At 42.0% G+C, this 59,520-nt stretch overlaps 3 protein-coding genes across 5 annotated transcripts; 1 reads left to right on the top strand and 2 right to left on the bottom strand.

Annotated features, from left to right (window-relative positions):
- Positions 1-8,272: 8,272 nt before the first annotated feature.
- LOC5575644 (scaffold protein salvador) lies at positions 8,273-23,496 on the bottom strand. 3 transcript variants are annotated; one of them, XM_021838051.1, is made up of 7 exons: positions 23,042-23,496; positions 21,949-22,165; positions 9,842-11,183; positions 9,588-9,778; positions 9,396-9,528; positions 9,084-9,271; positions 8,273-8,798 (listed from the first exon to the last, which is right to left on the bottom strand). In XM_021838051.1, the coding sequence occupies exons 2-6, from the start codon at positions 22,034-22,036 to the stop codon at positions 9,199-9,201; spliced, it is 1,827 nt and encodes a 608-aa protein (XP_021693743.1). In that variant the 5' UTR covers positions 22,037-22,165; positions 23,042-23,496; the 3' UTR covers positions 8,273-8,798; positions 9,084-9,198. The 3 variants fall into 3 exon arrangements, with proteins under 3 accessions (XP_021693743.1, XP_021693742.1, XP_021693741.1); XM_021838050.1 differs by having other exon boundaries at positions 22,487-23,496; XM_021838049.1 differs by having other exon boundaries at positions 21,949-23,496.
- Positions 23,497-30,782: 7,286 nt separating this feature from the next.
- On the top strand, positions 30,783-32,158 carry LOC5575645 (calmodulin). Its single transcript, XM_001655741.2, has 4 exons — positions 30,783-30,960; positions 31,034-31,064; positions 31,133-31,446; positions 31,519-32,158. The coding sequence occupies exons 1-4, from the start codon at positions 30,958-30,960 to the stop codon at positions 31,618-31,620; spliced, it is 450 nt and encodes a 149-aa protein (XP_001655791.1). The 5' UTR covers positions 30,783-30,957; the 3' UTR covers positions 31,621-32,158.
- A 14,110-nt stretch (positions 32,159-46,268) lies between these two features.
- LOC110674165 lies at positions 46,269-47,941 on the bottom strand. The gene is made up of 2 exons (XM_021838052.1): positions 46,638-47,941; positions 46,269-46,570 (listed from the first exon to the last, which is right to left on the bottom strand). Exons 1-2 carry the CDS (start codon positions 47,697-47,699, stop codon positions 46,322-46,324), a joined length of 1,311 nt encoding a protein of 436 aa, XP_021693744.1. The 5' UTR covers positions 47,700-47,941; the 3' UTR covers positions 46,269-46,321.
- Positions 47,942-59,520: the final 11,579 nt, after the last annotated feature.

The following is a 59,520-nucleotide window of genomic DNA, read 5'->3' on the forward strand; positions in this document are numbered from 1 at the left end:
GTTGGCTTCGTCCGCTTTTGCGTGTTGCTCCGTCGATTAACATTTTGGTCCTTCTGCTCCGGATAGCAGAGAATCCGCGACCGGTCCGGGACAATGGAAGCGCTTTTGAAGAAGCGAAATGTTGCGTTCGAACGGCTGAAACGGGAACACGCAGGTGCGAGACAAGTGACACAGGAAACACCAACCTTCGAGATAAATGATCGGCTGCAAAAGTTAGTGGAAATGCAGGAGAATTTCGACAAAATCCAGTGCGAAATCGAAGACGCAGCAACAGATGAGGAACTGCCGTCGGTGCTGAATGTGCGAGAGGATTACGAGAAACTGTTCTACATTACCAAAGGAATGTTTACTCGTATGCTGGAGGTAGAGCGGCCGAGAGGATCCTACTGCGGAAGTAGCGACGGTACGTGCATTGAACCGGATAGCGGACTGAAGGAAGCTGTTCGTGTGCTTTTGGAAACGCAAAGGGCGTTGTTAACAAGACAAGCTGCAGCTTCAACTACCGTGGAGGAGTTAGCTGGCCAGTTTCGTAATATGCGCGAAAATCCAATCGACACACAACTACCATCATTCAATCTTCCGACGTTCAAGGGCGACAGGAAACAGTGGGCATCGTTCAAGGACATCTTTGTCAGCAGTGTGGATAAGAAAAACCTTACGAATGCGCTCAAACTGCAGCTTCTTATGTCTCACTTGGAGGGAGACGCAAAAAGCCTCGTTAGTAGTTATGCAATTACCGATGTGAACTATAAAGAGGTATGGGATACTCTGGTCGAACAGTATGACAAGCCGAAATTTGCCGTTTCGGCGCTTGTCCAGGAGTTTTGTGACCAGCCAGTAATCAAGACAGCGAATCTCGTGAATCTACGGAAGCTCGTATCGACCTCCGACGAGGTGATTCGTCAGCTGAAAGCCATGGGAGCTGCGTACGAGACCAGAGACCCTTGGCTCATCCATATCGTTGTGAAAAAACTGGATGACAACGTAAGATCGCAATGGGCAGCGCACATCGTGGATATCGACAACCCTACTTTCGAAGAACTGCTCAAATTCCTCAAGCGAAAATGTGACACCTTCGAAACCTGTGCAGCTTTTAGCGGCAAGCAATCGGATTACGTCAAGAAAGAAATCTTCAAAGAAGAACGGAAAAATCCAGCAGTAAAGAGAGAAGTCAGCAATTTTGGCGTTACTCAGCAGTCGTGTCCAATATGTTCATCAGGAGATCATGTAATTTACCAGTGCGCCACTTTCAAGGAGGCTACAGTGAAGGAACGACGAGACATGGCACTGCAAATGCGACTTTGCTACAACTGTTTGCGTTCAAACCACTGCGCAAAATCGTGTCCGTCAAAATCTGTATGCCGCACATCTGATTGCCAGCAACGACACCATACTCTGCTGTGTCAGTCCGACAAAGCGCAAGTCAACAGCAACGTCTCAACGATTGAAGATAAGGTGGTTCCCGCGACTACAACCAGCGAAACTGAAGACAACACTGAACTCGTTTCTTGTTCGGCAAATGTGAAAGCAACTACTTCGGTCTTCATAGCTACGTTGCCAACTGCAGTTGTTCGTGTGAGAGGGAAAGACAAGCAGTTTCATGAAGTGCGAGCCATGATTGACAGCGGTTCTCAATCGTCCCTAATCTCAGAGCATTGTGTCACTGTCCTTGGTTTGGAAAGAGAAAATGCGAAGCTGATAGTGTCAGGTGTTGGCAGCGGTGCAACGGAGACCACCAGAGGGGTGGTAAATTTGGAAATCTCTTCTCGCTTCGACGACAATCCGATATGCCGAACGAAGGCATTCGTGCTGAGCAAGCTTGCAACGAATCTACCAAGCCGACAAATCGATACTAGCCGTTTGAAATGCCTTGAGTCGTTGCGACTAGCCGATCCCCATTTCGAGAAACCAAGAAAGATTGACGTGATTCTAGGAGTGGATGTTTTTTTGTCCGTAGTTCAAGATGGAAAAGTGAAAGATGAGATGGGGCTTCCAGTGGCATTGAATTCCGCGTTCGGTTGAATTGTTGCTGGTCAAGTCGGGGCTACAACTGATCTAACATGTAACACTGCTATTGTCACTATGTGCGCCGAATTCAACGTTGATAAAACGCTACGACAGTTTTGGGAAGTCGAGGAGGTGAACAAGCCGAAGCCGATAACACCGCAGGAACAAAAAGCTGTCGAAGTATTCCAAGCCACCTATCAACGTGACGAATCTGGCCGAATCATCGTAAGTCTCCCATTCGATGAAACTACAGCACCGCTAGGGGAGTCACTTCCAGCAGCCATTCATCGACTCAAGTCAATGCACCGAAAATTTGCAAACGATCCTGTTTTCAAGAAGCTGTACTGTGATTTTATGGCAGAGTATTTGCAGCTGGGCCACATGGAACGAATTCCTGATGCAGAGATCGAGATGCCATCGGATCAACGATATTATTTTCCGCATCACGCAGTCCTTCGAAGCGAAAGTTTGACAACCAAACTGCGAGTTGTTTTTGACGGCTCCTGTGAAACAGCAACCGGCGTGTCGTTGAATGATCGTTTGTTAGTTGGACCAAAAGTCACCGAAGATGTCCCGGTGGTTTTCACCCGTTTCAGGACCTACGTCGTCGCTTTTACAGCTGATGTCGAGAAAATGTATCGACAGGTCAAGGTGCGCAAGGAAGATACCAATTACCAACGCATTATTTGGTCTCCTGAGCCCGGAAAACCTTTCGAGCATTATAGGCTACTAACCGTCACGTATGGCAGCTCATGTGCTCCGTACTTGGCAATTGAATCACTCCGACAAGCAGCACGAGATTGCCAATCGCAGTACCCGGAAGCAGCAGAGCATGTTTCGAAGAACTTTTATGTGGATGACCTACTCTCCGGTGCCAACACGCTCGAAGAAGCAATCAAGCTAAGAAATGACATCATCCAGGTAACATCGATGGCCGGGTTCACCCTACGGAAATGGTCATCAAACGACCCTCGCTTATTCGATGAAAGTACTGAGACCGACGCTGCAGTCCCACTTCATTTGGCGCCAGATGCTGACTCGGTGAAGGCATTGGGAATACAGTGGTATCCTGCCACTGACACTTTCGGATACCAGTTAAAGGCCGGTTTGCTACTGACAAGAAAAGAAATTGCCTATCTCGATGCGTGGAAAATTTCTCCCAAGAAATGGTCAAGAAAATCACTTTTTTCTGATCGCAGTACGCAGTTGAGAAGAAATGTCACTTCAAAGGGGGCTCTCTGTAGGAAATTTCTTGACCCTTTCAGTCAAGGAATTTCTTTACTTTTCTTGAGCGAAACAGCATACTTAGCTTAAAGATGGATTTCAACAAGCGAAATACGAAACGTCAAATGTTATCAGACTCAGCTCGACTATTTGATCCTTTGGGCTGGGTCGCTCCGATCATCGTTCGTATTAAGATCCTTTTTCAATCGCTGTGGTTGCAGGATTTGCTGTGGGATGATCCATTACCGGCGGCAATAGATGACGAGTGGAACAAGATCAAGAACGACTTGCAAGCAATCGAGAAGATTCGTATTCCCAGATGGATTCCCCACCATGGAGACAAAGTACAGCTGTTTGGATTTGCTGATGCTTCGGAGGCTGCATACGCGGCAGTGGTATACGCTCGGTCAACCGACCAAAACGGTAAGATTTTCGTCTCTCTGGTAGCAAGTAAAACGAAAGTGGCACCAATCCAGCAAGTATCTCTTCCCCGCTTGGAGCTCAACGCTGCGGTACTACTTACTGACCTCATGAAGCAACTTATGCAGTCTCTATCGCATTTGGACGTTACGTGCTACGCGTTGACGGATTCGGAGATCGTTCTGGGGTGGCTATCGTCGCATCCAAGAAAGTGGAAAACGTACATCGCCAATCGCACATCAATGATTTTGGAATTTCTCCCACGTAGCTCCTGGAACCACGTAGCATCGGCTGATAACCCGGCTGATTGCGCATCAAGAGGTTTGTATCCAGCAGATCTGGTGAACTTTAGCTTGTGGTGGAAAGGTCCATCGTGGTTGTATCAGTCCGACGAAACATGGAATCGTCATCCCGCAGTAATGGTTCCAGATCCTTTGCTCACGGATCAAGAGTGCTCATCGCAATGTTTGATGGTTGCAAGTTCTGGGTCGTTTTCTTCCTACGACGTGGAGAACTACCTGTTAGCACGTTTTTCGTCACTCAATCGTGCTCAAAGAGTGCTGGCGTACATCAACAGATTTAAATCCAATTTGTTAGCGAGCCGACGTGGTGGTCAACATATTGGTGGCGAGTTGGATCCGGTGGAATTACATGAAGCAATCGTTCAACTTGCTCGATGTGCTCAACATGCTGTGTTTCAACGAGATATACAGTGCCTGCAAAAGGGAGATCAATTAGCGCTTAAAAGTCAGATCAGATCTTTGTTTCCGTTTCTGGATGCGAATGGAACGCTTCGTGTAGGAGGACGACTACAAAACTCAGACCAATCATTTGAGATGAAACATCCCATAATCTTGCCTAAGCTACATCGTTACACGGAGCTCCTAATCATCAATCTGCACCTTGAAAACCTACATGCCGGACCGACACTGGTAGTGGCTACACTTAGTCAAAAATATTGGATCCTTGGGTGTCAAACAATCGTCCGCAATATCATCAATAACTGCGTCCGATGTCTTCGATGGAAAGCTAAAACCGCAAAGCAGCTAATGGGAAGTTTGCCGACTGTGAGGATCGTAGGAAGGCGTGCCTTCGAAAACATAGGTGTCGACTATGCCGGTCCCATTGTTTTGAAGGCTAGTGCTCTGAGAACTACCAAGACAATCAAAGGGTATATTGCAGTATTTGTTTGTCTTGGCACAAAGGCTATTCATTTGGAAGCAGTTACGGACTTGTCCTCAGGTGCTTTCATTTCTGCATTGAAGCGATTTTGCAGTCGTCGTGGATTGCCCAGCCAAATATGGTCAGACAATGGGACGAATTTTGTTGGTGCTGACCATCAACTGAAAGATCTTCTGCAGTCTGTCAACTTTAATTCCGAAATTAATCGTTATTTGAGTGGTCTCGGAGTAAAGTGGACCTTCATAACACCGTCTGCTCCCCATATGGGCGGAATATGGGAGAGTGCTGTGAAGAGTATGAAAAAGCATCTTCGAATCGTCCTTGGCAAGCAAATGATAACCTAAGAAGATATGACCACTATATTAACACAAATAGAAGCGTGCTTGAACTCACGCCCACTCTGTGCTTTGTCCTCATCTACTGATTCATGCGAAGCGCTGACTCCTGGTCATTTCGTCATTGGACAACCACTGAACCTTGTTTCTGAACCTGGCGTGGCATTGCTCCCGGAGAACCGCCTCGATGAATATCAACGTATAAGAAAAGTAGTTGAGGATCTGTGGGACCGTTTCAAGACTGAGTACGTGTCGTCACTGCAATCCAGGAATAAGTGGCAAGCATCTGTAGAAAATGTGAAGGTAACTGACTTGGTGCTGGTAAAAAACGATTGTACTCCGCCAGCATATTGGGAACTTGCTCGCGTTACTGCTGTTCATCCAGATCGAAGCGGAGTGGTGCGTAACGTGACTCTACAGAGAGGCCAAACTACATATCAACGACCTATCCACAAGTTGGTGGTGTTGCCGAGTAATTGAGGCATCCGCCTCAAGGCGGGGTGTTTGTTGCTGATTCTTTATATGATCCCTTGACCTTATTGGCCAAACCCGAAAAACTATGTGCAAGAAAACAACGAACGAAGAGAAAACAATCAAGAGAATCGAGCAGAGAAAAAAACGTCGCCTTCCGCTATGATCAACCTCATGTAATTTTATAAGTAAAAATATACGAAACGAAAAGCACGCCATTTTTCCAAACTTGCTTTATTCCGAGAATTATTCAGTTTTTCGCTATAATTTCGTCGGTTTTCGTTCGTCGTTGGCTTCGTCCGCTTTTGCGTGTTGCTCCGTCGATTAACACCGGGAATTTGAAGAACGCCCCGAGAAAATATGTATTTTAAACGTAAGACTACCGGTTTACTTTGAATTTCAAGCACTGTGGGCGAAATTTTCCCCAGAAGATGCACTCGTACTCCCACCATCACTATCTTTTGGTGGTTTGGAGGAAATTTGTTAACAATTAAGATCTATTAAACATTTCTAGTAGGGTACTTAGTGATTCATGACAAGGTTCTTGGTGAAATTTTCGTTTGATTTCTATTCAAATTCATGGCAAATTTTTAATGAAATCTTTGCTGGAATCCTAACGGGAATCTAATCGATAATTGACCAGTTTCTTGAAAGATCATTAAAATTATTATTAGTAGATTAGGCAATCAGCAAATTATTAGCAAATTAGTGGTCCCGGCAAACTTCGTCTTGCCATCAAGTAGGCTGTTGAACAACGCTTTTGATCGTCCCATATAAAATGACAGTTTTTTTCGCGCTCGTTTTTTCAACTTTCCCGGTGAATATCCTGGGATTTTTATACACACAAACACGTCGGAACCCTTGACGAACAAAACTGAGAAAGAATCATTCAAATCCGTTGGCCCGTTCGTAAGCCATTTCGTGACATACAAACACCATTCCATTTTTATTTATATAGATAAGGCTTTTAGCAGATTCTAAAAAAGATCCTTGAATGATTCTGCTTGAAATTTTCTAGTAGATTCGTAGTTATTAATAAAAAGCTAAGCGAAAAAATACATGCCTTATTTCTTGAAAGATCTTTCGAAATCCTGGACAGATTCATGAAAAGTTCCGTTTGGTGGATTTCTGGAATTATTTATGAAATTGATTCTTGATTAAGCCTTTTCTGTATAAGGTACTAGTTTGACTATGACACAGTTCTTATGTGGTGCCCCTGACGAGATTTTGTATGGATTTCTACAGGGTTCGTAGGCTTCAGGCCTGGTAGCGAGTCACTTTGCAACAAAAAGTCACTGAATTCCCTTTTTTTCTTAAAAATGATCACCAAAGTTACTATTTTTGTGATTGAATGATATATCAACGATAGTCATTGATGGATACGCTTCATAAACTCAAACAGCAGAATAGTGATGTTTTACTGGTTTTTACTATTCTACATTTTTTTTTTATCAATATATCAAAGTGTCTGAAGAGGTAAATAGTGCACAGACATTTCTGATATCTGGAATTTGACAACGAAGTTCTGAAATAGTTTTAAAATGTCAGCCTAATTCCTGACAGATCAACTGAGTTTATTTAGATAGATTTCTGAAGAAATCTAGGAAGAATAGCCTAAAGGTGATTTTTTACTTCACCGAACGATCTGTAAATCTTGAAAAATTTCATCTGTCATAAGCACCGAATAGTTCGGTGATTTTGTACAGACTTTCTGTGGAATCGTTGATTGCTTTTGGAGGTTTTACTGAGCAGTTCGGTGATTTTTTACAGATCTACTGTGATTTTTTTGTTATTCTATTGACATTTTACCGATTGAATTTGTGTAATTTTACAGAACTTCTTTGAAAAGGGAAAGGGTTTCCTTTCAGATTTTTGATGACATGCTATTATTGCAGTAATTTCGAAGCGCTTGCTGGATTCTAAATATACCTACACAATGAATGGCGCGAACGGGTTTAACGAATTGATTGAAACAAAACACCTAACGATGATTGTGAAATAAAACATTTTTATTCCCTTTAAACACATGTGCCCCTTAATTTTATTGGGATTCTAAAACATTCCTCACAATTATTATACAAATATTAATCAGCCTCACTTATTTTGGATGCTCATTATCTATTTTAAAATAGTCACTTGGTTCTTATTCTATTTAACTTTTTCACTTGAAACAGCACCAATTTTGGTTCAAGCCGCGGTTGGCAATTGACAATTGATTTCACAGATTTTCGGTACAAACAATGAAATATTTCATCTTCACCGAACAGCATGTGAAAATTTTACAGAATTTTGTACTTTTTCTGCCTTTACAGAATATTCTGTAAATATTTGACAGTTCTGTTCAAAACATTAGTGTTTCACAGAAAAATCCGTAAAAGCGTATTTTACAGTTCAGACTCCGTGGATTATTTCACCGAATTCTGTGTTTTAGTGTGCAGGATTCGTATTCTTGTTTGCTAACGGAGTCGTCGCTTGGGACATCGGGCGACATGGAGGCACGCAGTACTGCTTCGGAAAATCGGTGAGAGATAAGATGAAAAATATAACGAATATGGAGAATAACTAGTTCTAACTTTCGTGAGGAGTCGGAGGCAGCGTCGCGTCTAGAGCTTGGAAAATAAAACGCCGAAAACTATTGTAACATATGTACTATATTTGCAGTTATGGTTCGATATGGTCAATTACTGAAAAAGGCACAAAATTTGCTAATACATGCTTGCATTAAATATACTTAACGAACGTGATTTTGATGAAGCTCTAAATAGTTAAGCCACGGTCGCTCTACGAATGAATCTCTGCGTTGGTCAGCGCAGCAAAAGACCGAGCCACAATGCGTGTTTTCTAAAAAATGTTTTTCTTAACGAAGGAACTCTTGGTGTATCACAATTTGACGATCGTGAAGAAAAATATAAACCGCTGCGTTTGTTTGTCTATCAACTCTCAAGACACTGTTTTTAAAAGTTTTAAAAGAATAGCTTTGTCCTCGTTCTAACAGGTGTAAGAAAATTCTAAATTAAATCACTTTTCTTATGTATCTAGTACAGTTCAGTTAAAACAAACGAGTAATTAGTCAGGGTAATCTCCTTTCATGCGTATTTGTTTGTCTACCCTCTACGGATCTCAAATTTTGACGAAGAATAAACATCGATCAGAATGTATTGTCTGTTTCATTCACAACAAAACGCGCCGCCAACTTTCGAACAGACTGAAAAAAATCATCGCCAGCAAACCAATCAAAGGAGGTGCTTTGCTTTTGTGTTGGCAAGACTGGGGAAATGACAAATGCCAGAAAACAAATCAAAGGAAGTGATTTGCCATTGTGTTGGTAAGACTGGTGTAACGTCAATTTCACAGCGGTTGCTTGGCTGGCGACGATTTTGGCGACGGTTTCACCGGCGACGATTAAAAATCGTCGCGTCCGATAGGGTGCAAAATTTACAATATCTATCCAAAAAAAAAGGAAAAAATCGAAACCGTATCAAATTGATAAAAGCGTAGTTGATTGTCGGATACTGCAGTGGTCGTGATGATCTATCCTCGTTTTTGAAGGCACCTCCTCTCAAGTGTTCGATTCGTTGTTGGTCAGATAGGCTAGACGTTTCTTCTCCTCCATGATCGATCGGATCGCTATCCTGTAAGAGAAAATAAAGAATAGAATCTCAGTTGGTTTTACAATAGGTTATTGGCCCAGAACTCAAAATTTGCAAAATTTTAAAGGCCGATGAAATTTTACCATCCGGCGATCGAAAGCCCTACCTTAGCGTTTCGTACTTCACCACGATCATGTGGCACTCCTGTCGGAACAGTTTGGTCAGCATACCGGCTATGCTTTCCAGTTGCTGCAGCTGGAACATGTCCCACTTGAGTTTGTGGTCGTTTTCCGGCGAGGCTGTAAATAAATCGCAATTAGAACCTTAGATAAACCCTGCGTCTAGCTCGAGGACTCACACTTCGCGTAGAACTCCAACCACTCGGGGACGGCTTCCAAGAGATAGGGATTGGCCGGGACCAGCGCACTGTGCGGCGTGTAGTGCGTGTGGGTGGCTATCAGCGGCCTCGGGATGTCCACCGGGGTCGCGTGATGTAGAAAGCATGACGTCAGATACGGATGACTGTCCTGGGCCTGTCCAGTGATGCAACTGTGAAATTGAGAAATTTCGGTCAGGAGATTTAGAACTTGGAAGACACTAGCAGAAACTCACTTGTAGTAGAAGGTACCGTGCTGGGCGGACTCGTGCCGTTCCCAACCCGTGGGAAGTCCTTCCCGCTCCAGCGGATGGGACCAATGCGTAGTCTTGGTGTTGTGGTCGATGTAATATTTGCGGCCACGCAGCGTGTAGTCCACGGACCAGCCAGGGGGTAGTGGGAGTTCCTCCTCGGTCGTCGAACTGCTGCTTTCCGGCGTGGGCTGTTGATGCTGTTGCTGGACGGCACCGGAAGAACCATGGCGAGCGTTGTGCAGTAGGGCTTCGCCGTAAGTCATGCCATTGTTCTCGACGTTGGAGTAGAGCGGCTGCTGAGGTTGGGGCTGTTGACCCCGGGCGGCCAGGTAGTTGATGGAAGACGAAACGGCGGCCACGTTACTGGAGGTGTTGGTGATGTTGGAGAACAGCGATTGATGCGAGGAGTTGTTGCTGTAGCTCTGGTATATATTGGCCGAATTGGTATTGCTGTAGATGGGCGACTCGGATCGGTTGATCTGGATCGGGTTCTCGTAGATGTGGTACTGGTCTGTTTTCGGGATGGGCAGCTGCTGTCGGGTCGAGAATTGGCGCGCGAAGGGTGATTGTGGTTCGTTGGCGAGGTTGACGTTGCTGGATGCCGCAGCCATGGTCGGGCTGTTATTCCTTAGCAGGTTACCGTAGTTCTCGAAGCCATTCCGATGGTTGCTGTTGGTGGCGTTGTGGTGCAGCTGATTGTAGGGATATTTCCGTTCAAAGTTGGAGATGTACTGCTGCCGAAGATGTTGCTGCTGTTGAGCTTGCTGAAGTTGCTGAAGGCGGTACTGATTTGCTGCTTTGTCGGCTTCGCTTTGCTGCATGAGGATCTGGTCGATGGTTTCGATGTCTACGTAGTTTCCGTGGCTGTTGTTGTTCTGACGTTCGTTGACATTGTTGGCTGCGGCCAGGTTCAAGTTAGACGGCTTCATTGCCATGGCCAGGGCGTGCTGTTGGTGCTGCTGATGCAGCTGCTGGTTCTTGTTGTTGGTCATCATCAGTACGCTGTTGGTCGGATTCAGTATGTTGGGCTGCTCGCTTTGCAGCGAAAGGTTGACGAACTTTTGGGCCAGATTGGGAATCCTGTTGCTGGGCGTATACTTGCCCTCATGACCGAGGCCACCCATCGATGCCGTCACTTTGATGTTACCGAACTTCTGGACGTTGTTCAGGTTGTTGTTGTTATTGGGCATCAACGGTCCGGGAACGTAGATGTTGGCGTTGTTGGGCTGGCCTGCGTTGTTGACCCCAAAGATCTGCTGTGAACTTCGACGGCCTTTAGTGAGTTTGTTCTTTCCCTGCGACTCATTGGTCAGCACGTTGATAACTGGAGAGAAAGATCGATTGAGATCAATAGGAGATTCATGAATAACATAAATATAATGTAGATATTTGTGATGTGAGTAGTTCTTCAACAGCCTTTCTTTTGTATTTTTATTTTTACAAGTTTTAGTTCGAATCGTTCATGTTAAGACTATAACACCGATAAATGTCTTACTTCCAGGAATACCGCATTAAAACAACCATTAGTTGAAGAACAAGTGTAACTTAAGTTATGTTACGTTTAATGCAAGTACAACTCAGCCAACTAAATTCGAAGAATGAATTGATGTACAGTTTCAGAGAATACAAAGCCTTAGTGAGTATAAAATTCGGGAAATACATATCTCGGTTGTGCTGCGATAATGAATTATTTAATGTTAATGGATTTCGTTTGTTCCACAGGACGAAAGGGAACAAAAGATCCCTGAGCCCCATGCATAGAAGAATAAGAACAAGTGAAGCAGGTTATTTCTATGCTCGAAGACCGCGGTATGAAGTTCAGCGTTCATGAATGTGAGAATAGGGCGATTCAAATTTTAAAAATGTATGATAATCCAATCTTCCATATGCTCCTTACCATCCTTACCATAAAAATAGTGTTCTGTGAAATTTTCAGCTTTCTAGGTGATGATTTAAAGGTGGCCCAAAGACAGTGTAGGTTTATATGGAAATTACTATGGATAAATTTTGAGAAATGTTCCAAACACGCTAGTACTGTAATGTAAGTAGAAACTTATCATCACATATTGAAAACTCATTCTTCAAACCTTAATGAAGAATGTTGGTGAAGAAACAAATACTTTTTGAGCTAATTTTGTTTGGGATTTTTGTACATGTTTGCAGGGTTTCAATCCCATATTAAGCTAAATAATAGCAAACAAACTCATGAATATCTCTTCTGCTATCCGTCGGATTGCATTTCTCTCTTCAGCAAATTTCTTCATTATGGTTTGAAGAATGAGTTTTTACTATGTGGTAATAAGTTTGTACTTACATTACAGTACTAGCGTGTTTGGAAAATATCTCAAAATTTCTCCATAGTAATTTCCATATAAACCTACATTGTCTTTGGGACACTTTCAAATCATCACCTAGAAAACTGAAAATTTCACAGAACACTATTTTTATGGTAAGGATGGTAAGGTGCATATGGGAGATTGGATTCTCAAACATTTTTAAATTTTGAACCGCCCTACTGTGTGAACTACCTATGGACAACAATGTATTTTGTTGTTCCTGGAGGGTGCCAACTGCCACAGCCACGGCGTCGCATCATTGGAAATCTAAATTCTCAGGTTGGACATGAGCCCGGTAATTGGAAGGTCCATTGGCCATCGGCCGATAAACAAGACCCGGCTTACTACTGATTGCGAAAGCAGTATTCAGATGATGGCGAAAGCTGGAAGGTTACGATGGGCAGGGCATGATACGAGAATGCCTGTCAGGAGCTTTGCAAAGATGGTGTTTGCTTCGAATCCAGAAGGTACAAGAAAAGGTGCGCTGTGTGCAAGGTAAGTAGTCCAAGTGCACAACGATTTGCCAAGCGTGTGGCAGGCGAAAGAGGTTTCTGGGAAAAATAATTTGATCTTCAACATTTGAAGATCGTATCATAACGCATCACCGTGCTGTGAACGTGTCGACTTATTTTAACATAAAACGAGGGTTTCCAGGTACTCACATAGAGGGAAACTGCTTCTAAGTTACAGTAGAAGAAGCTTGCAAACTGATGTCGTGCTTTCGTGCTGGAGAAGAACTTTGAAGCTTATGAAGAAGAATATTTCAAGCTTCTACAGAAGCTTTTCAAACTTCTGAAAAATAAACTTCTGAAGAACAACTATCCAAGCTACTGCAAAAGAATCTTCTAAGCTACTGAAGAAAAAGTTTCCAAGAATCTGGAGAAGATCCTTTCTCGTTTTTCAGAATGCTTCCAAGCTACTGAGGAAGAAACTTTTATGAATGAACAATGAAGAATCATCAAAAATACTCGAGAAGAACCTTTCAAGATTATGTTGCAGATGCTTTCAAGCTGCTGAAGAAGCTTACAAGCTTTTGAATAAGAAGCTTCTAAGCTGCAAGAAAAAAACTTCCATGTCTAGAACGTTCAATGATACTGAATAAGAATTCTCCAAGATACTGGAAACGATCTCTTCAAGCATCTAGAGAAGAAGCTCCTAGCTTTTGAAGAAGAAGAAGAAGAAGAAGAAGAAGAATAAGCTCCTTGCTTCTGAAAAAGGAGCTCCTGGCTTCTGAAAAAGAAGCTCCTGGCTTCTGAAGAAGAATCTTCCAAGCTTCTAGAGAAGAAGCATCCAAGATTCTGTAAAAGAAGCATCCACGCAACCGTTCAAGTTACTGAAGAAGAAGCTTCTAAGCTACTAACGTAGAACCTGCAAGAAAAAAAACCTGCTAGAAAAGAAGCTCCTAGCTTCTGGAGAAGAACCTTCCAAGCTTCTATAGAAGGAGTACCAAAGTTTCTAGAAAATAAACCCTTAAGCTTCTTAGGACAAGCCTTCCATGTAACTGAAATAGAAGCTTCTAAGCTACTGAAAAAAAAAACTTTAAAGTTCTTGATTGTAAGGACTTGGACGGCGCCGTTATTGATCAATAATATTGCGCATTTCTTTCGCCACTGGACTATCGCAGAAGTTTTTACAAGTGCGGAATCGCCAATAAAAGTGCGCAATGGCATCAAATCGCAAAGGTGTCTTCGGGGGACTTATTCTTTGTAAATCAGAGAATAAGTGCTCTGAAAACATCAACGTGATTTGATGCAATCCCGCACTTTTATTCACACTTTCGCACTTATGAGACCGCACTTCGCAGTCCAGTAGTGAAAGAAATACCCAATATTAGATCTGCTAAAATTGCACTTCGAGAGTAAGCGGAAACTCCCATCCCTTATTCATTTGGATTGTAGTGCAATTCTTACAAGTTCCGATCAATCACGGAGTAGCAATCATTGACATGTACAGTCAGTCTATGCTATGCTAGAACGTTGAAAGCTAGTGAAGTAAAAAATACCAAAATACTGGAAACGAACTCTTTAAGCGTCTAGAGAAAAAGCTCCAGGCTTCTGAAGAAGAATCTTCCAAGCTTCTAAGGAAGAAGCTTCCATGCTATTGAAGAAAAAGCTTCCTAGATTCTGTAAAAGAAGCATCCACACAACCTTCCAACCTACTGAGGAAGAACCGACAACCTGCTAGAGAAAAAGCTCCAAGATTCTGGAAACTAATCTGCCAAGCTTCTAGAGAAGGAGCTCCAAGCTTCTGAGGACAAACTTTCCATATTACTGAAGTAGAAGCTTCTAAGCTCCTGGAAACCTTTAAAGCTCTTAGAGTAGAAGCATCCAAGGACTCCAATCTTCCAAAGAAGAAACTTCCAAACATCTGTAGAAGAAGCTTCTAAGCTTTTGTAGAAGGTTCCAAGCTACATAAAAAGAACATTTCAAGATTAAGCTTGAGCTTGAACTTGATTGGCCGCCCGTGGTTGCTACTCCAATATCGCCAGATCAGCTGCACTTACACAAGGAACCAACTAGATGACTGCTTGGGATTAACAGACACCGGCAGTGTATAAGTGCTGATGATCTTCTAGTTTTAGGCAACAATGGTGCCTGTCACGTCAGAATGCAGACAAATGAGGGGAAGGGGAAGGAGTTAATGATGCATACAATTGATACCACTGCGTCTATGCCAGATCATGCGGGAAGGGTGAAGGGGTGGTAATTTTTTTTGCAGAGAGGCTTGCTGGTATGGGTAGCGAACTGCCTATTTATCAGGCGTAAGGAAAAGCGTGCTTTAATAATGAAAGAATGGAAGCGTAGGGAAACGGTTTATTTCTGTCCGTCTCGGGTTCTAGCAAATGTTATGAACTGTGATAGATCAACTGTGATATATTAAGGGTGGAAGATAGAAGCAAGTAGAATATACAACTACAAAGTGCGAGGAAAGGGACGGGCCTGGGATTGGACCAACCCCATCTTTAAGAAGAATATTTCAAGATTATGTAGAAAATGCTTCCAAGCTTCTGGAGAAGAATTTTCAAAGCTTCTGAAGAAAAAGCTTTCAACGCAGTCGAAACTCCTGGAGAAAATGCTTTTAAGCTACTGAAGAAGAAGCTTCCAAGCTACTGATTTAGAAGCTTCTAAGCTACTGGAAAAGAACCTACTAAGCTTCCATGTTACACAAAAAAATCCTCGTTAAAGCTACTGAAGAAGAAGTTTACAAAATACTGGAAATGAACCCTCCAAGCTACTAAGCTAATAAGAAGTTGTCAAGCTTCTGGAGAAAAAAAATTCAAGCTATTCAGCTTTATACAAACGCTAATTCTTTTGGGCTACTGAAGACAAACATTCCGAGCTACTAAGTTGAAGCTTCTGAGCTACAGGAAAAGAGTATTTAAAGCTATCTAGTGAAGAATGCTACATGAGTAGAACCTTTCATACTTTTGAAAAAGATGCTTCCAAGCTCCTAAGGAACAAACATCCAAGCTTCTGAAGAAGAAGCTTCCAAACTACCTGAGAAAGACCTTTCAAAATTATGTAGGATATGCTTCCAAGCTGCTGAAGAAGATGCTTTCAGATTTCTGGATAAGAAACTTCTAAGTTACTGGAGAAGAAGCTTCCTCGCTAAAATGAAAGAAACTATCATGTCTAGAACCTTCAAAGCTCTTGTTTTTTCCAAGATAAAAAAAAACTTCTAGAGCATCTGGAAAAGATGCTGCCAAAGTTTAGGAAGAAGAAGCTTCTAAGATGCCGCAAAAAAGCATCCCCGCTACTGGAGAATAACTTTCCAAGCTACTGAAGAAGAAGCTTCCAAAGTTACTGAAAAGAAATCTTTCAAGCTTCTGAGGAAGAAGCTTCCATGCTACAGGAGAAAAACTTCGTCCAATATACTGGAGAAGAAGCTTTCAAGCTACTAAAGAAAAATCTTCGAAGCAATGAAGCTACTCCCTCCACTAGCTAACGAAGAAGCTATAAAGATACTAAAAAAGAATCCTTCAAGCTTCTGGAGAAGATGCCCCCAAGTAGCTTCTGATGGAGAAGCTTCTAGTCTAAAGGAGTAGCAGTTTTGAAATTTGTGAAGAAAGAGCATTCAAGTTTCTTAAGAAAATGCTTGTAAACTACTGGGGATTCGGTAGAGAGATGGTGAACGATCACGACTCCTTTCAAACTGCTAGAAAAAATGCTTCCAAGCTTCTGGAGAAAACCCTTCTAAAGAAGAAGCTTTCAAGCTTCAGAAGAACAACCCTCCAAGTTACTGGAGACAATCCGAGCAAGCTGCTGAAGAAGAAACTTCTAAATTACTGGAAAAGAAGGATTGGTTTTCATGGCTATCTCGATAGTCTCTTTGCACTGGTTTTGTGTTCTATAGCTCGATACCTCCCTAACTAGATGATCCCTTCAATATCGAGTTTTGGGTGAGTTGACTGTATATTGATGAATGCGATTCCATGGCATGCTCTTGCAGGACGAGCGACGGAATCAAGACCAATCGTTTTCGGTCCGTGCGGCGCGAGTGCGAAAAGAGATTCGCGTTAGTAGTGTGTGGTCTTCCGATTCCATGGCATGCTCTTGCAGGGTGAGCAATGGAATCAAGACCAATCGTTTGCAGTCCACGTGGCGCGAGTGCGAAAAGAGGTTTTCGTTAGTAGTGTGTGATCTTCCGATTCCATGGCATGCTCTTGCAGGGTGAGCGATGGAATCAAGACCAATCGTTTTCGGTCCGCGTGGCGCGAGTGCGAAAAGAGATTCGCGTTAGTAGTGTGTGGTCTTCCGATTCCATGGCATGCTCTTGCAGGACGAGCGACGGAATCAAGACCAATCGTTTTCGGTCCGTGCGGCGCGAGTGCGAAAAGAGATTCGCGTTAGTAGTGTGTGATCTTCCGATTCCATGGCATGCTCTTGCAGGGCGAGCGACGGAATCAAGACCAATCGTTTTCGGTCCGCGTGGCGCGAGTGCGAAAAGAGATTCGCGTTAGTAGTGTGTGGTCTTCCGATTCCATGGCATGCTCTTGCAGGACGAGCGACGGAATCAAGACCAATCGTTTTCGGTCCGTGCGGCGCGAGTGCGAAAAGAGATTCGCGTTAGTAGTGTGTGGTCTTCCGATTCCATGGCATGCTCTTGCAGGAAGAGCGACGGAATCAAGACCAATCGTTTTCGGTCCGTGCGGCGCGAGTGCGAAAAGAGATTCGCGTTAGTAGTGTGTGGTCTTCCGATTCCATGGCATGCTCTTGCAGGGTGAGCGATGGAATCAAGACCAATCGTTTTCGGTCCGCGTGGCGCGAGTGCGAAAAGAGATTCGCGTTAGTAGTGTGTGGTCTTCCGATTCCATGGCATGCTCTTGCAGGACGAGCGACGGAATCAAGACCAATCGTTTTCGGTCCGTGCGGCGCGAGTGCGAAAAGAGATTCGCGTTAGTAGTGTGTGGTCTTCCGATTCCATGGCATGCTCTTGCAGGGTGAGCGATGGAATCAAGACCAATCGTTTTCGGTCCGCGTGGCGCGAGTGCGAAAAGAGATTCGCGTTAGTAGTGTGTGGTCTTCCGATTCCATGGCATGCTCTTGCAGGACGAGCGACGGAATCAAGACCAATCGTTTTCGGTCCGTGCGGCGCGAGTGCGAAAAGAGATTCGCGTTAGTAGTGTGTGGTCTTCCGATTCCATGGCATGCTCTTGCAGGGCGAGCGACGGAATCAAGACCAATCGTTTTCGGTCCGCGTGGCGCGAGTGCGAAAAGAGATTCGCGTTAGTAGTGTGTGGTCTTCCGATTCCATGGCATGCTCTTGCAGGACGAGCGACGGAATCAAGACCAATCGTTTTCGGTCCGTGCGGCGCGAGTGCGAAAAGAGATTCGCGTTAGTAGTGTGTGGTCTTCCGATTCCATGGCATGCTCTTGCAGGACGAGCGACGGAATCAAGACCAATCGTTTTCGGTCCGTGCGGCGCGAGTGCGAAAAGAGATTCGCGTTAGTAGTGTGTGGTCTTCCGATTCCATGGCATGCTCTTGCAGGGTGAGCAATGGAATCAAGACCAATCGTTTGCAGTCCACGTGGCGCGAGTGCGAAAAGAGGTTTTCGTTAGTAGTGTGTGATCTTCCGATTCCATGGCATGCTCTTGCAGGGTGAGCGATGGAATCAAGACCAATCGTTTTCGGTCCGCGTGGCGCGAGTGCGAAAAGAGATTCGCGTTAGTAGTGTGTGGTCTTCCGATTCCATGGCATGCTCTTGCAGGACGAGCGACGGAATCAAGACCAATCGTTTTCGGTCCGTGCGGCGCGAGTGCGAAAAGAGATTCGCGTTAGTAGTGTGTGGTCTTCCGATTCCATGGCATGCTCTTGCAGGGCGAGCGACGGAATCAAGACCAATCGTTTTCGGTCCGCGTGGCGCGAGTGCGAAAAGAGATTCGCGTTAGTAGTGTGTGGTCTTCCGATTCCATGGCATGCTCTTGCAGGGTGAGCAATGGAATCAAGACCAATCGTTTGCAGTCCACGTGGCGCGAGTGCGAAAAGAGGTTTTCGTTAGTAGTGTGTGATCTTCCGATTCCATGGCATGCTCTTGCAGGGTGAGCGATGGAATCAAGACCAATCGTTTTCGGTCCGCGTGGCGCGAGTGCGAAAAGAGATTCGCGTTAGTAGTGTGTGGTCTTCCGATTCCATGGCATGCTCTTGCAGGACGAGCGACGGAATCAAGACAAATCGTTTTCGGTCCGTGCGGCGCGAGTGCGAAAAGAGATTCGCGTTAGTAGTGTGTGGTCTTCCGATTCCATGGCATGCTCTTGCAGGACGAGCGACGGAATCAAGACCAATCGTTTTCGGTCCGCGTGGCGCGAGTGCGAAAAGAGATTCGCGTTAGTAGTGTGTGGTCTTCCGATTCCATGGCATGCTCTTGCAGGGTGAGCGATGGAATCAAGACCAATCGTTTTCGGTCCGCGTGGCGCGAGTGCGAAAAGAGATTCGCGTTAGTAGTGTGTGGTCTTCCGATTCCATGGCATGCTTTTGCAGGACGAGCGACGGAATCAAGACCAATCGTTTTCGGTCCGTGCGGCGCGAGTGCGAAAAGAGATTCGCGTTAGTAGTGTGTGGTCTTCCGATTCCATGGCATGCTCTTGCAGGGCGAGCGACGGAATCAAGACCAATCGTTTTCGGTCCGCGTGGCGCGAGTGCGAAAAGAGATTCGCGTTAGTAGTGTGTGGTCTTCCGATTCCATGGCATGCTCTTGCAGGGTGAGCAATGGAATCAAGACCAATCGTTTGCAGTCCACGTGGCGCGAGTGCGAAAAGAGGTTTTCGTTAGTAGTGTGTGATCTTCCGATTCCATGGCATGCTCTTGCAGGGTGAGCGATGGAATCAAGACCAATCGTTTTCGGTCCGCGTGGCGCGAGTGCGAAAAGAGATTCGCGTTAGTAGTGTGTGGTCTTCCGATTCCATGGCATGCTCTTGCAGGACGAGCGACGGAATCAAGACCAATCGTTTTCGGTCCGTGCGGCGCGAGTGCGAAAAGAGATTCGCGTTAGTAGTGTGTGGTCTTCCGATTCCATGGCATGCTCTTGCAGGACGAGCGACGGAATCAAGACCAATCGTTTTCGGTCCGTGCGGCGCGAGTGCGAAAAGAGATTCGCGTTAGTAGTGTGTGATCTTCCGATTCCATGGCATGCTCTTGAAGGGTGAGCAATGGAATCAAGACCAATCGTTTGCAGTCCACGTGGCGCGAGTGCGAAAAGAGATTCGCGTTAGTAGTATGTGATCTTCCGATTCCATGGCATGCTCTTGCAGGGCGAGCGACGGAATCAAGACCAATCGTTTTCGGTCCGCGTGGCGCGAGTGCGAAAAGAGATTCGCGTTAGTAGTGTGTGGTCTTCCGATTCCATGGCATGCTCTTGCAGGGTGAGCAATGGAATCAAGACCAATCGTTTGCAGTCCACGTGGCGCGAGTGCGAAAAGAGGTTTTCGTTAGTAGTGTGTGATCTTTCGATTCCATGGTATGCTCTTGCAGGGCGAGCGACGGAATCAAGACCAATCGTTTTCGGTCCGTGTGGCGCGAGTGCGAAAAGAGATTCGCGTTAGTAGTGTGTGATCTTCCGATTCCATGGCATGCTCTTGCAGGGTGAGCGATGGAATCAAGACCAATCGTTTTCGGTCCGCGTGGCGCGAGTGCGAAAAGAGATTCGCGTTAGTAGTGTGTGGTCTTCCGATTCCATGGCAAGCTCCTGCAGGGCGAGCGACGGAATCAAGACCAATTGTTTTCGGTCCGCGTGGCGCGAGTGCGAAAAAATATTCGCGTTTCTCAGTTAGTATGTATGCTTTAAATAAAGCTGAAAATTGTGGCTGCTCAATCAAGGATGAAGGATCAATTGGTGAGCTCGTTTCATGCTTTTTTAATCTATAACATATGTATGACCGCACATTTAATCGTTTTAACGGTGGGACATAAATATGAATATTCAACAAACTATGAATGGTTCGTCACTGTAAGTGTCGGCATAAACTCTAATTCATATTTTTATATATAAAATCCTTCCTTTTACCTTTATTTTTATAAAAAAAGGCTTTGAATGGTTCGGTCTGTTTATCTGTGCTAGAAGTATAGACTTGCAAAACGTTAATTTTATTCAAAACACTTTGAATGGTTCGCCACTGTAAGTGTCGGCATAAGAATATTATGTGATGATCCAGCCAATCGATTTATATTTTTCAATTTGAGTGAAATATTGTTACACATGCTTTCGTCATAACAGCTGTAGGAATGTTGCTTTTACCTATTTGTTCAACAAACTTTGAATGGTTCGTCACTTCAAGTAACGACATTATTTACTCCTATTTGGAAATTTTCCATGTCAATTGAATATATTTTATTCCTAAGCATGTTAACAAATAATCGTTCATCATGGTCTAATCGCTTATCAAAGTGAATCCTGTGACCCAACGATCCTCCGCATTAACAACCATCCCTCCCAGTAACCTTTGTGTAGATGCAGAGGTAAACACGGTCTCCAAATAGCAAAGGTTACACACTAACATTCCTTCCCTCAACCCCACCTGACTGCAAGGACGTGGCCGGCGCCGTTATTGACCATGTATGAATAGAGGCACTGAAGAAGATTATGGCCAATCCCAGCCGAACTTCTAGTTGATTCTTTGTGCATTTTCACTGACTTTGGTCAATCACGGAATAGCAACCATTGATATGTGTAGTCAGTCTAAGCTAAGCTAAGCTAAGCTAAGCTAAGTTGACTGTATATTGATGAATGTATTTCAAGCTTCATAATGAATTTCTTTGAAAGTGTCGATTTGGATACAAATTTAAAAGATATCCATCCGATCCATCCCACATATCGATGAATCTGTGGAAGAGAGGAGAAAACAAATGTACCAGAACACTACAATAGCAAGGTAAATGAAAGGCGTTATTTCTGATAGTTAATCGCAAAGCCGAACAGATTAATAGTTCACGTTGGCTTAAGGATTTTCTCTTATTTGTAGAACTATTAGATGAGAAATTCTATGTTTAATGCAACACTTATCCATATCTGTGGGCTGATTGTAATTATTCCTGCATTTTACATATATAAGCGCTTGAGTTTCCTTGATTGTAGTAGCTTTCGTATTCACTAAGATAAAACGAAAAGTTTTAGGAGGTATCATGTTTCGAAATCATATATTGGTGCTGAGTTGTTCTGTAGTCATATCTGTTGATTCTATCATCTTTTGTCGCTCCATGTTTCAGTCTTCGTTAATTTCTAAATCCCATCACACTAGTTGAATTCCAATACAACTCACTTGGTATTTCCGGTGGCGTATCCCGTTTGACATACTTTCCAACGACTCCATCCTTGATGGACTTATCCTTGCTCTTGCGCGAAAGCATTCCGTCCGGTCGAGCAGTCTTGCGCGTAGTTACCTTCCACCTTCTCTCGGGGTAATTAGATCACACTATACAAAAAAAAACGAGCCCGCTGAAGAAAGCTGCTCGCGCAGAGGTCGAAGTTTTAACACACTTTAGAGAAAAATGAAAAAAGAACGGACCAAAATGAGCGAGCGAACAGGGCAACAAATCCTCCCAAAGTATGATTAACTAGCACTGTGCCTCTGCTTTACTCGCAGGTCGTGCGATGATCGAAATGATGCTTCTGTGAACCGCTTAACTGCTGGACGAAATAAAGTATAACAAAAAACCTAAAGGTTGTTTCGGACGGACGCGAGCAAAAAAAAAGGTGAGTACTCTTTTCTCTTTCGACAGTAGTCGGAGAAGTACCCCCAGTTCAGGAAGGTGGAGGTTCTTCTTTTTTGGCCGATGGCCCTCGCCGTTTATTATTACTTGTTCGGTGAGATGCTGGGTTGTTACTACTGCTGATACTCGTTTACTGACTCTCTGTATGATGATGCTGCTGCTTGTTGCTCCCCTAATTCTTCTTCACCGCCAGCGACGACCGCACGCAGCAGCCGATTTCGGTTTTCTTTTTGTGTTTTGTCCTTCTCCCCTCCTCTATCGCACTCCGTTGCTTCTCCTTGTTCTTTGCCTCCGCTTCCCTTCCGAATGTGTTCTTTTGTTTTCACTGCTTCTTCTCTTCCCGCATGGGGCTGCAGCAGCAACAGTTCGCACTATTCCGAGCATCGCATTCCATTTTCTTTTGATGTTGAGATGCTCTTCTTTGGCCTTCCTTTCCCTTTATCCCGCGCTGCGGAGGTGGACGATTCTAATAGGTTGCACAACCTTTCTTCCAATCCAATGATTTCGCACTCGACAGCTGCTGTCTTTCACTTATCAACTTTCCAAAAAAACACAATCACAAACACAAGATTCCTGAGCGCAGCGATTTGCGAAGGAACGCGCATCACCGGATTCGCGATTTTCAAGGAAATGTTTTCTCACTGTTGCACTCGATTTCAGTCCGACCGAATTGAAACGCAGGAAAAGAATCAGTCGCCCATTCGAAATTTTCTGCTGACTGATGCGAGCGAGGCCAACCAAAATACACACATAAATATTACGCTAGACCGTCTACGTCGACTCATCGACGAATACGCATTTGACGTTTCGCTTTGTTTTGGGTTGAAAGTCGACCAAAGTTCCAGGTTTTGTGTGGGATTTTAACTTTTACTGTCTGTTTTTGTTTACAAACTTTGTGGAAGAGTGAAAAGGACAGGAATATTTTTGTTCAGAGCTCTAAATGTATGAGGGCCGATTTCTTCACCTTCGCTTAAGCCGTAAACCACGTTTACCCATACGATTAAACCAGGTTTAAGGCCTAAGCGGTGGTGAAGAAACCGCTTATTAGTGTGCCATTGGGCAAGCAAAAGTGACGGCTGCGTAAGATGGATACGGAACGTCAAGTGTAAGCATTTTTCGAACAATTATATCAATTTATTTAAAATGAAATAGGTATATCAAGTTAGTCAACACATTCACTTCCAGCGTTCGAGCTAAATATGCTGATGAAATCCAGAAGTTTTGTAGTGGTCATTATCAATATGAAGCATGCTAAGCACTTCCAGTGTTATGCCGAAGAACGTAACCTAATTCGACGTGGTACAATATCTCTATGACCGTGAGAGCTCATACGCTGGAGAGAGTGTAAAGTTGAGCATTTAAAAGTATTTGGGCCAATATTATGTTTCTGGAACGTGTTAATTCCATACATTTTTGACAGCTCCAATATCGCCTTTTGGACATAATAGGGTATTTGACAGCAATGTCACCCGGAAGTTTTTGTTTTTCTTGTCGTTTTACAATCGCCATCCTGTTGTTTCTGATTCCGATTTGTGTGTTGGGATCTGAATAATTGAAAAGCTGCCTACGTAAAAGGTAAGAAAACCCATAAATCCATCCTTCGAGATTTTCTGAGACATAAAATCTCTGATCACATCTTCCTTCAGAAGGGAGGCAAAGCAAAGGGTGATGGGTATGTGGGGTCCCAGGTGTGTCTCTGGGCATCGGGATTTGAGGCTTCGATTCTATCAAACATACGTTAAGTTAAAATTAATTCGTAATTTATTTGCAGATCGCGTTGAAATGGAACCAGCAAAGAAAAAGTCATCGGGAGCAACAGGAGGTACCGAACCAAAGCAGCGAAAAAGAAAAAAAGGAGTTTTTCTCTGCTGAAGCCATCGGCTTGCTCATTGATTTATGGGCCGATAAAATTAAAGAGCTCCGAGGAGCCCGGAGAAACAACCACATATACCAGGAGATGCAGGTAATCCTGGAAAGACATGGCTTAGAGGCCAACGTGGAGGACATCAAGAACCGGATTCACAATCTGACAACGCGGTACAGATAATTCCGGGGTTCATTCTAGGGTTCTTCTGGAAGTTCTTCCCGGAATTTCTCCGGAAGTTTTTCCTGAAGTTGTTTCGGTAGTTATACCTGAGATTCTTTCGATAGTTCTTCTAGAATTCTTCCAGGAGTACCTATGGCGCCGAGACGTTGAGGAAATTCAAGTTTCTCAGCCCCTTAGTCACACTCATCCACTTTTTCTCTAGAAAGAGGGAAATAATTCAGGTGCTCCGGTTGCAAATCCTCTCACACCGTAGGGCAAAACTCCAGTACAAGGTCACACACTATGGACTTGACAATCCTGAAATCCCCTGTCTGAATGAAGCTCAATTTTGCGTTCCAAGACAGCAGCCTAAAAAAATTGGGTTGCTAAGGAAGTTTGCTTCGATGCGTCTCGTCAACAGTTTTACCATGGACGATTCCTGGCTGGCTGCCATGCTGCTAATGGGGCTGCCGGAGCATCAAGGGGCAATGATAATGGGCCTCGCCTATGGTATCGCACTGACGATGGATGCAGTCAGTCGAAGATTTTGCAGGATGTCAAGATCGAGCGAGGGCCGGCCAATTGCAGGAGAGGCAAGCTTACTCTGGCAAAATGAAAGAGTGACGAGAAAACGTGTTTCAACTGTAGGGAGCCTGATCATTTTGCTGCCAAGTGCCCGAAGAAGCAGCAACAATCAAAGATGAACAAGCGGTCTTTGTTCCACTTTTGACATGTGAGGCGTGAACAGGTCCGTCCCACTCGGGCTCAGATTGGGTACCACTTCTAGTACTGCATTTGGTCCCTCGGTAGTGCAAAAGGTACCCAAGTTTGACAGATCGCAGTACACTTTGAACGGCATAATAGATTACCTTATGAGCCATAAAATTTTGGGCAACTGCAAGGGACATGGGGGTCTTTAATTTGTCTTTGGCGTGAACGTTGGTGAGACGGCGAACAATACCAGCATGCCGTTGCCAAGGGTTTCGTCGCAATGAATAGGAGCAATGGGCGGATTGATGTAAGCGGAATTCTGAAGATTCCGGATCTCGTCACGAATTTGCTGTCGGTGAGTGCTATCTGCAAGACAGGGAAAATCGTTATCACCAAAGATATATGCGAAGTTCTGGACGAAAATGGTGATCTGACTGTCAGCGAAGTCGAGGAAGAAGGTTTGTACGGAGTCAATCGTCGGGATGAATCGTTCTTGGCGGGTGGAATTGAGCTCTGGCATCGACGTCTTGGCCATCTACACAAAAACAGCCTGAAGCTGCAGCGGATTGCGAACGGAGTCGATTTTCAAGATGGATCGTTGGCTGGTTGTGTTATGGCCTGTCTCGAAGGCAAACAAGCGAGGCGACTGTTCCCAAGTAGTGCGTGCAGATCGAAAGAACTGTTAGAATTAGTACATTCCCACCTCTTTGGATCAAAGGAAGTTTCGTCGCTAGGTGGAAGTCGCTATTGTATGACGTTATTGAACGATGCGTGCAAGCGTGTAACGCTGTATCTCTTGAAGAACAAAAGCCATGCTCTCGAAGCGTTCAAGGCAAAAGCGGAGAGACAAACGAGTAAGAAGCTTTAAATCTTGCGTACATACAATGGGAAAGAGTACGTGAAGGCAAATTTTCGAAGCGTGTTGCAGCATGACGGTATCGAACATCAACCAACGTGTCCTACGCCTAAGCAGAACGGAGCAGCTGAGCTAATGAACCGCACGCTGCTGCATGCTCAACGATACGAATCTAGAAAAGCAGTTTTGGGCAGAGGCTATTTTGGCGGTAGCGCATGTGGTGAACCGATGACATATGGTAGAACTTCGAGCTCAAATCCGGAAAAGATATTTTCGTCGGCTATTGTGAAGATACGAAGGGATATCGAGTATATGATCCAGTGAATGACCGTTTCAACGTCAGCCGAGATGTCATGGTACTGAAAAAGGTTTAGCCCTCAATGTACCAGAACAACGAGCAGAGAAAGTAGAGTTCATAAAGCTTTGTTCGAACGAGTATATTGAACATCCCGGTGGTGCAACATTTCTTGAAATCTTGAAATCGATCAACCGATCGGAACCGTGTTGATTAGACCAGCTGATAATCGTGGGTTTAGGCGCAGTGATCGGGAGCGCCGCTACCCAGGGAGTGTGTTGATTTTATAAGTATTCCTCTCAGTTACCAAGAAATTCGATGTGCGATGATGATCCGACGAGTTACGACGAAGTTCTGTGGCGAGTCGACCGAGAACTTTGGATGGTAGCAATACAAGAGGAAATCGCCTCCCTCACTGAGAACAGCACATGGTTGCTTAGGGTGGGGCTTATTTCCAAAAATCTTCCGTAGTCAGGATTTACAACGTGGAAAATGATCATCGGTCCCAAAATAACATCCTGTGAAAAAATGAGATTTTTTGGTGAAGGTTTAGAGGTGGCGCAAAGGGCGTATGTGCAGTTTTCCCATTTTAGTGAACCCTGAAAACTTTTGGTATGCTTTTTAGCTTGTTTTGGTGATTTTAGGACCCTTAAGGGCAAAAAATCACCTCAAAATTGCGATATCTCCACTCCTTTAGATGATATTTGACGAAATATATTTTATACATGCGATTTTTGGCCCTTGAATAGGTTACAATGACTGATTACTATGAACCCGAATAAGCATATGAATAGTTGGGGAGGATTCCTATGCTAGTAGAATGGAACGAAGAACAAAGAAGAATGAGAGAAAGAACAAAGTACACAGAAGAATGTAAGATGGGGTGGGTTAAACAGGGGGGAGGGTGTAACTGATGATATTGTATTAGAATCAACTACGGAGCCGTGAAAATATCTCGGTTGGATGTATGAGATGTGATTATATGCAAGTTTAATACTTATTTAGTATTTTAGAATGTCCGTCTGATATAACTCCAGCATTTGTTTTTATAATCTGAAAGAAATTACAGAGGGGGCCCAAATCCATACAGGCTCAAAATCCGTACACTTCATACAAATAGAAGGAGTTTTATATGAAGTGGAAGGGTTTAGATTCATTTCTTAGGTGTTCATATTTTGATCCCACACGATATATCCTTATTAGGTAAATCCAAAAACGATTTTTGATTTCTAGCAATTACACTTCTTGTTAGAATTTCCACAGGAATTTCTGGATTATGATGCCATTTCAGCAATTAATTGCGTTTGGGCCTCCAATACTTCACTTTCGCCACAACACCTTCAACATAACTTTGGACAAACGAAAATGCAGATGAAGTTCAATACATCGTTCTACATCTGTATTTGAAATCGAACAGCAGAAGGAAAAAAAAATCAGTAGTCAAAATTCAAATTAGTGTACGATCTCCTATAGGATGCAAGAGATAAAGCACTTCAGGTTGAAAACCTCTCAAATAAAACCAAAATTAAGTGTTCACAGTTCTGAAACATATTTTTTAGGACAGAGCTACATGAACGAATTTTCACAGGATGTCTTATGTATATATAAATAATTATATTAATTTAATATATATTAAATATATATATTATACTTATATTAATAATATATATTAATATATATATTTATATGAATTTATTAGAAACTGCGTGAGGCTGAATTTCCAGGATGTAAATTTTGCAACGGTCCCTTTCGATAAATTGCTATCATCATTCAGAAAAAAACAACCAAACGATTATTGAACTAAAGCAGTAAAGTGGCGTGCATTTATCTATATCTACCAGGAGAATAATGATGAAACTTCGCATGGAATTAAGAACATTTTAGCCGCTACTGCAATTTTTCCATAAAGAATAATCTATAATCGTATGCATGGGTCGAAAACCCGAGATGGTTAAAAAATTGGTGCTCTTCCCCTACTTGAAGAAAAATTGCTCGAAATATTTCTGAAGTAGGTAACATTGAATAGAAGTCAAGGGGTCGGACCTGGTGTAGTGGATTGAACATACACCTCTCACGCTGAGGATCTGGGATCGAATCCCATCCCCGAGATAGTCACTAAAAATTTCAGTGGCGACATCCTTCAGAAGGGAAGTAAACCCATTGGTCCTGAGATGAATTAGCCCAGAGCTAAAAATCTTGTCAATAAAGATTGAAAAAAATGAAGTCAATAAATATAATCATCGCTTTTTACTGGAACTTTTCTTCATTGCGTAAAATCGAAATTTTTCAAGATTCCTCAGTTACGCTCAAGACATCATTAGTTTCACCCTCCCACCTGTTTAACCCACCCCACCTTACATTCTTCTCTTGTGTTCTTTGTTTTTTCTCTCATTCTTCTTTGCTCTTTGTTCCATTCTACTAGCATAGGATTTCTCTCCAGCTATTCATATGCTTATTCAGGTTCATAGTAATCAATCAGCGTAACCTATTCAAGGGCCAAAAATCGCATGCATAAAACATATTTAGTCAAATATCATCTAAAGGAGTGGAGATATCGCAATTTTGAGGTGATTTTTTGCCCTTAAGGGTCCTAAAATCACCAAAAGAAGCTAAAAAGCATACCAAAAGTTTTCAGAGTTCACTAAAATGGGAAAACTGCACATACGCCCTTTGCGCCACCTCTAAACCTTCACCAAAAATTCTCATTTTTTCACAGGATGTTATTTTGGGACCGATGATCATTTTCCACGTTGTAAATCCTGACTACGGAAGATTTTTGGAAATAAGCCCCACCCTAAATTGGTTGCTAGCCTTGGGGTCCAAGAACTCATAAAGCGATTTGAATAGCTGTTAGTGTGAACCGGATCCTTCGTTTAATTTTGGCAGTGGAGCTCATGTATGACCAGAGTATGCATCGTATTAAAGTGCTTTTATTGCAAAGTTTCACACAATTCGGCCGAGGAAAACCTTTCATGCCAAAGTGAATCATGAAAGTGCCCAAGTAGCTCTGCACCTTACAGTAAAATATACACGGAGACGGAATTCAACTCAATTTTGGGTTGTTTCAACGCAATTCCGTAGTTGAGCCCAATAACTCAATTTTGACTAAATTTCCCAGGTCCCCACTAGGTAGTTTGGCTTTAATTCCATTAGAAAAATATACTTAATTTTGGGTTGATTTAACGCAAAATTGAGTTCTTTAGACCCAAACATAAGAAAAGTTGCATTTACCCAAATTTGGCTTATTGGGCCAAAGTACCCCCATTGGGTAGATGCAGCTCTCTCTATTTTTGACAACATTCGTGAGGGAGAAAGAGAAAACCGAGAGATTTTGGGTTGAAACTATAATCGATATACTTAATTTTGGGTAAAGTAAACTCAAACATTAGGTAAAAATATTTCTCCGTGTATAAACTTATCGTCATACCAGAGGGAATCGGAAACATTTTTCTCCATAACAATCTCCACGCTTGCTGCATTGAAATCACACATTATTATTGCAGAATTATTGTCACTTAATAGTCAAATTATTAAAATGGGTGGTAAATAATTGTTTCAGGATTCGCTCGCTCGGATTCACCGACAGGGACGGGCTCACCTAGGAAACAGAGAAGGACCAAATGCGTCGGGAACGTCTTCTTGGGACCTCTCTTGCTTCTGCACAGAGGCTGGAACGGAATCGCTTTGATAGTTTCGCTCACCTGCAAATAGTCGGAAACAATCCGACGGAACACTTCTTTCTTTATCTGCGGGAAATCTTCGCAATGGAGAATGAAATTACAATTAAAACGGTTTCTAATTAGGAGGTTTTCGCTTTATTAAACTGATCTAACACGCGGTTTGACAAGTAATGAATTTTATTTCGGTCGCTCTTTTTCATGGCCTACTGCTCTCCAACAACAGAGCTTAGTGACATTTGAACACACGTAGACTAGCATACGCTCGTCATACACGGTTTGTTTTTGTTTTCCTCAAAGAAACTTGCACACGCTTTCCAGACTCATCAAAATGCATATGGAAATATTACCCAATTTGAAAAATTTACACCCGGATTCTGGGTGTTTTTCGAGACAGAGTGCATATTGTTTTCCTCTAAGGTTCACAACTACATCTACACTAGGGCACCCATACCATTGGGCGTGATAACCACTATAATTACTGATTGGTGTTGTTAAAAACTTTAGAGCTATTTCAAGCAAACATATTTTTCTCATACACTCCGCTTTTGAAGCAACGCAACTATGAAGGTAAACACACTGTATGTATACTCAATGGATGTCTTGCATGTTTGTGTGTAGCGCATCCTTCTCTTTCCACCCAACAAGATTTAATGGACATTTTGTTTGTTGTTTCCAAACAACATATGTACGTACGAGTGCCAAAAAGAGACAGAGAGGTGATTAAACGTCAGATTGACCTATGTTTTTGCACGCGACAGCACATGACTCGCTCGTTTCGAGCACTACTTGAATGATACTGCCCGCGGTTTCGTGGAACATTGGAAGAAAGTTGGTCTGAATTTCAGTTCAGTGGATTGCTTCGTGGGTCGGTGGGCGATAGAAATTTCAACACAAAGGGGCCGTCTTCACTCGGGTGGTGCAACAAGTGTTTCATTCCGAATCTGATTCATTTTTGTTTGTAATAAATTTTCGTTCTTCAATTTTGTTGGAATGGTATGTATTAGATTTTCGCTAGTTGATATTGAAAGATACACTTTCAAATTACTTAAACCTTCTTAATCAACAGGCCCGTTACTTCAAAGAGCAAGACATCGATGGTACGTGTCCACTTTCTACCGTCATTGCATAAATTACCGTTCGTTTTCCTTCCCTCCTTCTCGTATAGAGTTCCGTGAGTGTTTCTATCTGTTTGCCCGCAGCGGACACATCACCACCCTGGACGAGCTGACCGTGATAATGCGATCGCTGGGACTATCTCCCACAATCCAGGAGTTGACCTCGTATCTGAAAAAGAAAAATGGCCGCATGAGTTTTGCCGACTTTCTGGAGGTGATCCACCAGCACTCGCGGGTCGAGAATCTCCCGGAGGAGGTAATCGAGGCGTTCAAGGCTGGGGACAAGAGCGGTCGTGGCACCATTCCGGCCCGGCAGCTGCGCCATTTGTTGCAGAACTGGGGCGAGGGGTTGTCTTTCAGAGAGGTAACCGCACGGGGGAACCTTTATCTTATCAGTTTAGGTTGTTAAGTGATAGTTTTTCGTTTCCTGTTTCAGGTGGATAACATTTTTCGGGAAGCGAATGTTTCCAGCAATGGTCAGGTTCGCTATGCCGATTTCGTACGGGTTGCTTGTGCTCCTGTTCCGGATTATTACTAGTGGACCGATGAAGAGTTCTTTGATTCCACAACGCACATTCCTTATTTTTCGTACTTTTGTTTTTTTTTTAACAAACACATAATTTTATAGTATTTATTTTTTTTTATCTAGCCCAAGGCAATGTTTAGGTCAAAACCTCAACTGCAGTTGGCTCTCCATAACACGATATTGAAGCCAACATCGGGTTGTCGAATTATAGATCACAAATACAGTTTAATTGTGGCTCGGATCTAGGTAGCCATGAAAACCAACGTTTACTATGGTTTTTTCAACTCTATATCGAGATACGGAATATCAAGTTCTGGAGAGTTGACTGTAATGTTAAACTGGTACAATCTGCATGAGACCCAGTTAAGAAAATAATACTGTCATTCCCGTAGATTTTGAGTTTATTTATTCAATACAGCTATGTTCTCAACAGTTCGGGACAATTTTGATGAGAACTAGATCTAGGAATTGTCGTCGATTCAGTATTTGCTTGCTATAGCTTGGTTGTTAGTTGCATTTTTTTAAAAGGAAAAATAAATCCTTTTTATAGGTATTTTTTTTTTAAAGCAATGAGAAAGAAAGCATTACTTACTGTTACACTTTGTTTTTTGGTTCTGTTGTTAGAGCCTGTCTTTTTTATAGGCCAGGAGAAGTGGATGAACTTGTCATTCATTTTTCTGTCTATCTCATGCAAAATCTACTTTTTCTCTGACATAAATTCACTCTAGGTGAACCACTTCCCCTGGCCTATTCTAAGACAACCAATTAATCAAGATCATAGACCCGTCTTCTCATGAATTTGCGTTGATCGTTCGTCGCTGCCATCCAGGGGAATCACCAATTCGCTGAACAAGGTTCAACATCTGACAGTTTCGAGCCATTACTGTTGAATGTGAAAGTGCAATTCACAGCATAAACCATCAATTTGTCACCAAACTCCGGTCGAAGGACGAAAAACGTTCCGGGGCATGCTGCTGTTGTTAAAGCATGGGATTCCGAAAATCAAAGGGCTCTTGATAAAGAGAAATCTCAACGAGTAGACTATTTTGCCGAATTTTCAATTCAATTGACAGAGAAGTGATAGATCGAAGTGTGCCGTGCTTCATATCGGACGCGAAAATTTTTCACTCCCGTCAAATTCCCGTTTCCCAGTTTCTCAGTAAAGTACCGTTTTGATTCGAATCCCGGACAGCTTCAAATTCCGGACACTCTACTTTGTATGGGAAAGATTTCACTCGAAATGTTTCAAAATGGGCCGTCAAAAAGTTCCCAATTTGAAAGATGATTTTTATAAACATGTTACATAGCAATCCATGAAAATTTACAATGTTCAACTAGTTTTGACGTCTTTCTAACGGATTAGTGCATTTAGTTAATGATTCGACTATTCTAATTGTGTTTTTCATGAGCTGTCCGGAATTCGAATCAATGTGTCCGGAATATGAAGCAAAAGTGTGGTTGTGTCCGGAATAAAAATCATGAAGAGGCCGAACATTTTTGTTGATTAAAGTGAATTAAAGCTGTGGAATCAAAATCTTCACCCAGCATTCGAAATTTAAGTGTTTGCAAGGCCTGATTACGCTAAAGTTGTATAGGGAACGATTCAATTTATATATGTTTCGATTAGTTGAAGTTCACTGAAGCCTTAAGTGTCCGTAATATGAATCAAAACGGTAATAGTGTTTAGTGGTGTTAAATGAAAACGTGTGGAAATTTTCCTTTCTCGCTACGAAAAGAATTTTTTCGGATGTTATAGGCAGCAATATGGTGAGTTTGTTTCATTGTACAAAGGCAAAAGTTGCGTGGATCGGTTTTTTTGTTTGCGGAGTTTATTTGCATGGATGGTATTGTGTTATAGTACGCTACAGCGCTTCCGATTGAGAAGTTTCATCCCGTTTTTAATTCAGTCACTGTCACCACGAGCGTGTTTTGATCGGTCGATTGGCAAAACTTTGGCAGTTGGTTCTAGCTCCTCACCCAAAACGTCTTTTTTCTAGATCTAAATCGTCGCTGTTTACTACGAGGATCGCAGCAAGCGTTGACCGCGAACGGACGTTTAAAAAAATCTTGCTGCTGTTTTTTTTTATTTCGATGACGCTGGAGGGATCGGCTATGCTTTGTAGCGAGAAGAATTAGACTATCATTTATAATAATAATTTCTGGAGAAAATCCCCCGGAGGAGCTCTTTGGAGATATCAACGGAAGAATAATTGAAACCCCCGAAAGAATTCTGGGATATCTCCGGAAGAATCAGTGAAATCCCCGAAGGAATTCTTAGAAAAAAAGAAGTTCTTGATATCCCGGAGGAATTCCTGGAGTAAGGTTGCACCTGGAGTCCAGGTGCAATTTCCACCAGAGCACCATTTGCCAACCATGTTGGGTAAAGATTGAAGAGTGTGAAGTCAAAGAACTCCATCTCATCAGCTGTTTCCCCACGTTCAGTTGCTGGAGATCGAGGAAGAACAACATGCCCATAATGTGTTCGCTCCTGAACAACCGAAAAGTGAAGATCCTAGTGAAGATGATGATGATGAACGAAAACTTGACAACAAGGAAGGTGCTAAATGGACACGATTGCAGAAGGATGAATCGGATGCGGTTCAGGAGTACGTATCGCAGAATCTCAGGAGGAAGCAAATCCACGGAAGAATTTTTGGAGGTAATGTAAGTCCTGGCATGATTTCTGGAGAAAATCCCTGGAGGAGTTCTTGGGGGATATCTCCGGAAGAATAATTGAAATCCCCGAAGGAATTTTAGGAAAAAAGGTTTCGCTAACGCTAACGCTAAAAAGGTAGTTCTTGATACTCCCAGGGGAATCCTTGAAGTTCCCGGAGGAAATTCGCGGATCAATTCCTGGAGGAAATCTCCTAAGGAATTCCCGGAGAAATTTCTGGAGGAAATTCCCGGAGAAATTCCAGGTGTAATTTCCAGAGAAATTCCTGGAGGAAATCTCTGATTGAATTCTCTGAAAAAAAAATCTGCGGGAGAATTCTTGGACGTAAGTCCCGCAGGAATTGCTTTTGGAAATCCTCTAAGATATTTCTGAAGAAAATCCCCGTATGGAATCCCTAAATCTCGGAAGAAACTTCTTTTCCAAATCTCTAAAGAAAATCCTTAAGGAATTTCTGGAGAAAATTCCCGGATAAATGCCTGGAGGAAAACCCCGAAAGAATTCCTGGAGAAAAACCCCGGAAAAATTCTTGGAGCAAATCCCCGGAGGAATTGCTGGATGAAATCCACGAAAAAATTGTGATGGAAATACCTGTAGGGTTTCCGGGAGGGAATATCCTCGGAGCTATTTCTGCAGCAAATCCCAGGATAAATTTCTGAAAAAAAATCTCCGGAGGAATTCCTGGAGGAAATCCAAGGAGTAATTCCTGGTGGAAATCCTGTTAGCCACACTAGAAAACTTTTGAATTCACTTTTTAGACTACCAAGCTCGGGGAGAAAAATCCGAACTGTTAAACAAACATCTGTCAAATCAGATTTGGAACAGTTCAAATCGTGACCAGGCAGTTAGTCTGTTCCAAAAAAATAGACCAGAAAACTGGTATATTTTCAACACCGATGCAAGCTCTAAACTTCAAAAATTTGGAACCAAACAGTGATTTGGACCACCGGTGAAGTTGCCCTAAACGAGTATTTTTTTCTTTTTCATTCTCTGGAAATATTGTTCATACTGTAAATAAGGCACTATTTCTTTCTTTTCAATGTCGGCATTGAAAAGATTAAATTAAAAACAATTAAATACTCGCATACTCGTAAGTGACATTTTGGTCGGTTTTGAGTTGAGTGGAGGAAATTGTTCTGTTTTCAAGCGTTCTAACGATATTTTTAGGTTTTTTTTTCGCTCAATAAAAAAAGCAATACATTTCTTAAAAGACCGGCTACTTTCTTTTGTTTTTTTTTTTGAAACTAAACCTAATAAGAGCCAGGAGACATGAGTTTGATTCTTCATAGTACCAGAGCAGGCATTTGTCTAATCTATATAAATAAAAATGGAATGGTGTTTGTATGTCACGAAATGGCTTGAGAACGGGATATCGGATTTTGAAAATTCTTCCATACTTATGTTCCCAGAGTGTTCCGACGTGTTTGTGTACCGTCGTTGGGGGTGACAATGGGTCAAAAAGGGATGTGTACGAATTATTTATAGAATAACTATCGCAATTTAACTCCAATAACCTTCAAATTTGGTGTGTATGTACTTTGATGGTACATTAACAACTGTTCAAAACATTAAAGAAAAATATTTATTCACAGCGGCTCCACAAGTGAATGAAAAATGACCCAATCTCACCCCATAGAGGGGGTGACATTGGGTCACTGTAATTGAAATAACTTGTTTTTGATAATATGGTTGCAAAACCATTCACAGCTGAAGAATATTGATGAAATACGATGCAAACAAGATGAATAGATATCTAAGATGTATCACAAGTATGATAAACCCACTTAAAAGAACGATTATACCAACAAATTGAAGAGCTATGAGAAAAAATATGTAAACACAACATTCATCGTCAAGTTTACATAAATTTTCTATTTTTTTCCCTCGAAATGTCTTCAAAGTCTCATCCCCATTGCCATGAAGCCTATTCAGTTTCCCCAGAGGTGTACTGAAACAGTGATTATTTTAATTCTTCGCAAATAGTTAAATTTCGGAGCGACATTTCACGATCAATACATTTCAGGCAGATGTTGACGTCATAATCACGATATTTCAGTGTTCCAACTCATTTGTATTTCCAGGAGATGTTTCTATAATATGAAAACACTGATAAATAATTAAATTAAAAAAAAAAATCCATTTGATAAAATTTTACGATGTTGCTGCGCACGAAACACAGTTGCTGGATTGAGAAGTTGTCAAAATGCGTTGCATTGTTATTCAATGTACGGAATCCTCAAGTAGACTAGTGTGATGTTCCAGAGATGCTGTATTCAGAAAGAATAAACACATCTTAATGAAAAAGAAAACTACCGGCACCGTAAAATGTCAAAAAAGTGGACTTGCAATTTCATTTACTGTCGTTCTTGCTTGACCCAATCTCACCCCCATTTTTGATGTTTTAGACACCGTACCGAAAAAAATAAAATTTTTGTTGAAAAATCAAATAGATTCCGGAAAATACGTGTGAAGTGTAATGAAAAGACTTTAAACCTTCTACTAATATAACGGTAGAGGTTAAAGTACATGCGTGATACTTTACACAGGATAAATTTAATGTTGCAAATTTTATCTAATTTCAACATACAAGTTTATTGATATAGTAAACAAAAACTACTATTTCTAAAAATGTATATTGTGATGAATTACGTGTAATAATATGTTCCCTAACATATGAATTATTAATTTTAGTAATATCACCGTTACTAGCTGAAATATTTCATAAATCATATTTTTCCGTTTTGACCCAATCTCACCCCCCAGACCCATTGTCACCCCCATCGACGGTATATGAAAAGTGCAGGATATTGCACGGGAAATTCGAGAAAAACGGAGGTGAACGGAACTGCCATTTAGTACGGGACGTTTCATGGCGTTATTCATCAGCCTACTTGATGGCAATACGAAGTTTGCCGGGACCACTAGTATTGAATACTTTTTTTAGAATTCCTAGTGACATTACGACAAGTATTACTGTTTGTGTTTTCTCATGATTTTCACTAGAAATTGCATCAGAAATTTGTTCAGGTATTTGCCCAAATGTTCATGTATTACTTCGGAAATTTCTAAAGAAATTTATTTAGTGATTATTTTCCAATGAATTTCTCCACTAATTTTCGTAGGGAACTTCTTCGAGAATTTTATTTGGGATATCTCAAGAATTCAATATGGATTTCCCTAGGGGAACCGCAGAAATGGAAATATTCAAAGATTATTTCAGAAATCATCTGAATTCTTCCAAAACTTCTTTGAGAAAAATTTTAAGAAAGTCCTAACTCCTCCAAGACTTTATCCATCGATTTCCCTGGGACATCCTCCGATTTTGCCGTCAAAAAATCTTCTAAAATTCAATCAATTACTTCACCATAATTTATAAAAGCCAGGATATATAAAAGATTTCACCTAGAGATTTCCCTAAAGATTCCTTCAGCAATTGCTGCAGAGATTCCATCCAAAATTTCTAAAGAAATTCCTCCCGTAATTATTTGAGATTTTCTCAAGTAAATGCTGGGTTGCTGATGACAAAAACACAATTGCTTATCTGATGACAAAAAAAAGTAACAGCTTATCTCGATTTGCTTCCAAACATATTCAAGAGAATCACATTTCTTTGATCGCTGTACGCAGTTTAGAAGAAATTTCATTTCAAAGAGGCCTCTCTGTAAGAAATTTCTTGACCGTTTTTTTGAGCAAAACTGCATACTTAGCTTAAGCCTTGAGAGTTTTTTTTTCATTAATTCTTCGAGGAATGTCTCCAGGGAAATTATTCTGGAAAATAAATCCATGTGGTATTTCAAAAGTAAATCCTAAGCTAACCTCTGGTAAAACAGGGGTAAGTTGATGAACAAAGTTCTGTGAAATAACTTTTGGGCTTTTGAGGAAGTTGTGGAAGGTTTCCTTGATAATTTGCCAAGATAATCAAAAATATTGGACAGAATCTCTATAGAAATTTGTGAAGAAATAATCGGAGGATAAATTTGAAAAATATTGCTGTAGTATAAACTGGTAGGAAAACTGAAACAAACTTTTGAAGATTGCATTGTTTCGATTTTTGAGAGAAAACGTGGATGAATTCTTGAAGGAATCTACATGAAGAGGCGGAGGAAGTCTTGCAGCTATTATTGTCAAACACTCTGGACTAAATCTTTATGATTTTTTCGACAATAATTCCGAAGAAATCTTTGGAAGATCTCCTAGAGTAACAACTGGTGAATTCGGTTGGAGGATTAGTGTAAAAATATCTAGAGAAAATTCTACATTAGTTTAGAAAAACAAAATCAAAGTAATACCTGAGGAAATAACTAATTACTTTGGAGTAATTCTAGAGAAATTCTTCTTACCATCCTTTGAAAAATCGCTGGAAGAATTTCTGGGAGAATCGATAGAGGAATTTTTAAGTTAGTATTTCAATCTTTCCGCTAATCTTTTTTTAAGTTCAATCGTGGGTAGGACAATCCTTTGACTGTCCTACCCAGGTTTTTTTTGTGCGTAGTACATGTCCTACCTGTCCTACCCACTTCCCGCGCCACTGACTGAGACGGAGGCATCTCGTTAAGTAAGTGCAACATCAACATTTCCTTCCCCAATCCCAAATTACGGTGAAGATGGGCGTGGCCGGGAATAGCGATATTCATGGTTTTGATATTCTTGTTTCAGATAAGGCCAAGGTGAACTCTCAAGCTGAAACTTATGTTCTACCCGACAACAGCTCAGCAACGCGAGACTCGGACACAGTCACAGGGTCGGCGCGCTACCGGGCAACCGGAAGGGGCTTCGCTGATTCAAAAGACACTCAACAATTCAAATAATCACACACATGAGCGGTTCAAATCAAAATGATGTATTTGGCCAAACTGTTCTGGTCTCTCCTACTGACGCTGCGACGATCGGCAAAATGGCACCGATACCGGCGAACAAAGCTTGGGGCAATGGCGGTTTTAATTAGGGGTTCATTCATTTATTTCATAATGCCAAAAATGGCCATTTTTGACACTCACCCACCCCTTCGTAACGCTTTTTGTATGAATATTCCACAAATTTTGTATGAGCCGTAACATCATGAGGACACCTATTCACCCCTTTTAGCGTTATGAAATTTGTGAATAAGACCTTGGCTGGAATGATGGTCTTTAGCGATGTGGAGTTGGTTCGGATGCACAGGCGCTCCCCTCGGACGAAACCGGTCGACGACGGCAAGGCCTCCTTGGTAATTAGGGCCGTTGCCCGAGTACTGTCCTCCTTAACGTTGATGGCCCTCGGCCAGACCGTAGCGTGCAATGGCGGTCTAAAGACGCACCAGCAAGAACAAAAAGGTCCTGGCGGGCAGGTAATTAGGATTTAGTCTCCCTTTTATGCCATTGGGCTAATGGTTTACCTGAGTTACGGTGAACGGTCTCTCCAACTTAACTCGATTCACTACTCGCACTATTTTATATCAAACTAGTGGTCCCGGCAAACTTCGTCTTGCCATCAAGTAGGCTGTTTAAAATAGCTATGAATCGTCCCACACAAAATGACAGCTCCGTTCACGCTTGTTTTTCCTACTTTCCCGGTGAATATCCTGGGATTTTTATACACACAAACACGTCGGAACCCTTGACGAACAAAACGGAGAAAGAATCATCGAAATCCGTTGCCCCGTTCGTGAGCCATTTCGTGACATACAAACACCACTCCATTTTTATTTATATAGATTTACTACTCCACTGAGCACTTCTGGTCTACACGCTCGCCTGATTAAAAGTGGGCGATGGCCGTCCAGCAAGCATTCTTTGAACCCTTCAGCCCATTCGTGAAACCGTGTCCCTATTTTGCTGTAACTTCTTCACGCCATGTTTTTACGTCCGTTACATGAAGTTATGTCGAACTGCCCAGTGGTTTTGAATGCTTATGCTGTTTGAATATTTGAATACTCGATCACATGGTGCAATTTAAAAAAATAAGATTTGAATTCTTGCCACAACGGTTACACGAATAGGCACTGTAGGTCATCGCGTTGTGTCAGCGAGAACACAAGGACATCTTCTTGCGGTCGCCAAACCATTCCCAGGACGTGTTCCATATTGCTGCCTCTGCATCACTATCACCACGCTTTTGTCCATCGCACTTTTTCCAAAATGTTTTACGGGTGACATAGCACATAAAACCGTTTGATATTCCATCAGCCGAATCGAAAAATTTCATTGAAGTTACAAAAATAAAACATCTGTAATTTTTTGATATGATATACATTTATTTTGTCTTTTAAATGCCGTCAAAAGATATTTGAAGATCGCAACAAGCCGTGCGCGCGGGCGGCTGCGTTTTGAAGTTTGTGTCGCGTTTACCTCGTCCCGCGTTTTTTTTTATTTCGATTCGGCTTGTGGAAATTAGATTCGGCGGATGGTGCTTTGCCACGTGCAAATGTTCTGTGGGAACATGTTTTTCAAAGTGATAAAATTGTTTCTTTTTTTCACATATAGCTGTGTGCGTTTGAAATGCAAATATCAAATGCGGGAAGACCAAATGCGGTAAGATTTTTCACAAGGAAGGCGATGTCAAAGTTTGATTTTCTCTGCTAGGTTGGCGGTGATATGGATCATGGTTGCTAAGTATCCTTTGATTGCATTGTGTTACCGCATTTGAAGCCCAGTGAGCCAAGGTTTGCACGTCAAATGCAAACAGCAATATTATATCTAAAGCTGATTAATGGAGTTTTGTTTTACTTTTATTCGATTTGCTTGCGTTTTGCTCGAAAGTTCTCTCTGATGGCTCCAGCAATTGAATTCGTTTCGTGCGACTCGTTTTTTCATCTCTTGTGTGTGTGTGTTAACGTGTTAATTTACAAATTGAATGTGGTTCGTGGATGCTCAGTTCATAATGGATTATAAACTACAGTTTTTTGTCGATTTTCCGTACGGTGCGTGCATTTTGCAGGGCTAAGTTCACGGCTCACGCTGTTTGGGCTCGGACGTGAACTCAACGTTCGAACCGGATCTGGACTGGAGTACTGCTGCTAAGTAAGTAAAGCGTTTTACTTGGCTGACAACGCAAAAGAGCGTTCGCGTGGCTTTGACAACGCGAAAAACCCATAGTTTGCTTCGTTGGTATTCTGTTTTGCGTGACTCACTGCGACTTGCGTGAAAGTCGTTTTTTCCATCACGTGTCGTAGTTCATCGGAAGGATATTCTGTGCGTGTGTTCCACCTTCGCGATTGAAGTTCGAACGTGACCCTTGTACCTGTCCACAAAGTCGAAGCTTTCGTGTGAAAGATGTCGTTAAACCGTACCCCGCCCCGGAGGACAGACAATATGGACGATGTGAGGTTGCTGAAGAAGAAAGAATGATACCCCTTCCCGCCCTGCGACTGCATGCGAAAAATCTCCAGGTGTTCTATGAAGAATTCAACAACATCCATGATGCCATCATTGCCTCCGTCGACGAAGAAAATGTCGATTTCCAAGAAGGAAAGTACGTTGAGTTTGAAGAACTCTACAATCAAACCCTGATCAAGGTGGAAATGATTATAGAAGCGATTGAGAAAGAGAACCGAACCACCTTGCCTATACCCGTGCCATCGTCATCGTCCGCAGCGGATCACTCGTCGGGCCAACCACTAATTGTGAACACCCAATCCTATCGCATTCCCCTACCGACCTTCGATGGGCGTTACGAAGCATGGCCACGTTTCAAAGCCATGTTTCAAGACATGATGCAACGATCCAACGATTCCGATGCCATGAAGCTGTACCATTTGGAAACTTCGTTGAGAGGCGACGCTGAAGAAGTCATCGACATTGAAACGCTGCAGAATAACAATTACGCAAGAGCATGGGAGATTCTAGAAGAACGTTTTGGGAACCAGCGAGTGATCATTGAGTCCCACAGGGTTGTTAACGTTAATCAACGATTAACGCCGTTAACGTTGATTTTGTCACGGATCAATGTTAACGCCGTTGCGTTGATTTTTGTGGCTGTTAGCGTCAACGATAACGATATGCGTTGAATCAACGTCAACGGACATCGCTAACCAAATCGTTGATCACGCAGTTCACGTAGCTGCATGAAAATTTTTCTTTTCATCGATAAATAGATCGTTTCCATGCTGATTCCGTTTCCAAGAAGAGCCAAAAGGAAAACAATATTTGACCAGCTCTAAAGCAAAGTTTTTTCAGTCATCATTCTGATTCCACCAGTCGTCGTGTTTGGGCATAAGTACCTACATTTCGATTTATTTTATCGGAGTCCTTCAAATAATCTGTGCCTGACGAAAATTGTAACTGCAGAAGCTAGTCGCCAATTGCCAACAATCCATGAAAATCCCTGCTAAGGATTGCAAACGGAAGCCTCCACTGAGCACGCCAACCACCACTTCCGGATTGCAGTTGTTCCAAGCCCTTCGCCGACTCGTTGGATTCCATGCGAAACTATTACCATATTTCAACCATTCTGGAGAACACGGTGATCATGAAGCAGGTTTTCCAGTCTCAAATATATTAGAACAGCGACGAAGAACGTCTTCACTGATGCAAGGTTGGCAAGGATCTTTATAAGAGACACTCCTTCGAGGCCTGTTAGTATTCATCCTGGAGGTGCTTTTTAATGAAATGCCAAAAGCTAAGCCTTAATCAAGAGTGTTCTTTTCTGAAAATAAACATTATACCTTATTTGGTAATTTTCACTTTCTTCCCTGTTTTCTTCTTTTTCTCTTGGGTCGTAAACTCCCCTTGGGCGAACCGACACCAACAATTCTCACCTCACGCCAGTCGTAGAATAACTCCAAATGGCAAGTAATGGCTATGGATCAATGCACGAGTTCACTAATTTGACGTTTGAGCGGTGCCGAATTCACTTGTTGCCATGGTCTCGTAAATAACACGGCACCGCTCAAACGTCAAATAGTGAACGCGTGCATCGGTCCATGGACCAATGCATGAGTTCACTAATTTGACGTTTGAGCGGTGCCGAATTCACTGGTTTCCATGGTATAAATATAAAATAATTTTGAGACATCCCTGGTAACATTTTTTGACATCACACTCAAAACTTCGTGTTCAATCTTTCACCATCCGTGTCAACTTGCTCCGGTGGTAATGATAATTTTGGGACTTTTCGAATCCATCCCCAAACGAGGAACTTCATATTCTATCAATATTGAGTATCAAACATTTCCAGTCATTAACGCAAGAAACAACGCAAGTCGTTGACGTTAAATCAACGGAAATCGTTAACGTTAACGTTAACCAACGGCTCAGAAAAAATAACGGAAAATTCGCTAATCGTTACTATTAACGTTAACGAATTAACGAAACGGCGTTAATCGTTGATTAACGTTAACAACCCTGGAGTCCCACATACTTGGCCTCCTGAGTATGAGAAAGATTTTCAGAAAGTCTTCAAAGGAATTGCGCAATTTGGTAGATGAGTGTTCCCGTCAGGTTGACAATCTCATCAAGCTGGATCAGCAGTTAACCGGAATGTCTCAGCTATTCGTGGTGACATTGTTGGCGCGTGTTTTGGACGACCAAACCCGTGAGCCTGGGAAGCTTCTTTCAACCAGTCCGAACTCCCAGAGTACGAGCAGATGATCGATTTCCTGAAGCAACGTTGTGTGATTTTGGAACGGAGTGAAAATGATACTCCAATATCAGCTTCCAAGATTCCGAATCCGAAGGTCGTTTCCAAAGGTGAATCCTACAAGTAACATGTCATAACAATGGGACCAATGTTTGGGCTCGGCCGTGAACCCAACGTTTGTAGGCGGAGCGATGAACTGGTGGAAAGGGAAAACTAGTACCAATTCCAGGGCAGGGAATACAGGAACACACAACACACTGTACTGCTGCTAATACCAAACTTTATTTACAATTAGTTGCTTAAATGTTCACTTGTTGGCTTCCGGATCATCCTTTCCCATTCCCCAGCTGTTGCAAGGACGTGGCCAGGATAGCTCTCGACTGTTGGAGGATGCGTCAATCTTGTCTAAGAGTTAGAGGTTAGTCTCAAATTTCTGACTTTGGTAACGGACGGGATGGAGGCAACCGTCATACAATGGTCTAGGACTGTACCACTTACGAATGTGTGCGAACTGCTTAAAGCTAATGCTAAATGCCGTCAAAAGATATTTTTTATGTTTGCCCCAATCAGAGATATTAACAATCAAAATATGTTTCTGTGAGAAAAACGAGCATAACTCCCAAACGGAAAGGGATAGCGATTTTCTTCCACAGTTGATCAATGTCATTCATATCAGTTGATGGCTGGTGTTTGAAAACTGTCAATCCAGCTTTTTAAAAGCGCTAATGGCTGCCGCAAACAGGCTCACTTTCTGGTAGGGAAAAGTTGATTTGACGTTTGGCTTGGGTCATTTTATATGGAACGGACCCAAGCTAAACTTCATATCGACTAATCCCTACCAGAAAGATAGCCTTTTTGCGGCAGCCATTAGCGCTCGTAAAAACCTGGATATCAGTTGCAAGCTATCAATATCACTTTGATTTGACAACCAACAGCAGTGATGCGACATCGCACTCTAGATCATAATCGGTGCAGAATGAGTGATCACGTGGTAATTATCCAAGCTATTAATGTGTTTCAGTGACCAACATACAGTTTCAATCCATTGGCAGTACTATCCAAAATATCGTACTGATAAATGGGTATTTTAATTGCCTAATTTAAAGCTTAACTAAACCCATCAGTGATATCCATAGGCTGCACTGGTGATGGAGTAGATAGCATGATGTTGATGTGATATGGAATGGCCCGATTTGTATCGCAGTCGGCCTGTACAAATCAGCAAATTTTAAGCATCGATAGACTGCTTTGATGAGATATTTGAATTGCAAACGCTAGAGCCAGAAAACCAGTTTTGTTTGGACCACCCTATGTAACGGTAGGAAAAAAGCTTTTAATCGGTCAATTTAAGAGACAAAAAAAGAAAAAAAAAACGGCAAAGTTGCTTGAATTTGAATGGTATACAACTTTTCAGAAGCATGTATAATATAGTTTCTACAAATAAGAAAGTTAGTTACACAATTTATTTGAAAATGTGGTCCACCCCTGGGAGGGAGAAACCGATAAGAAATTTCTGTACGTCATAGTGAGCCGAGATTCTGCTGTCACGAACTGTCACTGTGAGCCCAGATCTTAAACAAAGGACAAACATGGAAAAAGCGCGTAATTGATCAAAACATATTTTTGCATTTCATCAAATGTGACAAAAAATCGATTGATAAGCAATTCATGCCTATTCAAAAGTAATGTCACGATAGCACCTTTTATTCTGATTGAATATAAAGTATTCAAATATGCATAATTTTACTTTTGCTTATAAAACGAAAATAAAATGCATAGAAAACTTTGGCCCTTTTTTCATGTTTGTCCGAAAAGTTCGAAGGTACACAACAAAAGAAAACTAGAGATTTTCATCAAGTCTGCCTTGATTGTCGTTGGCAAGCTGGAGTTTTCTTGCAGTTTGAAAAAAAATGTGTCATATTTCGTGTGTAGTATCGGTGCCTCCCTCCCAGGTCCACCCTAATTTTCAATAACACCAAACAAAGGGCTTAACTAATACAAACAACTTTGTAGAAGACCGTTTTCGTCTAACATTTCATTCTAAAGCTAAGTATGCTGTTTCGCCCAAGAAAAGTAAAGAAATTCCTTGACTGAAGGGGTCAAGAAATTTTCTACAGAGAGCCCCCTTTGAAATGACATTTCTTCTCAACTGCGTACTGCGATCAAAAAAATGAGATTTTCTTGACCATTTCTTGGAAGAAATTTTCCACGCATCGAGATAGGCGATTCCTTTTCTTGTCAGTAGCAAACCAGCCTTAAAGCTCAAAATGCATCTTTCCGCGTAAAACTGATTCCTGGACCACTGTGCATTGGTAACCAAGTGTGTAGCTTTTTGTTACAGAGAAAACGAATGGATTTACACGTTATTTGACAATGCAGAGTAGATCCTCATCTATTTCGAGGTGGTGATAGTTTTTATCTTGGTACATTGATCTGCTTTTCATAATAATTATTTCAATCATGATGAGTCTACAAATTGGCACTGCTCTAAACCGTTACCCGCTGAGTAGACCAGATCGTTCTCGGTGCCATAACTTTGCCTTTGCGACCATGCGCGATCCTTGAACGCAGAGGTCCGAATCGACCTTTCGGAAGCAATATCATTTCGCAATCCGTAACGATGCCTTCTTCCGCTGTAGTATTCCACTTCCACATATTGCAAACTTCTACACAGCAAACGCTGGGCGGAAACCGGATACTATTGGTTTCGGTTTCACAATCTTTGATGTGGATTTTCTGAAAAGCATAAAAAACATTTTTCGTGATCGATTTACTGGTGACATGCTTGATTTTCCATGCGTACCTGTACATTGGGCGTCAAATAACTGAAATCAGACGGAATTCTCATCCGACGCAAGGAAAGAGAGGAAACCGCGGTAAAACGCCCAAGTACGTCCTGTAGATGTTCGTGGTGGTCCTGCGGAAATTCATCACTCACGCGAAGTTCCCTAACTTCTTCAAGATAGGAACCATGAACGTTGAACCACTCACGGTCGTAGCGACAGGACCGACTTAGCGTCAAATTCATTCTTCGAAAAAATGAGAGACTAGCCGGATGAACCATCCGAATTGACCGGAATGCATGCGCATTGATCGATATGCGATCGGCCTGAAGGGCGTCTTCCAGTTGTAGCCAGTTAAGAGCGCATATGTTACAAATCAACGCTTGAAGCCGTGGCGTTCGGAGTTTCAGAGGCTTGTCCATAGATAAATTGTGTAGTACCAGCTTGGTGAGGTTCTGGCATTCTATAGGATGTTCATGGGGAATGATTCTCACATGTTTCAGGCAGATGTGATGAAGATACCCAAACGTGGCACCTAGAATGCCTGTTGTCATGCTGGCATAGCTTAGATTCAAGCGACTAAGGTCTGGTTGTCGATCTTTTGAAATACTTTTCAACTCGATTGGTTCATGAGAAGACGTAAGGCATGTTTGTGAGTTGCTGTCAATGCTCAGGGATCGAAGTTTGGCGCAGCGAGTGATCTCAAAATTGATATTGTTACGACCAAGGGATCGTTTGATCTTCAATACTTCCAAGCTTGGTGTATTTAGAGTTACCTTATACGAGGCTTGACGCACACCCGTGCCCTGAGACAAATAATGTTCATAATACAGATGTCGTACCTTTGCCATTGATAATATGATATGTGCGTCTTCTGCTTCAAGATATCCTCCTGAAATGGATTTGATTACTATGTTCACCATCCCTATTTCATTCAGGAGCTCATTATAATCCCGTACAAACTGGACCCACTGCTCGAAGTCAACAACGATCCGTATGTTTTTCACAGTCCATCTTTGGAGGCAATATTTGAAAATAGGTCTCATCGCATCATCCACCACCCGGCCGTTCATCGTGCGCATATCGCAGCTGAAGTTTCTATAGTTTCGACCGCTTCCACTCAACACGGTCAAAGGAATGCAGCTATTTTCGTGACGTATCGAGTTGCAAATCGACAAATGGAGTGTGGCTCTGCTTATCAATGGGGTGCTTCCAATCAGCTGATACCATCGTCGGCTGACCAGCGAGAGGATGGTGCTCAGTTCAGTCCAACGAAAGTACCGAAAAATGTTCACAAGAAGCTCGTCGGGTAGCGCATCCAGCGACATTGTGAATGATACTGATCGTGAATCACGATCTGCAATGCTCATCTGCTTGTATATCAGTGGGAATCACCGACCACTAGATGTAGATAAAGGCTGTTTCTTTGCAGATCGCTTATCTCAAATTGTCGAAATAAGTGCCCCATTTCCACAGTAGGGTGACCCGTAATGATTAAACTAAAAAAATACTATGTTACACCCGATAAATTTATTTATTTGGGACTCAAGGCTACTGTGAAAATTTGAACGAAATCCGCCAATTTAAACAAACTTGTTCAACTCTTGCTCTACCAAAATGTTTGTTAGGTGGGCACAGTGTTAAATTTTAACATATCCTTAAAACTGATTTTGTGCTGATTTTAGCTGTCAGTACACACTTATGCACAACTCAAAAATGTGTTGGTCAAAATTAATGAATTTTTTTTTTTAAATAAAATTTATTATTTGTCGTAACTAAGGTCGATTTGTGTTTTGTGAAGTTTTTTTTGTGCTAAAGAATGTGTATTGACCAGAGTAGTGTTGGATCCGTTGAATCTGTTGCATGCTCCTTGTGGGCGAGCGACGGAATCCGGATCCATTGTGTCCGGTTCGCGTTGCGCGGAAGAAAAAACGAAATGCGCCGGTGAAAAAAAAATGCGTCAGTAGAGTTTGATACGTTGAACCTGTTGTATGCTCCTGTCGAGCGAGCAACGAAATCAGTATCGTGTCTGGTTTGGATAGTGCGGTCATTCGTGTAAACGAATCCTTTCCCATATCCAAACTCCCAGTGTTTTCTTGTGCAAGTAACACGTCAACATTTCCCTCCCATTCGCAAATCGACTTGCATTCGGACGCAGCCGGCGCTGGTATTGTTTTTTATAATAATAAGAGCACCAGTATTTACACATTGAGGATGATACTGATCCCGAGTAGCGTCTATTGGTTCCCTGTGTAAGTACAGCTGTTCTTGCAATAACGGAGTAGCAACTGCGGGCGGTCAATCATGCTCATGCTAAATAATGTGTATAGAGCGCTGCATATGACGAGCCTAACCTCACTTATTTGACAGCTGCTGATCCTGTTGTTTACGTACTTGTTCTTTTTTTCCATCATTTTTTCATCTTCGCATTTCTATCACCAGCATGCTGATGGTGACGATTTTCCACGGTAGGAAGATAGAATAATACGATCCTTGGGTATCTGCAGTGGATTTCACCTCTCCTCGCAGCATACTTTCACGAAATTAAGAATGATTTAAAAAAAGTACTAAGTCCAAACTGTAAACAACAGGACCAGTACCTGTCAAAATTGATGCGTGACGTCACAGTGCAGTGGAGTATTGACCATTTTCAGAGGCGTCGCGTGGCCTAATTTTCAACCTGTGCACTTCTAAACAGTGTTATTTTATTTATGCCATTATTATGTATACTATTTTTAAGTTAAAATAAATGTGTTACCAGTGGTTCCTAAACTTCGTGTTCAAATATAACTTGCTTCTAGTCTTCCAGTTGATTCAAAGCTTTTGAGATTCCACATGCAAATCGGGTTGTTTAGTTTAATTTTTCAATTCAAGCAACATTTTTTTTTCAATTTTAAATATGTATATTGTAAATATGAATATGAAATTATTTAAAAGTATGCGGGTCATCAGTGACGATTTAAGGTAAAGATGAATCGAAGCCAAACTTCAAATTTTCAAGAGCACGGATCTGGAGAACCAAACATCCGTTTAAGCTGAAAACTTAATCGATTGGTCACTAGCTGGTGATGACCAATCGATTAGGTTTTCAGCTTACACGGGTGTTTGGTTCTCCAGATCCGTGCTCTTGAAAATTTGATCTTTGGCTTCGATTCATCTTTACCTTAGGGCGAAGTAGGCCGTCATTGAAATTTGTACGCGTCGTTGATGATTGTTGCTAATTCACCTTATAATTTCGAATCAAAGAAAATCAGTTGGTTTTGCACTGACACAACTGAAAAAGTTTCAGCATATTTTATGCATGTAGCGCGTACAGTGATACTTTTTCAAGTCAATATAATCTATCAAGACTGAGTTTTATCACTTTGAATTTGCAAGCTGAAAAGTCATTATTGTTGTCAAAACGAATGGAGCACTGGATTCTAGCTAATTATTGAAATACAGAACTATGATTATGCCCCATATACTGTTAAATGAGGCGAATAGAAACACTGTTCAGTAAATATCAGCCCTATTTTTCATTTCAATGTAAAAATAAACACTCTTAAGTGCATCTCAAAAGGGGGGTCTGTAGCCTTGAGGTTACGCTTCCGCTTCATAAGCGGAAGATCATGGGTTCGATTCCCAGCCCCTCCACAAAAAACCCGTCCAGCCACCGGAAGACGCCTCACGGAGCACATCCATCCTCCGTCAGTATCAGATGGTGACTGAGACAAACTGACCCTCTTCGCAGGCAGCTAGCCTCACTAATAGCAGAGCTCTCTCCTACCTGCTCGGTGTGAGAGTAAAAAGAGTAGGAGAGAGTGAAACTAGATGTAAATATAGATAAGTTGAAAATAGATCTGTATCGATAAAGCAGCAGATCAACTGAGTCCGGCACAGTAGTGGCCACGAGCACGGAGTGCCTATAAAAAAAAAAAAAGTGCATCTCAAAGAAAAAAACAAGTATGTTCACTTGATAATAGAAGTAAAATTCTTAAAAATAATATCAATTTTAAATCATTTTCGAAATCGAAAAAAATGGCGGATATCAAAATTGTTTGAGATTTTATTATTTCATTCTTATTTTTTAATGAGAGATGTAGCAATTTTCAATTCAAAATATTCTATCGATACTGTGTTAGTATTGAACTAATGAAACAAAAAATACTTCAGTGTTTTTTTTTTTAAGATTATCATTACATAATAGTAGTATTCCTAACTATAGGTCGCTTTATTTCTATTCGCCCACTTTTTCTGTTCACCAGTTTTTACGACATCTTTACATAAAATTAATAAAAGATCGGTTCCATCGTGTAACTTAGTGCACGCATTATGAACAATGCTCGCTTTTAAAACACATTACAAGCGTGAAGATGCTGGCGATGACGGAGGGTGCTCTTCATTCAATTTTCTGGTTGTCATCTAATTGACCATCACAAGTACCACCGCGCTAATGCTGTATGAGAAAAGCGAGATTTGACCCAGAAACCAACCAAAAACAACAGCGTGAGTGCCAACTTGAAAAAACTCCCTACCGTCAGCCGCCCGAAAAATCACGCTTGCACTACTTAACACCTCAAGCTTGGTGATGCTGAAAGCGCGAATGCCAAAAGAGAGCAAGCAAAATGAAACTCTCTCGTGGACTGATTTCCCTCTTGTTTTCCCATCCGCACGATCGCACGGATCGAATTTGTTGATGTAGCAAAACTGTGCACCGTTCGAAGTTGACGCTTCGGCTACTTACACGCTGGCATGTGTAGTTCAAAAAGCTTTCTACCACATATACGGGATTGCGTGTACGATACAATGCAACGCGTTTCCCGAGGAGAGTGCACGCGTTGGGATTCATCGTCACAGCAGAAACGAGTAGCGTGGAACGAAGTGTTGCGCTTGCGCAGCATGCATCACGCTGAGCGCGTAGAGAAAATTAAGTCTCAGATCGCACGTCGCATGAAACTTTTGCATTTTTTGCATAGCAAACATTTAACTATTGATATGTGAAAATTGCGTTGCAAGCAATTGGCAATAAAGGTAATTGAAACAGGCTAAATTTTGTTAAAATACTTATTAAAAAGAACTTTAAAAGCTGTGCATATTGTAGGTGGTCAAAATGAACGAGTTGCCACCTGTGCAATTTCACCCGAAATAGGGTCCTAAAATGTTTAATGAAATCTTGTTTTTATTTAATAACACGAAATAGCATGTTACTGCAACTACTTTAGCAATTTTTCCCGCTCAAATATCGGTTATATCATATTTAAACTTTAATTTTAAATTTTGGTCCATAAATGAGCCTTGACACTTTCGATCATGTTTGACGTTCGCTTAGTCGACAAAAACACCACAGGGCTTTTAGTTTTAACACTGGGGTTGTTCCTATCTGACATTTCGGAAGGGACACGGAAAACAAAATGCACCTAAAATTTGAGTTTAAGGCATGGGGTGTGACAAATTCTAAAGAAACATAAAAAAATGTTTTTTGGACTTAAACAAACGAAAAACATTGAAAAATTGAGTAAACATGTGTTTTTGGCCTAAACTAAAGCGTTTGGCACTAAAATTGGGACAGGGCTTCAGGACCCTATTACGGTACCTTTTTTAATCTTTTAACTTTCTCCAAATAAAAAGAAAAAGACATAAACACTATGCCTATTTTCCCATGTTTATCTGGAAAGATCGAATGTACACAAACACAACAAAATAAAACTAATGATTTTCATTACGTTTGCCTTGGTTGTGGTTGGTAAGCTGCACTCAAGAAAATAGCTTTTTTGAATTCATGAGGATTTGCGCATACATAGCTCAAATTTCCAAAATCATTAGTTTTATTTGTGCCACATTTTTTTTTCTGTTCGGATACGCCACTGCGACCAATGTTTAGATCTATTGTGGCATTACCCGTATCCTTAGTGTATAGTGCATGTCGCATTACTCCATTTCCATTGATAGATAATGAAGCATCGATTTCTGTACAGTTCTTGTTTTGATTCCTCAGATATTGATACACATCGACTATGATGAAAAGGTCCCGCTATTTATACCCTTCATAAAAATCTACTTCTCAGCGAAGGGGGCGCGCCATACATAATCGATTAAATTTCTGAGGAACCAAATCGGTACTACTTATATTTGACCATGCAACGGAACTCTAGTCACATCCTTGTTTCGCTTTTAGTTTAGTCCCAGAAAAATACTAGAAAAAAGGGACTTTATGCTAGCAGCAAAACAGAATCAAACCGGTGTTAAAACTTGTAACGATTATCCATCACTTCTTGACATAAAATTTGCATTTATTCTCTTTGTTCTCAGAGCACTTTCACAATTATTAACAAATTTTTTTTTTGCTGTATCTTAACTGTTTCATACGGGTTTTTGAGGCAGCACCTTTTTTCATTGGGTGGTAAATGGCTGGGCATGGCGTACCATGGCGTATCTCGCGTACCTGCAGGAATAAAATAGACCCCTTTGTGCGGTCCTTAGCCTCTTGCCCAGCAACTTCTATCCCTGCCTCCTCGTGGCACTGGCCGGGGTACGAGTAACCTTGGGGAAGATCGGGTAACCAACCCCGGGAACTCTGGTCGTATGCTGACAGGGAAGGGGAGGTTTGCTTTTGTTTCTGCAAACCTGGAGCGTCTGTACTCCAACAACAGCGTCTGTTCCCCGTGTCAAGGGCGGCTGATCATCGTCCGAGTGCCAGAGAAGGACTCTAAGCTAAACTGCGCACTATGGCCCTCCGAACATTTAGGGGGAATGGTCCTCCGGAAATCTAGGGGGTTGGTGTCAGGCCCTGCAAGAAAACCGTAAACACACATCAGCACAGGAACGTCAACGAGAGAATACGGACCGGAACAATCGGCAAAGACCACAGCGACGAAAATGGACTAGCGATTGGAAACTCGGTACGTGGAACTGCAAAACTCTCAACTTCACACGTGAGCTGAAAACAGCTTTTATAGTGATGGGTGATCAACGAAAGAATGGGCAAGTTGAGGCTCAAAGGCCAGTTCTTCAACTTCAGCATCATAAACGTGCATAGACCTCACTCACTCAAGATCATCATAGGTGATTTGAACGCTCAGATTGGCCAGGAGGAGGAGTTCAGACCGACGATTGGAAAGTTCAGCGCCCACCGGCTGACAAACGAGAACGACTGATAGATTTTACCACCTCCAAGAACATAGCCATTCGCAGCACCTACTTCCAGCACAGCTTCCCATATCGATAAACCTGGAGATCACCGCAGCAGACGGATCCACCAATCGACCACGTTTTGATCGATAGACGGCACTTCTCCGATATAACGATAGAACCTATCGTGGCGCTAACATTGACTTCAATCACTATCTAATGATGGTGAAACTGCGCTCAAAACTATTCGTCATCAACAATGTACGGTATCGACGTCCTCCTCGGTATAACCTAGCGCGACTGGCCCAACTGAACGTCGCCGCCGCATACACGCAGCATCTCGAGGTAGCGTTGCCGGAAGAGGGCGCGCTTGACGAAGCCTCTCTTGAGGATTGCTGGGGCAACATAAAAGCAGCCATCAACAACGCAGCCGAGAGCATCGTCGGGTACGTGGAAAGGAGGACATGTGACGATTGGTTCAACGAAGAATGCAGGCAGATTTTGGAGGAGAAGGATGCAGCGCGGGCTGCAATGCTGCAGCAAGGAACGCGACAAAACGCGGAGCGATATAAAAGGAAACGAAAGCAGCAAACCCGCCATTCCAGAACAAAAAGTTCCGCCTGGAAGAAGCGGAATGTGAAGAAATGGAGCAGCTGTATCGTTCACAAGAAACGCGAAAGTTCTACGAGAAGCGTAAAGCATCCTGAAAAGGATTCGTGTCGCGAGCCGAAAAGTGTAGGGATAAGGACGGAAGCATCTTGACGGACGGACGTGAGGTGATTGAAAGGTGGAAGCAGCACTACGATGAACACATGAATGACACGGACAACACAGGCGCAGAGGGTCACGGCAGCGGAGGAAAGGACTACGTCAGTACGACGGATGAAGGAAACCAACCTGTCCCCACATTGAGGGAAGTTAATGATGCCATCAACCAGCTCAAGACCAACAAGGCAGCCGGTAAGGATGGTATTGGAGCTGAACTCATCCAAATGGGTCCGGAGAGGTTGGCAGCCTGTTTGCACCAGCTGGTTGTCAGAATCTGGGAAACGGAACAGCTGCCGGAGGAGTGGAAGCAAGGGTTCATATGCCCCAGCTACGAGAAGGGCGACAAACTGGAATGTGAAAACTATAGTGCGATCACTATCCTGAATGCCGTCTACAAAGTGCTATCCCAGATTATCTTCCGTCGTCTATCATCAATAGCAAATGAGTTTGTGGGAAGTTATCAAGCTGGTTTCATCAACGGCCACTCGACGACGGACCAAATCTTCACTGTATCCTTCAGAAATGCCGTGAATACCAAGTCCCAACGCACCTGTTCATCGATTTTAAAGCGGCTTGTGATAGCATCGACCGCGAAGAGCTATGGAAAATCATGGACGAGTACAGCTTTCCCGGAAAGCTCACAAGACTAATAAGAGCAACGATGGACGGTGTGCAGAATAGCGTGAAGATTTCGGGCGAACATTCCAGTTCGTTCGAATCCCGCCGGGGACTTTGAAATGGGTGGTGGACTTTCGTGCCTGCTGTTCAACATCGGGCTAGAAAGTGTCATGCGGAGAGCCGGGTTTGATAACCGAGGTATGATTTTCGCAAGATCTAGCCATTTGTTTGCTTCGCGGATGATATGGATATTGTCGGTAGAACATTTGGAACGGTGGCAGACCTGTACACCTGCCTGACACGTGAAGCGACAAAAGTCGGCCTGGTGGTGAATGCGTCAAAACAAAGTACATGGTGATAGGCGGAACCGAGCACAACAGAGCCCGCCTAGGAAGCAGTGTTAAGATAATGGGGATACTTTTGATGAGTTTGTCTCCCTCAGATCCTTGTTAACGGCTGATAACAACGTTAGTCGTGAAATACGGAGATGCATCATCAGTGGAAGTCGAGCCTACTATGGGCTCCAGAAGAAGCTGCAGTCAAGAATGATTCACCCCCGTACCGAATGGACATGAAGCATGGACCATGCTGGAAGAGGATCTGCAAGCACTTGGAGTGTTCGAACGAAGGGTGTTTAGGACCATCTTTGACGGTATGCAGGAGAACCAAAGACACATTAAAGACCTCGATGTCCCTTGTAGTTGCCCAAAATTTTATGGCTCGTAAGGTAATCTAGAATGCCGTGAAAAGTGTATTGCGAATCTGTCAAAAGGTACCCAACTTTTGCACTACCGAGGGACCAAATGCAGTACTAGAAGTGGTACCCAATCTGAGCCCGAGTGGGACGGACCTGGGAGAATGGTGTGTGGCGGCGGAGAATGAACCTCGAGCTTGCTAGGCTCTACGGCGAAACCAGTGTCCAGAAGGTTGCAAAAGACGGAAGGGTGCGCTGGGCAGGGCATGTTGCAAGACTACCGGACAACAATCCTGCAAAGATGGTGTTCGCATCGAATCCGGTTGGCACAAGGAGGCGGGGAGCCCAGCGGGCTGGCTGGCTTGATCAGGTGCAACAAGATCCGGAGAGCGTGAGCCAAAATCGAAGTTGGAGGGACACAGCCATGGACCGAGTAAATTGGCGTAACATCGTTAACGAGGTTTTGTCCAATTAATTGGTGTAACACCAACTAAATAAATAATAATTTGCAGATTCAGGAATTCTTCTTGTGATTTCTTCAGGGGTTTCTCTTGAAATACTTTCAGGAAATCCGCTATGGATCCCTCCAGAGATATTCTGGAGATTTATCAAAAAAATATCTTCCAGAAATTCTTCAAAGAATGCTTAGAAGATTTCCTCCATATTTAGCTCTTCAAAAACTTTCTGTTTCCAAAGATCCCCTTTTTTCTTCAGTCAGTTCCATAGGAATTACTTGGCTTATCTCAAGATTCGCTATAGTTATTTGTATATTTATTCTTCCAGGGATTTTTTCAAGACACTCTTTAAATGTGATTAACATTTCTCAATACTTTCTTTCAAGAAAATCTACAAAGAACTTACCAAGATTTGTTTTTGAAAAATTCGCTAAGGGATTTTTCCAAGAAATCCGTCTTTCAGCATTTACTTCAAAATATCTTTCTCGGACTTCATGCAGAAACTAATCTTCCAAATGTTTCTCAAGTAATTTAACTAGTAATGTATCCATTCTTTAAGAGTTCATTTAAGGTGAAACATGGTGAAACATGTATCAAAACTTTGAAGGCAAACATCTCGTGAAAGAAGCATCAAACTACAGTGCAATTTCTATTTTAGCTTTGTGCACTAGTAGAAAGCTTAAAACAAGAAGATTGACATTGTACGTTAATTATTTCAGCAGATTAGTGCCTTTGAAATCGTGAGTAGGGGCACAAGCCGGCCATTGTGCCTGCCATGTTTGGATTCCGAGATGTGTCACCTTAAGGATTCAAACCACCAAACACCTAATACAGCAATTATTTCGGTAATTCCTCCTATGATTCTAATAAAGATAGCTTCAGCGATCCCAAGTCCCAACCCATGTTTTACCTTCAAATAATGCTGCAGCACTTCATTCAAGATGTCGATTGGTTCTACAGTCAACTCTCTATGACTCGATATTGAAGGGACCATAGAGTTAGAAAGTTATCGAGTTATGGAACACAAAATCAGTTAAATTGCGATTCAAGAAACCATCGAGGTAGCCATAAAATCCAACTTATACTATGGTTCTCTAACTTGATATCGAGACATAAAATATCAAGTTAGGGAGAGTTGACTGTAATAATTATCTTACTTAGCAATTTATCTAGAGAATCCTCGTCGACTTTCCGAAAGGTACAGGATTTCTTTCGGAGACCATTGTAGTAGTTTATCAGGAATTTTAGATTTTCTCAACAAATATTTCCAGAATTACAGTTCTTATACACGCTATTTACTATCGATTTGTTAATCACGCAAGAACTGTCAGCATAGACCAAATAAATAAAAATCCTTCAAACCAGGCTCATTATCTATCAATCGCAAATCTGTATCTTCAAGGTGTGTACTCTAATGCATATCAAATGATCATCACATTACTCGTGTTGATGATGTGTTTGTTTTCTTTAGTAAAAGATTTTTATTCTCTAGGTGTATTCTCACGCAATCACATCTCTTGAATCCGCTTTTCGCGACTTCCTTTAGTCAGTGTTGGGCTTTACCGTTATATGGATCTGATAATCATGCGTTTTAGCTTCCTTGCGTGATTGCACACTGTATAATGAAACGGACTTCGTTCACCGATTAACTCATAAAACACTCAACAACGTTTCCTAAACTCAACAAAACAACGCTCGGGTAACGAAATCTAGCTGCTAAACTGTGATCGCACTTTGATTCTAGTAAATCGAAACGTCACTATTCGACACTAACAATTCGAATGCATTCCGGTGAAAAGCTTGTCTGTAGAAATGCAACAAACGCTTGGCTAATTTGGCAACACTGCAAAATTTTCACAAAATACAAAGAATAATCTTCCAGATCAAAGCCACTAAAGTCTCTAGATAACTGAAACTTTGACGTTGGCTTTTTAAGTCACTTGAAAGCAACTGTGATACTGTTTGAAACACTGAGATAAAACTGCTTAACTTTTTTAAAGTAATAATTATGATTAGGTGACATAACGACTTACATAATTCATAGATCTCAAACGTGAAACTAAAGATCGTGTTCTTAAAATGATTAGGTGTTCAATGAAATCGTAATTCGAATAATTGATAAGTATTCACTTACGATAAACCTAAGTATTTTTGGCTAAGTGTACATCAACTGTCAAAACATATGCAGTGTTGCCAAAATATTAGCTCTAAAGTCTATAGAATTATTTCACAGCCACAACCATTTTCGTACGAAATACTTTTTTTTCTGATGAACCTGATGTTCTACCTCTAAAGAAATCATTCATTCACACATCAAAATGCACTGATTTGTATCGAGTTTGGCAATCGGCTAGAGAAACACTGTATGTATAAGTTTGTTCAACTAACCTACGAATGAAATGCGAATCTAACACTCTGTAACGGAAAAACGTATAACGAAAAAATCTATCAGATTAACGAACTCAACTGATTGGCAACTGGTTTGCAAACCTTTCCTACTGTCGCAAAATCGATTTCACTGGGATGTCTTAGCCTATTGTTCTCATATTTATCGCTACAGTTTTAATTGTGTTGCATTAATCTGTCTGTGAGGCCTCTGAAGCGAAGTATAATATCTAAAAAAGTTGTGTATCTTCCTTATGGGGTGAGAAACGTGGAATTGACAGTTTTAAAAAGGGGGTTGTTCCGAAAGGGAGGGGGTGGGCTACTGTTCGGGATGTTTCGATATTCATCTCATTAATATGTACTGTGGTGGCCTTAAGTATGGATGAGTATGTGTGTGAGAGCGCGCGCGGGTGCATGTTTTTGATTTCAATAATTTTAAACATTGCCACTGCGTGATCGTTTTTTTTTTGCGTTTTGTCTCTTTTTTTTCCGAATCGAATAGCATTCTACGTGCCTAGTGTAAAAGCGCGCCTTCGAATTGAATTACCGTAATCTGGGGTAACATTGATCAGTTTATTTTGCATATTTCTTCTAAATTGCATTCTAGAATGTTGCAAGTTTCAAGGCTTCTGAAAGAAAGCATTCAAGCTTCTGAAAGAAAGCTTTCAAGCTTCAGTAAGACATCTTTAAAGCTTCTTGATTTAAGAAAGCTTTCAAGCTAAGGCTTCCAAGCTTCTGTAAGAAAGCTTTTCAAGCTTCTATAAGAAAGATTTTCAAGCTTCTACAAGAAAGCTTTTCAAGCTTCTGAAAGGAGGCTTTTCAAGCTTCTCTAAGGAAGCTTTTGAAACTTCTGAAAGGAAGCTTTTCAATCTT

Source organism: Aedes aegypti, chromosome 1 (assembly GCF_002204515.2).
Source record: "Aedes aegypti strain LVP_AGWG chromosome 1, AaegL5.0 Primary Assembly, whole genome shotgun sequence".
Lineage (NCBI taxonomy): Eukaryota > Metazoa > Arthropoda > Insecta > Diptera > Culicidae > Aedes > Aedes aegypti.

Bases quoted from the DNA above. Each gene is read 5' to 3' on its own strand.
- LOC110674165 (XM_021838052.1), bottom strand. From the start codon at position 47,699: ATGCGCACGATGAACGGCCGGGTGGTGGATGATGCGATGAGACCTATT. The intron at 46,571-46,637 runs GTACGCATGGAA...TATGCTTTTCAG, and splicing joins ATTTGACGCCCAATGTACAG to AAAATCCACATCAAAGATTG.
- LOC5575645 (XM_001655741.2), top strand. The intron at 31,065-31,132 runs GTACGTGTCCAC...CTTCTCGTATAG, and splicing joins CAAAGAGCAAGACATCGATG to AGTTCCGTGAGTGTTTCTAT. The intron at 31,447-31,518 runs GTAACCGCACGG...TTCCTGTTTCAG, and splicing joins AGGGGTTGTCTTTCAGAGAG to GTGGATAACATTTTTCGGGA.
- LOC5575644 (XM_021838051.1), bottom strand. From the start codon at position 22,036: ATGCTTTCGCGCAAGAGCAAGGATAAGTCCATCAAGGATGGAGTCGTT. The intron at 9,529-9,587 runs GTGAGTCCTCGA...ATTTATTTACAG, and splicing joins GTTGGAGTTCTACGCGAAGT to CCTCGCCGGAAAACGACCAC. The intron at 9,272-9,395 runs GTAGGGCTTTCG...TTTCTCTTACAG, and splicing joins GTGAAGTACGAAACGCTAAG to GATAGCGATCCGATCGATCA.